General features: G+C 47.8%; 2 protein-coding genes across 6 annotated transcripts; one reads left to right on the plus strand and one right to left on the minus strand.

Moving 5' to 3' along the window:
• The first annotated feature begins 20,313 nt into the window (after positions 1 to 20,313).
• Cav3 (caveolin 3) lies at positions 20,314 to 36,496 on the plus strand. The gene is made up of 2 exons (XM_052172634.1): positions 20,314 to 20,427; positions 35,799 to 36,496. Exons 1-2 carry the CDS (start codon positions 20,314 to 20,316, stop codon positions 36,138 to 36,140), a joined length of 456 nt encoding a protein of 151 aa, XP_052028594.1. The 3' UTR covers positions 36,141 to 36,496.
• Positions 36,497 to 37,336: 840 nt separating this feature from the next.
• On the minus strand, positions 37,337 to 54,965 carry Oxtr (oxytocin receptor). Of its 5 annotated transcripts, none has more exons than XM_052174483.1 (4): positions 54,761 to 54,965; positions 53,584 to 53,732; positions 52,440 to 53,484; positions 37,337 to 40,914 (listed from the first exon to the last, which is right to left on the minus strand). In XM_052174483.1, the coding sequence occupies exons 3-4, from the start codon at positions 53,356 to 53,358 to the stop codon at positions 40,667 to 40,669; spliced, it is 1,167 nt and encodes a 388-aa protein (XP_052030443.1). In that variant the 5' UTR covers positions 53,359 to 53,484; positions 53,584 to 53,732; positions 54,761 to 54,965; the 3' UTR covers positions 37,337 to 40,666. The 5 variants fall into 5 exon arrangements, with proteins under 5 accessions (XP_052030443.1, XP_052030441.1, XP_052030440.1 ...); XM_052174481.1 differs by lacking the exon at positions 54,761 to 54,965 and adding an exon at positions 54,373 to 54,629; XM_052174480.1 differs by lacking the exon at positions 54,761 to 54,965 and adding an exon at positions 54,332 to 54,629.
• Between the last annotated feature and the right edge of the window lie 16,920 nt (positions 54,966 to 71,885).

Here is a 71,885-nt window from a genome sequence, read left to right on the forward strand (position 1 = left end):
TGCTACAATTTGAAGATGAAATGTCCTCATGGGCTCATGTATTGAATTCTTTCTTAGTCCCTAACTGGAGATACTATTTTAAGAGGATCTGAAAACTGTAGGGGGTGCTCCTAGTCAGAATATTAGGTTTGTACTTTGAAGCGTACATGGTTCCCAGTCCTTCTTCCTTCTCTGCTTCCTGTCCACTGTGATGGGAGCCACTCTGCTCCTCTCCACATCCTCCCAGGCATGATGAACTCTGAAACTGTGAACCAAAATAAACTTTTCTTCCTTTAAGTGGTTTCCCCTCCAGTGTCAGACATGGTGACAGAAAGTCTAACATCCCTTGCTAAATGACCAGGCCCAGGGACAAGCTCTTGAGTCGGGACCTCAAACCTCTGCTTTCATTGGCTTAGAAATGACATCAGCACTTCCCAGCCAAACAATGAAATGCACAACTCTACATTTCATCCAGCCCCAAAGCAATAGGACCCCCATTCTAAGATGGGACATGAGACCCCCAAGTCTAGAGCTATTCCCCAAGGGTTGTGGTGTGGTCTGTTTCTGAAAGTGACAGATGACCTTGCTCATTTTTCCCTCCATCTGGCTTTTCAATAGAATACGGGGTATGGAACTATCACAAACAAGACTCTAAATGTCTCAGGCAGCCAAGAATGAATTCCTTGCAGGCCAAGAACCTTCCCGAATTCTCCACTCCTGTAGAATCCTCCCTGAGTCCTCAACTCTCCTGCGCCCCATCTCTCTCCCATGCTCCCTGCCAATGCGCACACCTTTCCACTTTAGACTGGACTCTTGTGACAGGATTCTGGCTTTCCAGTCTCTGAGCCCAAAGGGAACTTGGACAGAACTGTCCAAGACAGAACTGATCTGAGTGACCCGAGTCCCTGCTACCAAGACGAACACAACTTTGCTATCAAGCAACATTAAAATCCCAGTTATCCAGATGTCAGTCCAGCTCTTTGTCTTGATATACAGACTCAGTGATCAGAGCTTTCTATGTAGGGCTACACTCATGACCGCAGTCACTGTAGATCTATTTTAAAAAAACAAAATTGGTAGAGATACCTAGTGTATGGAGCTGGGTCTAAACCAATCCAGCTGCTGCTACTGCTCCATCTCTGCCTCTTGCCAGAGAGAATATTGTTTCCTCTCTATACCTTGTAAGCCTATGAGTTTCACCACCCAGTCTGGACAGTCAGGCACCTGAGATCTTGGGTTCTGACAGTGTCTCTCTCACAGTCCTTCCAGTTACAGACCTCCTTGAAGATGGTAAAATGTCCTCAGCATGAAATGGTCCTCGTTTAGGCTGTCTTGTAGTGTGTCATTGGATGAGTCTCTAGGGCTGTTTCTTCTCTGGGCAGTGTGTTCTTCAGCGTGGGACTCCTGCCCATAAGCCAAGCTGAGGTGACTTGTTTTCTTTATCTGGTCAGAGGTCTTGCCTTCATGCTAATGACCTCATGGCCATATCTTCCTTTGTGGCAGAGGTTCTCTTGTACATCCAGAATGTTCAGCAGTAAGACATCTTGTGCAATCCAGATACCAAGAGCATCCTCAGGACCTAGATACAGCCAAATGTCCCCTGATGCTTCTAGATGACAGCTGCCATTTAGATGCACAGCCAATGCCTCATTACTACACTGTAAGTTCTACTACAGGGAACTGGCATGGCCTTGGAGCAGGGCTGCCCAGGAATGAATGACCCAAGCCTCCAAGACAGACAGGGGAGGTGGCAGTGTGTCTGCTGTCAATATAGAGCATAGAGAGGTGACTCCGTGCTCAGGTTCTAAGATATAGAGGGATTCTGAGTTTGAGTTCTGGGAAGACTCTTTAAGACTATTCCAGAATAAGTTGATTATATGAAAGGTGCAAAGAAAATTAGCATCAGGGATACAGGAAAAGGAGATTGACAACCATGAGTTATCTTCTCATTGGTTGCTGGTGTCTAGAGTGTAATGTCATTGGAGACCTCAAGGTGGCAGCATTAAACACCACATTCTTTCAGGGCACCAATCCCAATCAACCAGTGGTTACAGACTACTTACATGGGGCAATGTCTCCCCCAAAACAGGCTCCAGGGACAAGGGAATGTCTCCAGCATGAGATGAGAGAGTCTTCATGGAGTCAGTCATCAATGCATCCTTGGAATGGCAGGGCAGTATCTGATATTGTCAAATACATCAGTTAACCAGGCCTGTTGGGGTCACCATCTCTACCTGGGAGCATCCAGGTCTCACCTCCCGTGGATGCTCTTTACCACCTTGGTCTCCAATGTTGGAACTTTTTTAAAGGTGTTCTTAAAATAAGCGTGATGCCTTGTGAAGCACAGAGAAGAGCCATTCCGCTTGGAGGATAGGACAGAGAGGCAGACACAAAACCCAGAAGAGCCAGAGCTCCCAAGCTGCCCCTCCCCCTCAGCCCAGCCTCCGCCAACAGGTACCCTTATTAAACTACTAGATCTCAGAAGTAAGTTTGTAAATGCCAAATCCCGTTCACCCGATGACCCTTGACCTCACCGACCCTCACTTCCGGATACATAAGATGAGGTAAACTGGGAGTCAGGTCTCACCTAGCTTTGTCATTCCCTCACTCCTTGCCCGGATTCAGCTTCCCTGCCTTGAAAATAGAGTGCACTCCTCCAGAGACCGGGCTTAGAAGAAGAGTGTCCATTCATCTTTATTCCTCAGAAGAGTGATTGCAGCAAAAATACTTTCCGCTGTGTGGTTGGCAAGTAAGTACCTTCCAATTTAATTCATCAAGTTGTGCTTTTCCAGGTCTACAGCGTGCCTTTCTGACTTGTCTTAGCGCCCTCTCCTTCCACTGGAGCCAGTTTCTCCCCTACCCTATCCCTGGCTGGTGTTCTTCCAAACAAGGTGGCTCACCTACATGGCCTTGGACATGCCTGTCACCCAGACTCCAGCCACTAGCTCATCTTGCCAGAAACCTGAGTCTGGATAAAGTCACAGGGTTTCCTCTTGCTTCCCCTTCCATCTCTTGTACTAACCAACCTCCTGGTGGGGCGCTGGTCTGTGGATTACAGGGGACTGACCTCTGCTTCTTCCTCATTCTCAGTCACTGTGACGGATGTGAATCAGGCTGGCCAGGGCTGTCTTTATACCTTGGTGGAAAACACTAGCCTGGGAGATGTGTTCTCTTCCCTCTGCAATTGGTAAGCATGCAGTAAGCACCTTGGTGTCGTGGAAAGAAATGGATAGAGAGAAAGAGAGAGAAAGAGAGAGAGAGAGAGAGAGAGAGAGAGAGAGAGAGAGAGAGAGAGAGAGAGAGAGAGAGAGCCTGTCAGGAAATGCACTGCTGTCGTTCTTTGATCCAGGTGTGCCTAAAGCCTGGTCACCAAGGACTCTTAAGGTCCCTAAGCACATGCCAAGGCTTCTACCCCACCTGTTTGTTTCTCCAGCCAGTTTGAGTTCCTGTCATATGTAAGTAACAGACAGCTTCCTGGCCTAGAACTTCCTAAAGGTCACAGCACAGAAGCTGCACTACCAGGCAGCTGTGCTAGAAATTGGAACCTAGACAGAAACCACCGGGTCTTGAGGCTCTGCCTTCATTAACAAATCAATGTCCTCATCATAAGAATAGGATTTTCTAAAAATTATTATGATAATTAGTAAGGACATAGGATTTAATTATCGTTAAACAAAGTTTAGACGCAAAGTCGTTTTCGTGCACATATATAATGTATTTGGAACATATTCTCCCACCTCCTTACTCCTGCCTGTCCGTCAGCCACCTCTGCTCCCCAGCCCTCAGTACATATATGCTTTTATGGCTCTATGGAGTCTAGGAACCATGAATGAGATAATAAAATGCAATATTTGTTTCCTGAGACTGACTTAATCCATTTACCTCTAGCAGCCTCCATTTTCCTACAAACAACATTACTTCTCTCCTTATTCTGGCTGAGAAGGGTCCCATTGTGAATATAAAGCTTGTTTTGTCATCCTTTCCTCTGTTGGGCTCCTGCATTTGTCCTGTAGCTAGTTGTTATGGGTAGCGCTGTGACAAACAGTGGCGTCAGGCAGCTCTGTGCAGCTCCCCTCTGTCTCCTTCGCATACTCCCTGACTCTGTCAATTTCCCTCCATGTCACCATTCTGCCCGAGGCTCACCCTCACCAGAAACAGCCCTGACCTGCAGGCCCAGCCTTTGCCAGCAACCACAGGCATGAGCAAAACCAGTTTCTGCAGTGTAAGTTACCGAGGCTGTGTGCCTCTGTCACAGCGACAGAGGGACTGACACTGAGGAGCTACGTGTCCTCCTCTACCCCTTGGGGAGAGAGGGGGAAGATTTGAACTTTCAACCTCCTGAGTCCTAGACCCCAGTTCCCTGGTCTGCTGAAGTTCTCAGGCTCCTTGTCGAAGATCATAGCAACATACGGCACTGTAACCATCCATCTTACAGGGACCTGCTTCCATGTTGCTTGATTCCACAGATTAATCTGAGCTGAGGAGAGATCTGCTAACTCAAGAGAGGTGGGAAGAACACAGGGCTTGACTTCAAGCGAGCAAGCTCTTCCACAGCCTCCTAGAATGACTGCAGGCAGGTTGTACTGGTTACATTTCTGTGGTTGTGATAAAACACTACAACCATGGCAGCTTATAGAAGGAAGAGTTTATCTGGGCTTACGGTTCCAGAGGATTAGGGTCTATGGTGCTGTTATGACACCATTGTGGCAGCAGCAGGAAACCTGCTCCCAGTGACTAACTTCTGCCAACAAGGCCACACCTTCTAAGCCTCCTCAAACACCACCACCAAACAGAGATCAACTATGCCGATTCCCAAGACTGTAAACTACCATGCAGGTCAAGTCTCTTGCTTGTGGATTTGTGCAATGGAACAGTCCTACATACCTACTACACCCCTCTGGCATTACTGGTTTTGTGAGATACCAGCCCTTCTCCCCACTCTGACCTCTGCGCTAAACTTCTGGGAATTCCTGGGGCTAGGGGGAGGGAGAGTCTCACCTGGTTCAAAACTACATTAGCACCAGCTAACCTGGGGGATGCAAGGTTTAATCATTTCTAGCTAGATTAAGATTTCATGTCAGCCAACTGTGGGCCAGCCCTGCTGCTGTCCTGCCCCTCCCCCTTTCCAGGGCGTGCTCTCCAAGGTCCTAGTCTTTCCTAGAGCTTCAGAAGCCCTAAGGCTGAGGGCCTTGAAGCTCAGATATGGCTTTTGGCTACTAGTTAGCACTACCTACTGATACCCCCGCCTCCTGGCACCTGTTCTCATAACTGCAGCCATGAGCCAGTACCACAACCTCAAGAGGAATTAACTGTCCAGTCTGAAACCCTAGACCCAAGCTCATCTCCTCAGACCCACGATTCCCAATCTCAAAGGCGAGTGAAAACCTTCCCAGCATCTGTGAAAATCAACGGTCCGAGGATCCAGAGGTCGCGTCTCTGAAAGTGTGTCCTGTCCCCAGCTCTGGCCAAAAGGTCAGCTGTGAGCCACTCGTTATCTCGACCCCTTTCAGGACCACCTTAGGGCTGCGAGATCAATGGAATCACTGCGAGACATCCCAGCACCACCCCTCAGCCATGGCACTGCGTTTCTCAGAACCTCAATAGCACCCACCTTGTAAACATGGACACAGTGCCTACTATACTGACCATTCCTCTGTTCTCACTTGCTATTATTATTATTATTACTATTATTACTATTACTATTATCGTTGCAGCCACCACCACCACCATCATTATCACCATCATCACCATCATCATCATCATCATCACCATCATCATCATCATCATTGTATCTAGCTGTTGCTATGGATCAGACATTGTATACTTTACACACAATAAGCCATGGGTTTACTCACTCAAACGTATAAGCCAGGAAATGGCCACCCTGTGTACAGAAGAAGAGGCTGAGGTATTGTGAGAGCTGAAGTCACGCTAGGTGTGCAGAAGATCCAGGGTGAGCATTAGCGTATACAACGCTATTTACACTTTATCTCTTAAAACTGCAGGTCTTGGGATGCTGCGGGTTTAACCGAAACTTGGTTTCATCAATGTTCTTCAAGAGCATTCAGAGTCCAGCTGGGAGCAGTCCGATTCTTCTCTGACATGTCTGTGCAGAGAAATAACCATCTAACTTCCCCAGAGTGGCCATGCAAGAGCCCTGAGCACTGAAGCATCATGGGAAACAAGCCCAGAGATGCTGTTGTCCCCAGCTCAGTAGCTCACACGGATGCTGTACTATTCACAGGATTTCTGTTTTTATCCTCAGCCTCCTCACAGGATTTTCAGGCTGCCTCTGTGCACTGTTGCCTGCATGTCCTCTCTCCCTGGGTCCCTAGAGTGCCCAGCTGAGGGCCAGGCAGGCCCGGTTCTCCAGGAAGCTCAACACTGACTGCTCAGAACTTCTCACTGTTGCACATCAGCCAGTTCCTGGCAGGAGTTTCTTTTGGTCTGAAAGGCCAGTACAGATGATACCTGGTACATATTGTCAGAAACCTTGAAGATCTTGTAGGCTCATTTATTCCCCAGTTAGGCTGGCTTTATGAAGGAAGAGACCGTCTTATTCCTGTGCTGTGTTATTTAAACCCACCCACCGGACAGTCTCTGCCCTTTCCAGTTCCCATCTCACTCAGTGTGCAAAACCTTCTTCCTTTCACATCAATGTCTCCCTGCCTCAGCTCTTGTACCGGTTTTCTTTCCATTGCTGTGGTAAACACAATGACCCAAAGCAACTCTGAAGGAAAGGGTTTATTTGGTTTGTATAACCCAACCACAATCCGTTACTGAGGGAATTCAGGGCAGGAGTTCTAGAACCGAGGAGCAAAGCTGCCTGCTGGCTTGCTTTTACATTAACATTTAGCTGCCTGTCTTATACCTTCCAGGACCTATGTCCACAGAAGGATAAGCCACATCAGCCAGCAATCAGGAAGATGTCATAAGACAAGCCTCTGGGACAATCTGATAGAGGTGACTGTCAGACTGGCTTTGACACCAGAAATAAACTGAGGTGGGCCAAAAGCTGGTAGCTCCTAGCAATCCAGGGACTCCAATGACCACAGCAGGCAAGAGGGGAAGGGGGTGGCGAGCAGGGAAGGAGTCAGAGCTGGTGGCTCTGACAGCCCAAGACGAGCACTGCTTGTAACTGGCAAGAAGTTCTGAACTCTCTTTTACTCTGGGGCAGGAGCTGATTGCTTCTAGCAGTTTTCTCCTACTGATAGCAGCAGGTAATTAGAAAAAGAAACCTAATTACTGGGGCCAGTACTCTCTGTGACCAGTGAGAAATTCTGAATTCTGTAAACTCTTAGAGGACCAGTGAGAAAGAAAATCTCACATACACACACACACACACATACTGGATGAAGCAAAAGAGGCTCCAACAAGCAAGTTTCATCAATTTCACATGTGCCTATGCATACATACATACATACATACATATCTACATGCATACATCATATATACATACAAACATACACACACACATACATACATACACACATACATACATACATACATACACACATGCATACACATATTTGGTGGATGGAGAGAAGCTCAAATGAGCTGACTCCAACAATCCGTAAGCTTACACACACACACACACACACACACATATATACACATTTATACATATACACATATACACATATACATGTTGTCTTCATCAGGGTTTACATTCCTACACAAACATCATGATCAAGAAGCAAGTTGGGGACGAAAGGGTTTATTCAGCTTGCAGTTCCACATTGCTGTTCATCACCAAAGGAAGTCAGGACAGGAACTCACACAGGCCAGGAACCTGGAGGCAGGGGCTGATGCAGAGGCCATGGAGGAATGCTGCTTACTGGCTTGCTTCCCCTGGCTTGCTTTCTTATAGGACAACCAGCCCAGGGATGGTACCACCCACAATACCACCTTGATCACTAACTGAGAAAATGCCTTACAGCTGGATCTCATGAAGGCCTTTCCTCGAGGGAGACTCCTTTCTCTGTGATAACTCCAGCTTGTGTCAAGTTGTCACACAAAATCAGTCAGTACACATGTATACACATATGTACACATACACTTATATACATATGTACATGTATGCACTTATATACACATGTATACATATACACATATATGTGCATGCAGTTGGTGGATAGAGCAGAGCCCCAACAACCCATGCATTTGTTCTTTTCTCTTTGCCTTCTTATATCTTCTAGGACAAATCTCTCTATGTAAGAAGAAAGACTCCCTCATTCAAAAACAAATAAAATGTTGCAGAAGAGGGAGTTTCAGCAGGATTATTGATTATAAGTTTAAAGCAAACATTTATCTCTCTTCCATTCCATATGCTCATTTTAACTTCAAAGCAATTATTCTACGTGTTTATGGCCTTACATTATCAAGGTGCACACCTGTGGCCTCATCCCTGGACCTGACCGAGAATGCTTCTCTTTGATCATGAATATGTCTCAAGCCTCTTTCTCCTCCTAGTGAAATTTTCATGCTTTTGACACATGAAGGGTCACAGAACTCTTCTGTAGCTTTCTTATTCTGCAGGTCATGGGGGGGAGCTTAAAATGGCTTGAATCAATTCAGGAGTTTTATAAAATCATTATCAGAAGTCATGAAATCATCAATTCATCTAAACAGCATTTTTGCATGAAAGTACATCTTCATATGATTCTGGAGGAAATCTGCCCAATGGTTTAATACTCAGAAAACAATTGGTGCCCTGTCAGATCTGTGAGAAATACAGCAGGAGCAAGCATGGAACAGCATATCAGCAGCAAGAAGCAATGTGTAGGCCAAGTCCCTGGGCTCATGCCTCTTCAGGGCACAACCATCACAGCGATGCAAAATGGTGGGCTGCCAGAAAGTTGGCTTGCTGGCCACAGTCTTTCCTGAAAGGCTCTGCCAGGTGACTCCAGTTTGTGTCAGGCTGACAAAACCTAAGGAGCACAATTTATTTATCTATTTCCCCTCGTGGTAGTTTGAATAAGAATAGCCCCCATAGAATACTTTTTTGTGTGTGATTGTTGCCTAGCTAGTGGAACTGCTTGGGAAGGATTAGGAGGTATGGTCTTATTAGAGAAGGTGTATCGCTGGGATTGGCCTTTGAGGTTTCAAAAGCCCATTCTCTCTCTCTCTCTCTCTTTCTCTCTCTCTCTCTCTCTCTCTCTCTCTCTCTCTCTCTCTCTCTCTCTCTCTCTCTCTCTCTCTCTCTCTCTCTCTCTCTCTCCCTTGGGCCTGAGGATCATGATGTAAATCTCTCAGCTGCTGCTTCAGGGCCATGCCTGCTCCCCAACATGATGATCATGGGGTAATCCCCTAAAACTGTAAACAAACCCCTAGCTAAACATTTACTTTTATAGCAGTTTTGTTTTGTTTTGCTTTGTTTTGTTTGTTTTGTTTTGGTTTTTTTTTTTTTTTGGTGTCTCTTCACAGCAGTGGAATAGTAACTAAGATAATTCCAATATCTACACAGGAGCAGATAATACTTTATCTCTCTCCCACATCCCTGCAAGTTCCCTCCCTACCCTTCTGGATGTCACTGAAACAACCAATGGGCCACACTGTCGTGTACACTGAACAGATAAAATAGATGCCTTCCAAAGCAACACCCATTTCCCTTACTACAAAAAGAATGCTTGGAAGTTGAGAAGATGGCTCAGTCAGTCGAGTGCTTCTCCTGCAAGCATGAGGGCCTGATTCCCAGCATCCACATAAAAGCACAATATGGCAGTGTGTGCATATAATCCCAGGATAGGGGCTTCTAGGCTCAGTGACTGTGGTGGTGATTTGAACAGGAATGTCCCCCTTAGGCGTGTGTATGTGTGTGTGTGTGTGTGTGAATGAATGCTTTGTCATTAGGTGGTAGGACTATGTGACAAGAATTAGGAAGTGTGGCCTTGTAGGAGGAAATGTGGCACTAAGTTTTTGGGTTTCAAATATTCAAACAAGACCAGGTGTCTCTCTTTTCCTGCTACCTGTGGATCTGGGATATAGAACTCTCAAGCTTCTTCTCCAGAACCGCGTCTGCCTACATACTGCATGCTTCCTGCCATGATGGCAAAGGCCTAAACCTCTAAAATGCAAGCAAGCCCCAGTTACTTCTCTATATGTAAGAGTTGCCATGGTCACAGCATCTCACCGCAGAAATAGGACACTAAGATAGTGACAGAGCCTGCTACCTCAAAAGTTAGGTGAGGAATGACTAAGGAAGATATCCAGTGTCACCCTCTCTGACACACACACACACACACACACACAAAGATGCAAATCCTAGCATGAGGGACTACAGACTACAGAGAGGGTTCACTGGATAAAGTCCCTGTTGTACAAGCATGAGGACCTGACATCCATTGCACCCATAAAAGCAGGGTGCAGTGGCACATATGCCTGTAAACTGGTTGCTAAGAAAGCAGAGACAGGAGAGGCTCAGAGAACACTTGCTAGCTAATCTAGCCAAAATGGCAAACCCTGGCTTCAGTAAGAGACCGTATCTCCAAAAGGACAGAGAGTAACAGAGGAAACACCTGAAGTCAACCTGGGCACACGTGGGCACCTGTAAGCACACATACATGCACACACACACACACACACACCAATGTTTGCTTATTATGACCCATAAATATACAATAGCAAAAGATCTGTATGTGGGCAACAGTTAAGTTTCTCCTCACAAGCTTGTGCCAGCCCTTTAAGTTGAAATGAAATATTACGGTGATATCTCCGTATGTCTGGATAAATCAAAGAGTTCATTTATCAGAACAAAACAACAACCCATCAGTCATGAGCTACAAAAGCCTCACTGCAATAAGAATTTGTAATTACCTGGCATTAGCACCACATTCACAAGACAAACACAACCTGATGAATTGCTCTCCCTCGTGGCCTTTTTAATGATCCCAGTTGGTATTTCAGGGATTTTTTTTTCTGGAGATGATCAAAGTCCCATTTTTTAGCACATTATTAAACTTCTGACAGTCCTTTCCTACACAGCCTAGCATGCTGTTTTCCTTTGAGGCAAGGCTCAGTGTTAGCTAGTGTTTACCAAGCTCACCATGGTTGTTGGGACATTTTACTCCGTTTGGATTCTGAACAGTAGCTGACCCAGCACATCTAATCTTAATGGTGGTCACTCCTCAGAGTTCTCTCCCTCCTGTTGCCAACTACTGGGGGTCTTCTCAAGAGAGACACAAGCATGTATAACATGTTATTTCTATCAATGACAGATCAGAAGGATAGTAAGCAGTACATGTCACTGGTGTGGGATAGACTGCACCTTCAGTGTCTATTTAAATGCTGTGTATGATGCTTGCACATTGTATTGTATAATGACATAATACATTTCTCAGGACATGACCCCAGTGAGGGTCACTTTGATGCTAGACTCAGCAGCTTCTTGTCCCATATCCAATGACAGCAGCCATGTTGAGATATTTGAAGCTTTATGAAGATAATGAGATCTTGAGAGGGCTTGCATTATATGCAGCTAAACTATCACTCTATATGTGGGTCTCTACTACTCCCAACCCACCCAGTTCCCCAGGGAGCACCTGACCTCTAGCTAGCTTCAACCTTCACCACCATACTACCACACAGGCTCTGAGGCTGCAATCAAGAAGATGAGCAGGATTCTAAAAGCTGAATTCTCACCTAGCCATTCTGTCCTAACTGACCGTGATGGCTACTCTTGGTTGCCAACTCAACTCCATTTGAAATTAACTAATACACAAGCAGAAGTAGGAAAAACTACTTTTGTTGCAGATATTTTGAGGTGAGAAGATACACTTTTAATCTAGATATTTTGGAGCAGGAAGTCTCAACTTTAATCTGGGCCACACCTTCTCCAGGCTGCCTACATAAAGGTCATGGAAGAGAAGGCTTGATCTCTTTGCCTGCTTTCTCTCAGTCTTGCAGGCAAGTCCATTCCTTCATTGATATTAGACTCCCCAACCCCTTCTTTGAGATTCTGGCATATGCTTAAGACCTGCTGAGACTTTCAGCCTCACAGAATGAACTACTGAAATTCTTTGACCTTCTGTTTATAGATAGTCATTGTTGAATGAACTGCATTAGCCATGCTTGGATAGCCTGCCTCTAAGCCATTCTAATACTCTATTTATTTATTTATTTATTTATTTAGACAGATTTATCTAGATAGATATCAATTGATATTGGATGATAGATAGGTAGATAAGTAGATAGATAGATAGATAGATAGATAGATAGATAGATAGATAGATAGATAGATAGATTCATTCTATAATTTCTCTTCCTCTAGAGAACCCCGACTAATGCCCTGACCTAATGTGTGACCTGGACTAATGGGACCATACCTACATGGTACCATATAACCTCTCTTCCTCTCAGGTTGAGCCCAATGTGACCTACATTCCTTACCACTCCTTATTGCTCCCCAACTAAGATTGAGCATGACCAGAGACTTTCCTCAACTGAAAAGACAAAAAAGAGGTTCTTGGCTCCAGGTCTATCAGAAAAGTGAGTGCTATCCAGGCAGGGGTTTTTTGTTTGTTTGTTTGTTTGTTTGGTTGGTTGGTTGGTTGGTTGGTTGGTTGGTTAGTTGGTTGGTCAGTTGGTTGGTTAGTTGGTTGGTTGTTTTTGTTGTTGTTGTCGTTGTTTGCACCTGTCCTGCTTCTTTCACTGGCCTTCATAGCTGACTGCAAACCCCAAGGCTCTCACCCCATTCCTGCCATGGTCCATTCTCTTTCACTGGGGCAACACTGAAGCTCAAAGTCAAGATCCTCTCAGAAGCCCAAGCCCTCAAGGTCATGACAGTCTGGGAAAGCAGTCCATTGAGAAGCACAGAAATCCCTCCAGAGCTGGAAGCTATGGGTAAGAAGAAGCAAGATGCTTACAAGCCAGGAGGCAAAAAACTTGGGAAACCTTGGATACCATTAACCATGGACCTAGGCAAGAAGAGCAAGGGCAGAGGGAAGACAGGCTCTGGCTCAGTGTACTTCGATGATGGTAAGGGGTGCTATGAAGCAAGAAATGCAAGATGCTTCCAGAAGCTTCAAGAAGTGAACCAACTCTTCCCTAGATCCCCAAAGTAGTTTCTGTCTCGCTGACCCATTAATTTCAGGCCTTGGGAGCCCCAGAGCATGTATTCAGCACCTCATAGTTAACAGGGTGTGAAGACAGATGGAGTATAGACAGGGCCATTATGGTTTTGAAGATGCCAGGGAGGGGACTCCCCAATACTGGAGACTCCATGACTTGTGGCAACAAAATTCTAACATTCACAGGCAGAGAGAGAGAGAATGAGGTTCTCCAGGCAGGAGCCATGCCTGTCTGAATCCTGGGGCACCCTTCAATGACTGTGCCCCTCTCTCTCTCTCTCTCTCTCTCTCTCTCTCTCTCTCTGTCTCTCTCTCTCCTCCCCCACCACCACCCCCCGCTGCAACGTAGGGGTCCACATCACATTTTATGCTCAATGTCTGCTCTATTCCACATCCAGGACATTTTTGATTTTTTTTTCCGTTTGTTCTTTCTTTTTTGAGACAGGATCTCAAAGAGCTTGACGTTTTGCTCTGGATCCTCCTCCTGTCTCCTCCTGGGTGCTGGAATTGCAGTCAAGTTCCACTATGCCTGGTTTATGTACTACCAGTAATGGAACCAATGGCTTCCTAAGTGGTAGACAAGCATTCTACAGGGTTATCTTCTCGGCCCCATTATTTGTTGAAATGATGCGTTATTCTCACCCACAGAGCTGAGAACAAATGTCAGCATGAAGTCAAAATAAGCTCAAGGAGACTGTGGCCCTGGGGAAGCTTCCTTCCTTCCACACAGGTGTTCCCGCCTAGCTCAGAACATCAGAACAAGGATGCTGTATGAATGGTGGTGCTTGGCTCTGTGGGACTCCCTGCATAGCTCCTGCTCATAGGTCTGGCTGAAGGACATTGATGCAGGTTTTTTGAAGCAGAGCTTAAGATGGGGATCTGAGTAGACAGAAACAGGAGAAGAGATAGGCAGCTTTGCCCTGCTGACCTCACCCCACGTGACGACAGCATGAGGCTTTCGAAAGGCCAGAGTAGGGGGACATCTGACTGCACAATCTTGGGACATTAATGGGTCCTGAGTCAGCCACTATGTTCTCCAAGAAATCTGCAGAACCCTCTCTCAGTTTTCTCTCCTTGGGCATTGCTAATGTGCTGAATGCCACTGCTCTTCTACCTGCTTAGACATGAAGGCTAGTCTCCGTTTGATAGAGAACAGATAAGTTTGCTCACACGGCTCGCCCCTTCCAGCTGCCAACTCCTACATGGTGCCTTCTGATCAAGGTGCTTCACAATTGGTCCCTGATGCTGAAGAAAAGTTTCTGGTTGGAGAGTGGATTCTTCCAGAGCAACGTGTCAGCTCATGGGTGTGAATGGGAAAGAAGAGAAGGGTGAAGGCATCTCATGGATACATTTGATGCAAGAAGAGTATGCTAGTTAACACCGATTGCCAGCCCTACAAGAGCTAGAATCACTGAGGAGATAAATAAGGGTCTGGGTATGCCTGAGAAGGAGTTTCTAGATTGGATTACTTGAGGTGGGAAGGCCCATCCCAAAGGTTGGTGATTCCAACCCATGAGGGAGGATCTCACATTGGGTAAATCGAAGAAACTGAGTTAGCCGAACACCAACATCCATTCCTCTCTATATTCTGACTACGGACACACTGTAGCCAGCTGCCTCCCACTCTGGCTTCCCTGTCTTACCTGCAATGATGGCTGCACTGTCACACAGAGAGCCAAAACAAGCCCGTCCTTCCTTTAGGTGTTCCCTCGGTGAGTGTTTTGTCATAGCAACAATAAAAATGACTAATACAGACAGTGACCCTGCCCTGGGTGGGAGGCAGGGAAGCCTGTGAGCATTTTCTGTCCTTAATGATACAAATAACCAGAGCAAGTTGATACTAAAGAGGCTTATTTTAATACCAGCTGCTGTAATACCATCGGCCAACGGAGCCTCACTAGACCCAGCTTTCTATGTGTGCACCTGCAGACCATGTGCTTAGAAGGTGCCTTGTCAAGGTTGGGATGAAGTGTCCTCTACAGACACATGTCCCTTGCTGGTGATACTGGAGAGGTTATGGAATCTTTGGGATATAAAGTCCTCCTGATTGATGTAAGCCAGTAGAGGCCAGGTCTTGGGGGCTTTAGCCCATTTCATTTCCCATGGAATGGAAAGAGGTCTGCTTCCTTCTACAGCCCAGATGCCACCATCCACAGGCTGCACAGACCTCTGGGTCAGTTTCACTGTCTTCCTGATTCTGATTCTTCTTTCAGAGAAGCTCTTCATTTTTGTTGTGATATAGACTTGGCAAATTATCTAATCAGTACTCCTGAAATATTTGCTAACTGTCCCAATGGCTCACTTACCCCTCTCTTCTCTTCTTGGCCTGGGCCCTCCCTCTGTTCATTGCCTTCATGTCTCTGGACAAGGCAGGCTTCCCCATTGCCAAGCAGCCAGCTACATGTCTGGATGTAGTTCTTCTTGGTACCTTGACAGTGGGCCTCTCAGCTGGCACCATTCAGCAGCCTGTTGGGAGTGAGACACTGGACTTAGGCAGCTCAGAGTACTGCTATTAGTCCCAGAACACACCACATCTTCTAGTTCTGTCCAAACTTTGGACAATGAGACACTATGTTGACCTCTAGAAAGCTCGTACTTAGCTACTGTGCAGTCAAGTTATAAAAGGAAAACAATGTCGAGATGTTTTCATCAAGTCTAGATTCTGTCCACATTTTTAGCTTTCATGGACAACAAATGACCCGTGGGTCATGGTTTGGATGCACTTGTAAAGCTTCAATAACTTGACAAAAGCTCTTTGGTTCCCCCCTTTAGCCATCTCTTTTCTAGCACCAAACTGCCCTGCCTCTCCCAAAACATGTCTCAGGCCCCATTCACTATACTCACTACTGTGATTTCTCTTTGAAATACAGACCAGCCTCATATGCCTTGAAACATCCACCTCCTAGTAGGAGGAATACCCATCCCATTGAAAGAGAACAGATACAACCTTCCTTGGGATAAGTAATCTCTATCCTCTCTGTCATCATCCTGTTATGTCTGTGTCAGTTTTTTACTTCTACAGAAAAATACATGAGGTCTTCAACCTGAAAAGAAAAAGTGCTTGCTAAAGCAAGCTCATAGTTTGGAGGCATCAGTGCACCACTGATAGACCCTGTTGTTTTCACCAGTGATGCAGAGGGTTTAGCCCAAGGCAGGCTCAGACCACCATCACAGTCCACACAAAGCTAAGCTACAGAATTCTTTCTTTGTCCTAATTCATTCCTAGGACTGGAGTACTTAGAACCTATGCAGGAACATGAACAAGACCCCAGTAACTCCTAAGGGGCACAGACAGTTTTTGTAGTTACCTAACATTTGCCTTTAGGGAGGGGACAATGTGGTAAGCTACAAATATGTAATTTCATTCTGTGTGGCCAAAAGGGATCTCCAATGACAGACATAAAGCATAAATGAAAACTGTTGCAGGGAAGGTCTTCTAGTGGGACTAACTCTATTGACAAATGCCTTCCCTTGCCCCTCCTCCTTTCTATTTCTTATCTAGACTCAGATGTGATGGCTGGAAGAACAGCGTCCACCTATGAGCCAGCTTTGAGATGAGCAGAACAGAGTAATGATCCAGATGTCTGGTTCACAAAGCAGTCCTAAACTACTGATTGCAGTAAGCAGGGGTGGGGGTGGGCAAATCCCTATATCGTGAAAGCCACATGTTTTCTGCTTCTGCATCTTTATTTCTAGCTGTAGGCAAAGCCTTGCTGCTTCCAGCTTCACTATTTTCTACACAAACAGAGAGAGAGAGAGAGAGAGAGAGAGAGAGAGAGAGAGAGAGAGAGAGAGACATATACATACACACACATGATATACATATATATTACATAGATAGATAGACAGACAGACAGACAGACAGACAGACAGACAGACAGATAGATAGATAGATAGATAGATAGATAGATAGATAGATAGATAGATAGATAGATAGATAGATAGATAGACTCATGCAACCCAGGCTGGCCTCAATTTATTTTTTCTGTGTAGCAAAGATGACCTTGAACTCCCGATACATCTCTGCCCACCTAAACACTATAATTTCAGGCTAAGACACCATGCTCAGCCGTATGTAGTGATGAGAACGAAGCCCAGGGTTTCTAACAATTGAGCCACAGCCCCAGTCCCCCTTCAGCTTTCTGACCACCCTTCTTACCTCAAACCTTACCTTCTTACCTTAAACATCTCCCAGTTCCCATCTACCCCATATGAGCACCAGAGGTCTTCCTCATACACAAGCCTAATAATACTTCTACTACCACAATGCTGTTAGTGGTTTTCTAATACTTCATGTTAGTTTTCAATGTTGTGACAAAACATCAGTGGGGAACATTCTATAGGAGGGAAAATTTATTTTGACTCATTTAGATTCAATCCATGGTTGCTTGACTATGTTGCCTCTGGGCCTGCGTACAAAGAGACAGAACACCCACTAGAAGAGCTCAGAGGAGCAGCACCCCTCACCTCCTGGCAGCCAGGAAGCAGGAAGAGTGAAAGGTTAGGTCACAGGATGTGATGTAACTTTCAAAAACTCACCCCCTATTACCTACTTCCTCCGACAAACTCCATCTCCTGGTAGCTTATGAATTCATCAAGGAATGAGTCCATTGGCAGAGCTAGAAACCTCATGCCCTAGCGCCTCCCAATAGCATCATCAGCTGGGGACTAGACCTCTACCCATGGAGCAGGAGCTGCTTCACATCGAAGCCACAATCCATCTCTAGATAGCAATGAGTGCTCTTCTGCATGACACCTGGGATGCTTCACACTGATGCTACAGGCCATTCCTATCTCCGTTCACCTACCCACCCTCGGCCCCACCCACCCCATTATCCAGTCACACCCCTCTGGATCCAGGGCTGGTCTATTTAAAAGGTTTTCTGCGATCAGCTCCTACTTGTCCTCCAACGCCTAACTCTGCAGCCACCTCCCAGGAAGACTTCCCTGCAGGCGTCAGGGAAAGCATCACATCCTGTGGGCTTGTCTATAAACCATATCTTGCTGCACTGCAGAAGAGTCCATCACTTTCTGGTCACTGACCTAACCCTGGGCCTTGAGGCAGGGACAAAACTTAAACCCTGAGTGAATGTGTAGATGAATAAAGAAGCAGACCTTGGCCTCCAGGATTCAAAATTGTCATCCATTATACACTGGAGTTTCAAAACCCAGCTAAAGTATAAGATGGCCTTAGAAAATGGAGAAATGGGCACCCCACTGGCGGATGGACTGCCTGTGGACATTCTGAAGGCTGGAACCAGGGCCATGTGAAGGTGCCGACATGACACTGCCTGACACATCAATGAAGGAGCAAGCCCACCCCACCCCCGCTGTGGTTTCCTCCTCCTGCCTCATCCCAAGCCCACTCTATCCTGTAGTCCATCGACCGCATCCCCTTCAAGGGAAACCACAGACTAGGGCAAGGTGTTACACCCTTCTGTGTCGCTGTGACCAAAGACAGCTTCCAGTAGGAAGGGTTAACTTCTGCTCACTGTAGTCTGTTACACTTGAAACAACTGGTCGGGTGGAAGAGCCTGCTACAATAACAAGAACAAGGTAAACGGGAGGTTTGCAGCTGGACCTACAACAAAGCCGACCTCAGGCAGGTCCAGCTGTCTTTCAAAGCCTCCATGAGGAACATGTAAAAGGCACTGATGTCCTTTCTCTAGTGAGCCTTGCAACTCTACAGACACTTACACCTCCATACAGAGTCCTGATGTCCCTGTAACGCATTGGATTGTGGGCAAGGTTGGCTAAGAAAGCCTCTATCTATCCTAGGAAAGGGGCCACCTGTACCAGTCTAGGAGTAAACAAGATGTGGTGAAATTGTAGGACAAGGCTTTCAAATCCAGATCCTAGAGGCAGACCTCCTGCCTCTCTGCAGAATGCACTTAGGGTGCTAAAAATAAGCCTTCACTACTTGGTGGCCCTACCTGTGCCCTGGTGTAAATTCTTCCTTCCAGGGCACAGAAATGCAAGTTTGTTGTGGGTGTCGGAGTTAAAGGAATGCAGGAGAAAGCATCTTCTCCCCATCCATGACAAATCCATCAGAGCAGAGCAACTCACAGCACAGGAGACAGGAAACAGAGATGAGAAAAGCAAGGGCCCAGGACGAGGCTTGCCCTTCAGAGGCATGCGGCTCCCAAGGACCTGCTTCCCCTGACTAGAGCCCGAGTGCCACCCTCCATCTCCCCCAGATCACCCACTTCAGCCATGAGTCCATCAGTGGCTTCATCTGCAGAAACACCCGCACAGGCAGCTCCAGAGGTGTGCCCTTCTAATCTCCTAGGTATCTCCGTCCGGTTAGCCTGACAGTTGAGATGAACTGGGAGTGGGGAGATGGCTCGGTCTATGAAGTACTTGCGGCACAAACATTCCCCAAATGGATCAGCAAGTAAAGGTGCCTGCCACCAAACCCGATGACCTTAGTTCAACCGCCAAGACCCACATGGCAGAAGGATTCCTTTGGATTGTCCTTTGACATGCCCCCTGTGTGTGCTGTCTACGGCTCATTTGTTCGCACACATAAATAAATAAATAAATAAATAAATAAATAAATAAATAAATAAATAAATAAATAAATAAATAGAATGTAATTTAATAATAAAACACACAGTGATTAGCCGCCACAGCAAATCACCAATGTAAAGAGAATCTAACAGACATTTCCAGTTCCAATCGAATCCCTAACAAAGCCAGTCTCCTCTCCTCCAGGGTGGAAGGAGTCTTGATGGTTATTTTCTGGTCCTTGTAGTATCCCTCGTCACAGATAGGGTCATGGTGGTCCAGAAAAGAGACATGTGCCAAGGTCACTCAGCAGCTAGCAAGAGACAGAACTGGGACTGAGCCCACCTCCCTTCTTGGGCAGCTGCTCCTGGGAGGAGCCTGCGTACGGAGTGGCAGATTCCAGGGACTCCAAAGGGTTTGCTCAGCCTGCCTCCACAGAGTACCGGGAAGGCCAGGCCCCGGTGGCTGGCAGGGAATGCCAGGTCTCCTCTCGCGTGAGGCCAATGCCCTGCACAGCCCCCTTTAAGGAGCGCTCTGCCATCCAGTCTTAATTTTAGCTTGGAGGCGTGCCACCAGCAGCTTTAACTAGAGGCCGGCTGAAGTTATGCAGGACAGCTGTCAGCCGGCATGCTGGGTGGGGCCTATTTAGCCGGCAGGGGCACCAGTCTGGAGACCCTAAACTTGGTCTTTCTGCCCCAGGACTATCAACAGTAGCAGCCACAAGGTTCTGATCTCCTCCTGCAGGTGCCCCAGCCTCACAATGATGACGGAAGAGCACACGGATCTGGAGGCACGGATCATCAAGGACATTCACTGCAAGGAGATAGACTTGGTGAACCGAGACCCCAAGAACATCAATGAGGACATCGTGAAGGTAGGCTCGGTGCCCAAGCAGGGACATCATGGTCCTCACACACTTGAGATCAGCCTCCCCAAAGTCCCCTGAATACGGTCTTCTCCAAACCCCAACAAACAGGCCAAGTTGTATAGGCCTTAGCAAGGCAAGAAGAAAACTTTAACCACCTGCATGATGGTGCTAAGGGGAAGACACCAAAAATGCCTTCTAACTAATAGTTCCCTTGGCTCTGGTGCCAGGCCCCAGAGGAATCACTGGGAAGGTTCAGAACCTGGGCCAAGTCGGTTGCTTTGCGGTGCCAGCAGCACTTAGGCTGTCTCCACAGAGGGCTTGAGGTTAATCTGAGGCCAGCTTCACCCATGGCCCCTCCAAGAGACACTAGCTGCCCTGCAACAGTGTCTAGTTTTTGTCTCTCCGGCACAATGGGCTCTATAGGCCATCCTTCCTGTTCCCTGTCTCCCTAGCTCCCTCTCCCAGGCCTAGTGGCCAGGACCAGGCAAAGGCCTCATCAGGCACCCGGAAAGGAGTACTGAAGTTACCTTGGGTCCCCATGACTCAATCTCTGCCTAAACTAAATGCCAGAGGAACCCCCTGTACAGTCAGAGCTGCCTGTAGAACTACAGGTGTGGTGTGGCCCTTGTACAGTCACCCAGCACATTGTAAAACTGTCCACAGCACTGCAGTCACTCCTTCCAGTGCCTGTGCTCTGCATACAATGGTGGGAACTGTGCTCTCAGCATGACAGTCGCTGTGATTTAGTGTTACATGTAGTTTTATAGGATTCGACTAGAGTTGTGCCAGTCTGACAGAAAAGCTAGACAGACAGCACAGCGATGACCTAAGTACCCACCTGCCATGAAATTTGAAGTTTTCTAGCAGTTGCTTTTTTAAAAGAAGAATCCAGTGGTTAAAATTGATTTTTATGAGGCCAACAAGATGGCTCAGTGGGAAATGATACCCACTGACAAATCTAATGATCTGAGTTCTAGCCTAGAACCTATGTGGTTAGAGAGAACAGACTCCCACAAGGCCTCTGACTTCCACACATGCACCATAGTGATACATGTGCACACACACACACACACACACACACTAATATTTAAAAGAAATAATTAGTTATTATGTTTTCACTTAATTCTGTATCCAGAATTGTAGCATTTCAACACCCAAGTCACATAAAAGGATACACATTTGTTTCTAGAACTTTGTATGTCTTACACCAAGGGCACACCTCTCTCTGTGTGGTCTCCAGATTTTCCTCAGAAATAGATGTTCCATATTTGGTTCATAAAATTTAACATTGAAAATTGATACACATGCTTAAATTGTGCTGGACAGTCTAAGGTTTTCCACAGTGGAGCCCCATATCTCTCTTTTTATACTGTGATTATTGTGCCACAGAATTTAGAAACCTGGGGTCATGGGAGCCACAGATTTTAGCAACATACCCAAGAGTTCATTCAAAGGCACAGTCAGAGCTACCATCCTACAATACCACTCTTCCTACCTGACCTAAACACAGCCTTCCACACTTAACACAAGCTGGTGTCACCTGTGTGCTCTGCCTGGTGATTCCCAATGCCAACCCTCTCCCCCAGAGCATGCCTCTGTATCCTGAGCAGTAGTGCCCCTCCCCCAGAGCATGCCCCTGTATCCTGAGCAGTAGTGCCCCTCCCCCAGAGTATGCCCCTGTATCCTGAGCAATATTGCCTCTCCACCAGAGCATGCCCCTGTATCCTGAGCAGTAGTACTTACCTTCACTCTACCCAACTCAGACTCCAAGCACCACACAACGTCACCTCCTCCAAAAAGCCTTCCCTGACTCCTCCAGGTAGCCAACTGCCCCACACCTCTGTACTCCTTCACCGGCTCTGATCTAACAACTCACACCATGGTGTGTTAACATAAGTCACGAATGATGGAGATGGAACTCCATGGGATACATACAAAGCAAAATTTCCCAACTCTAAAATACTAGAGACTGCAGCAGTCGTGGTTTCCATAGAGCGGTCCAGCTGAACTGCTTGGTTTCAACTCCAGACTCCTCCCAGAAGCAAAGACACTGGATATGTCACCCAAGCTTGTGACCCTCATTTCCTCCTGTGACAATATATCAGTACCATTTACCTCCATCAGGTGCATGAGCCCCAGACAGCTCTGGGCAGCAGAAATACCATGTATGAACTGAAGGTTTACAACACAATCTCCACTCCTAGGGAGTGTATGGTTGCCTGGGGCTGAGCAGAGCCCTCAAACGGCCTCAAGTCCAGAAGACTGGGAAACTGAGCCTTCTGGAGTCCTTGGTGGGTACTAGAGCTAGGGATAAGAAGCATAGAACAACACAGTTTCTTGGGGATGCTGTGATGGGTACCAAGTATGGAGGGAATTGATAATTCATGTTCTACTGAGCCGAGAGGGAGACAGACCCTATGACCCAAAGAGAGAGGAAGGGACAGTACTGTAGGTCCCCAGTTCTCTGTCACTTCTCTGAGGCAGAAAAGTGTCCTCTCTGGGAAGCCCTGATCTGCATACCAATATCTCCCAAAGACTAAATAAAAGGTGCACAATTAATTTAGTTCAGAGGAAATTAACTGGCATTGTTTGGGCATTCTCTGCCTCGGGAAGTTGTTGGCATTTCCTTTCCTTCATTTTTAATGAGCCAGAAATGAAACATTTAGAAACACAGAAGAGAGATAGTATCGGGAGATAAATACTACACAGTTTCAGAGAGCTGACTGGCTGGGGGTCAGACAGGCTCTCAGAATAAGACAGCCTTCTACTGCCTGGGCTTCTGTCATCACCTGGGAAAGAAAGGAGACAGAAGGTGGCAGGTGAGGGACAGAGAAAAGACAGAGGTCAAGGCAAAGGCACAGAAGCCACAGCAGCACGCTAGGTAACCTTGCCCGGGTGTTCTCACATGTCAGCAGGGTCCTCGTTGGATGGGTCGAACAACAAAGACAGAATCCAGGAAGCACCAGCTGTGGTCCCCAGCTAGGACACTAAGCTTGCTGAGTGTCTTGAAAAATCCCTTTCCCTCTGTGAGCAGGAGTCTCCGGTATAGAAAGAAACCCGAGTGGGGAAGAGGGTTATAGTCCTCACTGCAGTCAGCTGCAGATTCCATGCAGTGAAACGCAAGAGAGAAAGGAGACGGAGCCACCTGGGGACCCCAGCACAGGGATCTACTTCCTATAGGTGCTGCCCTTGAGCCAGGGCTGTAAAGTAAGAGTTACAGTGAAAATGAAGCCCATATACCCACTAAAGTAGTCCCTGACACTCAGGTCAGGCCCCTGGCTGAGTGGAAGTCTTGAGAGACGACCACTGAGGAACGGTGAAGAGGCCCTCATGTGTTATTGAGAACCTGCTGCATACCAGGCTCCATGCTGACTAGAGCTACAATGAGAGCTGAGTGCGTACCACATACCAGGCTTTGGGATTCTGAGCTCACTTGTACATGAGCCCCATGCAAGTGCACCTCCTGATGACTCTGATTGTAGATCATCTAACACCACCCCCAGGCATGCCTAGAAACCCCAGCCCACCCCAGTCCCAGGAGTCATTTCTGAGAAGGCTCTCGGCTGACTCCAAGTCCCTCCCTCCCTGGCTCACTCATGGGTACTTGCTCCTGAAGCAGCAACTCTCACCTCCTCGGAAAGAGAAGCAGACGAATGTATCTGAACTCCTCTCAGTTCATGGATTCTCCACCACTGCCAATGTACACCTGCCACAAAACACCCTCTGTCTTCCAACAGCACCTTCTACTTGTCAGTAAGGCCAGGGAGCCCTGAGAACAGCCAGCAGTCTACCCTCTAAGTCCTGCTCCCAGCTTTGATGGTGCTGTGGGTTAGGGTTAGGGTTAGGGTTAGGGTTGGGGTTGGGGTTGGGGTTGGGGTTGGGGTTGGGGTTGGGGTTGGGGTTAGGGTTAGGGTTGGGGTTGGGGTTGGGGTTGGGGTTGGAGTTAGGGTTAGGGTTAGGGTTGGGGTTAGGGTTGAGGTTGGGGTTGGGGTTGGGGTTGGGGTTGGGGTTAGGGTTAGGGTTGGGGTTAGGCAATAATATTGCTGGACAATAATAAAGCTGACCCAAGGCTTCTTCCTGGGAAGAGTCTAAGCCTTGCAGATGAGACTAGAATAAGGAGCAGGGACAGGGGAAGGTACTGAACGCTGTAAGCTGGTGGCAGAGGAAGTGCCCCAAAAGGTTAGGGGAGAAAGGGGACTTGTGCCTGGGAAAATCAGGAGCTGTCTTCCTAGCAAAATGATACCCAAGGCGCACTTTTTAAAATGAGAAAAAAAATTGAAATGAGGACCAGGCATTCTAACAACAGGAAGTGGAATGAGCAATTATATGGAATCTTTTCACAGTTCTGGGAAGAATACAGGATGGAGTTGGTAAATGTGAGGGGCAGGTGCCACCATCACTGCTTCCTGTGTACACAGCAGGCATTACTAATGGATCACAGTACTCTTCCAGAAAGTCAAGCCCCATCAGCTAGTCAGAGTTGGTACTACAAATTGAACCTCTTTGCTACTCTGGCTGCTGGGGAATACTGAATTATCCATTGAGGAAAGCACAGGGCACCGAAAAGAAAATGTGTGGGTGAGAGTGCAGAAAGGGCAGGGGGAGAGTGCAGAACACAGATCATAGTTCATCTGATCCTTCCTGGCAGCTCCTTTCTCTAAGTGCCTTGCTCTCCATAAACTTCCCAAAATGGCTACATGGGCCCTGGGGCAATGGCTCAGTCAGAAGAGTACTTGCTGCACACCATTAGGACCTGAGCTCCCCCAGAACCCACATAAAAGCCCAGGCAGGGCTGTCACGTGCTGTAACTCCAGCCCTGGGACCAGAGGAGATAAACTTTCCCTGAGCCTTACCAGCTAACTGGGCTAGCTGAATATATGCATTCCAGGCTTGGTGAGAGGCAGTCTTGGGGAAAAAATGTGGAGAAGTAACTGAGTAAGATTCAGTGTTGACCTCTTGACTCCATGCGTACGTACATGCACATGTGTGTGAGCACATGCATGCACACATATACATGTGCACCCACATATACATACATACCCATGAACACACACACAGCTACATGGAATTAATACAGAGGTACTCTTACCTGGTGATACTTTGTCCAGACCTTTCAAAATGTGGTCAGCTTTGTGGGGTTTAGCTTGCTAACATGTGGTCCCCTGTGTTCTGTCATCATGAGACGTCTTTATGCAACCAAAGTAGAGAATGTCTTGTCCTTCAGGTATGAACATTAGTAAACAAGTCCTTCAGCCTCTAGGAAATGAACCTGGGATCCAGGGTGCCTTCCCCAGTGGCACCCTTTTATCAGTCATCAGTCACAGCCGTGCTGTCCACCCCCAAACCCGAGCAGTTCTGTGGCTTTTTGGAGCTGGCTGGGTGGGATGTCCACTGTCTCTAGGTACATCCCCTGCAACTTCAGTCAGATGGTAGCCTAGGGCTGACCTCACTTGGGAACTTTTCTGAGCTAGACCATTCAAGGAGGTTCTCTGCTATTCTAGGACGCAGGTAGAGACAGAGGACAGGATTCAGTGGGAATGCTGGGATGGCTAATCTTCCACCTCAGAGTTTCAGGACTGTTTCTACAAGGGCAGGTTGTAATACACACTTAGTACCACTCTAGAGCAAGGTATAAGAGTAAATTCCAAAAACCAGTGACTCTGCCATGAGCCCCCAAAGCAGAAGGTGCCAGGACTTCCTGGTGCTTGGTCTGAAGCTGGGCCAGCACTTTCTCTGTCACATTCTGATGGTTAAAATGAGTCACATGGCAACCTCAGACTTGAAATGGGACAAGACCACCCACGGTCATAGATACAAAGAGGTGTGACTCACTGGAGGTTATCTGGGGAGACTTGCTAGCCAGCAGCCAGAAGCTAGTACCAGGTCTCAGACTCTGGCCAAGGCATTTTCATCTCTCCCCACCCACCAGTGCCATCTTCACCAAAGGCACTGGCTGAGAGGGCAAGAGAGATGCCAAGGGAAGCCAGCAAGAGGCTACGTGCCAAAATGCACTGGGAAGGCAGTGGGGCCCTGCTAGCAGGTTCCAGTCTCGCCTCCTGTGGCCCTGTTTTGGCTTCTTCCCTGGTCCTTTATCCAAGTTCTTTTGTGCTCCAGCAAGGGTTCTCTAGGGAGCCCTGTAGGATGCTTCCTGTCCAAACTACTGGTAAAACCTGGTCACCTCCTTCTGAGATTCAGCTCCTGCTGGCATACCTGGCTATAGGAAGTAGACAAAGCCTGGACTGAAGTCCTGACTGCTGACACAAGCTCAAGCCCATGAAGTAATGCAAAGTCCTCTGGGGGGGGGGGGTGCACGGCAAAACCTTCCCTTCTGGTCTGTATGTGGTTGTTAATAAACATATACAGAAAACATCCACATAGCTTTCTCCCCCTGGATGTTTCCAGCCTGAAGGAAGCTCACCCACAGAGACGGCTCCTGTAAAGCTTAGCTGAGTCTGGCTCCTTGAGCTAAGTCTATTCCATAAACCCTGCCTCCTTGTTTAGCTGGATGCAACAAGCCCAGCTCTCTGTTCACTCTGTATAATAAACAAGCTGAGCTTCTGGGGTGCTGTGTTTTCTCCACAGAGAGCCCATATCACCTGATGCCAGCTTTCTGTCTGTGTCTATCTGTGTTTGTCTTTCTCCCTTCCCTTACCACCTCAGTCAGGTTCATCCCGGAAGCAGTGCTGGACAAGGCACCTGGCCCACGTGGTGAGCCTAGGCCAGAAGCACACAGAGGAGACTGCGGCACAAGCTTTGGTTTCTGTCTGGCTTGAATCTCATTCTACTTGGCCCTTTTATACCTTATGAAATGGCTGGTATAAAATGCATAGGCAGAGATGATCTACACGGCCCAAATGCATTATGGGTGCTACCATGGTCACCCCCAGATCATACAGAAATCTGCTAATATTGTTTCTAACAAGAGAAGAAAATCTCATCCATCTCTTTAAACTGTCTTTGCAGCTATCGTCTCATTTTAATTTGTAATTTTATACATCAGTGCTTTTCAGACTGTGTGGGCAACGGTCAGTCTGACCACAATTATCCCAGTCTAATGTACAACAATTCTCTTGTAAGACATGGTAAAAATTATCAGAGAAATGAAAAAGCGAGTGTGTAGTATAAATCCCCGCTAATATTATTATTCAGTAGTCATAAACGACTGCATCTAATCTTTATGACCACTTCGAACACCAACTCAGCTTCTGTCATGGCCTTCTGGGACTGAACAGCCCATTCCTTCCTTACATAGCAAGACAGCAGGCAAGGAAACCAGGGCCCAGCCATGCTAAGCTTCCTGCCTTTAGACTCCAATACTGAAGCTATGCCGAGGGCCACGTCTCCATCCTCTCTTTGTAGGATTCAACACAAGAAATATCTAGAGGAAAGTGTGGCTCCTTTAATCACACAGTTAACTCATCAGCCGAGTGGACACTGGAAGCCAAGCCCCACTGCCCCTACTCCTAGATATCTTATCTGAATTCTCCCAACCCTGGATGACCAAGGACTGGGTAGTGTGGAATTTGGATGCTGGGGTAGGTGTTGTGTGGGTCCTCATTCCCAGACAGCCCAGTGGTCCTGCACCTTGCCAAGCCTCTCAGTGACTGCAGGGACTGTGCAGAGCTGTGCCAATTAAACAACTGGCTTTCTTGTTGCTCCAAAAATAGCTATGTCAGAGAAGACACAGGCTGAAAGAGTACCATCTTCCCTTCCCACCCTCCAGCTACATACGTGGCTCTGAGACTTTCTCAGCCCCAGCCCTCCAAGAAAAAATCCTCCTTCCTCCCACTGCTAGAAAGGAAATGAATGCACAGTGTGCTTGATGCACTACACGGCCACCTGGGTCTGCTGAGTGACTCTAATGGATCGCTTTTATGAATGGCTCTCCAAGCCAGAATTTGTGGTCAGAGTACTCTCAGGTCTCAGATTCAATTTAGGGGAGTAGCTGCTTCCTTCCTCCCAGCACAGAAGAGTCCTCCAACAGCATGGTGCTGCTTCAAAGGAAAAAAAAAAAAAACAGTTGCCACACATTCAGCTCTCAAAGATGATGCCAGGAAATAACTCAAGTGTGGATGCCAATAATTTCTGAGAAGAAATGGTAATTTAAAAAAAATAACAGAGAAATCCTCATGGAAGGGACAAGCGTTATAAGCAGGAAAGGAAGAATCCAATCCATTATCATCTGTCAATGAGAGGTCCACACAGTATGATGAGGTCAGCTAGAGAGTTCTTCTATTCATGATCTGAAATGTTAGCAGAAGTCCCAAGGCGTATTTTATAGGAATTTAAGAGCATTTGAGCAAGTACTTGTCATTAATGAGCACCTAACATGTGGCAGGTATTGAGTACTGAGCACTGGGTGCTCAGGAAGTATTTTTTTCTGTGGATATGAATAATGGATGGCTAAGAAGGGAGGGTAGGTAGGTGAGTATATGGATAGACAAACAGTAGGAAATTGAATGGATAAGAGATAGAAGAGTGGGTAGATGGGGATGTGGGTAGAAGATGGGAGAATGGATAGGAAAATGGGTAGTTAGATAAATATATGATAAAAGATGGATGAATAGATGATAAGAGATGGATGAATAGATGATAGAGAGGTAGATAGACAGACAGACAGATGAAAAGTGAATAAGTTACACCTTGCTCAAGATGAATAGATGAATGGGTAGATAAATAGGTAGAAGATGGAATGGGTGGGCAGGTAAATAGATGGTTAGACACATGGCTGGATAATAGATTATTAGAAGAACACATGACTAGCTAGATGGGTAAATAAATGGATGGAAAGAGAGATGAATAGATGATGTATGGGTAGATAAATAAATAGATGGTGAGACATACATGGGTCATGACTAAATAGGAGAAAATTTATCTCTGCTCTTTATACCAATTAAAAATGCTAACCCCTTTTTTCTAACATTCATTTTTTCTTTTTACTTGAAAATAAATTTTTTCAAACAATTTATTTTAATCACAGTTTTCCCTTTCCTGACTTCTCCCAGATCCGTCCTACCTCACCTCCCACCACCATTACAAAATAAGTAGGCAACCAAAAAATAAAAAGCAGAATAGGGCAACACACACACACACCAAAAGAGCCAAGGAAAAAAATCACAAGAGCTCAAGAAACACATACAGACACAGATACACACACTTGTGCACACAAGAGTCCTATAAAAACACTAAGTAGGAAACTATAATATCTAAGTGTTTCAGTCAGAGTTTCTATTGCTGCAGTGAAACACCATGACCAAAGAGCTAGTTGGGGAGGAAAGGGTTTGTTTGACTTACACTTCCATATCACTGGTCATCATCAAAGGAAATCAGGACGGGAGCTCAAGCAGGGCTAGAACCTGGAGACAGGAGCTAATGCAGAGGCCATTGAGAGTGTTACTCAATGGCTTGCTCCTCAGGGTTTCTCAGCCATCAACCCAGGGATGGCACCACCCAAAACATGTTGGGCCCCTTCCCCATCAACCACTAATTAAGAAAATGCCTTAGGGTCTGCCTACAACCCAATCTTATATAGGCATTTTCTTAATTGAAGTTCCTTCCTCTCAGGTAACTTTAGCTTGTGTCAAGTTGACACAACAATCCACCACTGTAAGTTAAAGACCAGTAATGGAAAAAAAATCATTTTCTGTTGGTTCTCTACTGCTGGGCATGAGACCTGTCCTTATACATGATTTAAATACATACTGAACTGTTTTGTAGAAAACTAATTTTTCCTTTGACAGTGGCTGTCATTTGGGGATAGCTTCTGGATTAAAGATGGGGCTTGTGTCTATTTCTCTCAGAACTGGGACCCAAATGGCTTAGACCCTATAGGTCCTGTGCACCATGCCACCGTCTCTGTGAGTTCCTCTGTGCCTCGGTCCTGGTGTGTCTAGAAGGCCTTGTTTCTTTGGTGTCTTCCATCCCTCATGCAATCTTTTCTCCTCTTCTGCAAAGTTCTATGAACCTTGAGAGGAGGGATTTGACAATGGCATCCCATTTAAGACTGAGTGTTCCAAAGCCTCCCACTCTTTGAACATTTTTGAGTTGTGTGTCTCTGTGTTTCTTCCCAGCTGCTGCAGGAAGAAGCTTCTCTCATGATGGCTGAGTAAAATTGCTGGACAATCAGTATAGCAGAATGTTGTTAGGAATCTATTTATTACTAAATTCCTTTAGCAGAACAGCAGTATTGTTTTCCCTCTGGAGTCAGGTTTTGGCCCCCAAGGGAGTAGGGGAAATGGATTCCACTTCATGGAGTGAGTCTTCAATCCAATCAGATAGTAGTTGGTTACACCCACAACTTTCATTCCACTACTACATCAGCATGGTAGATCACAGAGTTTGTCATTGGATTGGGGTTTACCTTTGTCCTCTGGTAGCATGCAGAGTCATAAACAATACTCAGTAGTGGTGAGGGCTCTAGGTAGGCAGCAGCTAGACTTCATGTTCAGTGAGTTGTGTAGTTGTTGTCTTCAGCAATAGGGCCTTACCATCAGTTTGTGTAGCACAACCAATAGCCTTGCCAGTAGCCTAAGTTGTTTGGGTGTTCCCTTACGCCCCCTTTGACCAACAACTGGATTAGATGTAACCTATTCCTGGCATTGGATGTTTCATTTGGTGACAAGAGATGTCTAGTCTAGGATTTGTTTCCCCTCATTGTTTGCTGGTTCCATTTAGATGTCTTTCACATATGTACAAATTTTAAAAAGTTTCTACTGTAGCAGGTTTCCATATGACCCTTCAAATGGCCCTTTAGTTTTAGCTACCCCTCCCCGTATTTCTTTCCTTACCTCTCTTCCCTCATTATCTCTAATAAGATTAATGATTCCCTCATTAATTTTCCCATTCCAGTCCCCTCCCATCACCAGTCCACAACTATTTTCTAGTTCCTCTTCCTTGGGAGCTCATTCCTGCCCCCTGAGTCCCTTACTCTATACCTAACCTCTATGGTTGACCAATTACATTTTTAAAAGGAGGGAACAAATCTCGATGAGGTTAAAAGACAGACCCAACCCACCCATCCGGTCAACAGCTGCACTGACACTCCAGCACTCCTTTCTAGGTTTTTGTTCTTGTTTGATGGTTGGCTTGTTTGTTCATTTGTTTGTTTGAGACAGGATCTCTCACTACAGACAGACTGACCTGCCTCTCACTCTGTGGTGCAGGCTTTCATCAAACTTAGAGCAATTCTCCTGTCTCGGCCTCCTTGGGATGGGATTACAGACATGGCTAGCTCTCTACTGAGAAGCACACTCTACTACAGCCTCCCCTCCAGCGACAGCTGTTCAGTCAGTTTCTGTATATCAAGTATACAAGACATCCAATTTAGGAAGAGTACAGACTGGTTTGGGCTCACAGTTTTGGAAGTCTTAGTCCATGACAGAAGGCCCTGCTGCTTTGATTCTAGGATGGGACAGTCCATCATGGCTGAAAACACATGTTGGAGCAAGTCATTCACCTCATGAAAGAGAAGGGAAGGGAAAGAAAAAGAGGAAGTTACAAAATTCTATTGAAGGGCACCTATGGTCTAACAAGCTTCCATTAGATGCCTACAAAAAAAAAAAAAAAAAGGTTCTTTGATCTCCCAGTGTGCCTCCCCTGGGGACCAAGGCTTTAACCCTTGTTCCATTAGAGGACATTTCAGCTCCAAACTCTAGCAGCAGCTAGTTATTCCTCACCCCGCCATTAAGGGTTCTGAGTATTTGCATGTCTCAGTTCATTTAGTCCTCTGACAACTACAAAACAGGGCAAGAAAAATGCAACCCAGAAAAACTCAATAACCTGCTTGGGTTAGCCAGCCAATAAGGAGCTACTCAGGGTCCCAAGCACAGCAGTGATTTTAGAGCCAACCACAAACAGGAAACATATGTCAAATAAAGGAAGCTGCTGGAATAAAGGGGCAATCTGGGCTACAGTGATTAATGACCCTCGTATCTGGGTGGGTGCAAAGATAAAGAACTATGACTCTGTCTTGAAATAACTTTTTCAGCCTACCAGGAGGTATAACTCACTGAGAGTTGTCACCCTCCCTGAGGGGTGAAGCATAGCCTTCCAACCCCAGTTAAGGTAACAGGAAGACAGTGGAGTAGTCAGGATGCCTGGATTGAGCCTGGTCCTGGTCCTGGTCCTGGTCCTGGTCCAGGCTAGAGCTCCTACCTCTGAGCCCTCATGTTCCCCAGTACTGTGAGGAGGCATGGGAAGCCTGGCATCAGGGAACCCTCTATTCCTCAGGACTGTTGCATGAAAGGGAGACAGGATCAGGATGGGTCGGGCAAGGAAAGCAGTGGGAAGGGGCCAGATGGGACAAAGGTAGAGAAGCAAGCCTTTATCCAAATGACGCTCTTCGATGGCAGAGTTCCTGAGGTCAGGAGGGCCTCTCTACAAGCTACCCCAGGAGGCCTTCTAAGGACGGTTATTGACTACCATGGCAGTTGTGAAGGCCTCTAAGGTTATAACCTTTCAATAGACAAGGTTCCTCCCTGAGAGATGGGGATGGTGAATGAACCCAGTTTATGTCTGAAGGGTCCTCCAGTCTAGTGCCTAGGATTCTAAATTTTGGGAGATGCCTGAAGAAATCGAAATTCTCCATTTTTGCTCCAATAAACTAGAGGTGAAGATGTCAGTTCTGGGCTGGAGTGTAGGTAGCAACAGGCCCGTGCATTTTTCCAATTCATAGCTACTACCCCCAAAGTGGATGCCACCAAGTTCTCAGTGACCCCTGCATCCGTTCTTACCCCCAAGCACTCCCACTTCCAGGCTGCAGTAACTAAACAAGCTGCTCAAAACCCAGATGCAGCCTAGCACTGTCCACCACCATAGAAAGACCCACAGTGGTGACGTCTCCTAGATTCTTGCTTACATCAGCCCGTGGGAAAGCACCTGCATCTCCTGCAGGCCACATTGTATAGCCCACTGCCTTCTGGAAGTTTCTGTTCCTTCAGGCCAGGTCCTCTTTTCCAGCCTGCAAGTCCTCAGCCTACCTGCTAGCCTTCAGACAACAGCTTCCCCCAGGAATTACCTAGCCCCAAAGTCAGAGTTAAAGCCCCCATTCCCTGCTTTAATTCAGCACTTAGAGATGTAATGAGATTTCTACATTAGCTTCATGAGGGCCAACGGCTGTGACATGTCTACAGGTGATCCATAAATCTCTGCAGGGTAAATATAACCATCCAACTTCTTTTTGGTTTGGGGGAGGGGGGTGTTTTGCCTTGTTTTTTATTTTGTTTTTGTTTAGAGAAAGGGACTTGGGTATCCCAACCTGCTTTTTAGCACTCTATATAGCTGAGGGTGACCTTGAACTCCTGGTCCTCATGCCTCCACCTCTCAAGTTCTGGAATTACAGACACGTGCTGTCATGCCTAGTTTGTAAGGCACTAAAGAGTGAAGCTAGGGCTAATGTATGATAAACCAATGCTCGACCTCACCCTAACTGATCCTCACCCAAGCTCCTGGCTGTCCAACTTCTTCAGGATCAAAAAAAAAAAAATTAGAAAGTGTATGTCTTAGTTGGGATCTATATTGTAATAAAACACCGTGGCCAAAGCAACTTGTGGGGCAACAGGTTTATTTCAGCTTACAAGTGTCAAGCATACTTCAGCACTGATGGAAGTCGGGACAGGAACTCAAGCAGGACAGGAACCTGGAGGCAGGAGCTGAAGCAGAAGCCGTGGAAGAACACTGCTTACTGGCCAGTCTGCTTTCTTAGACACCCCAGGACCACTCGCCCAGGGGCAGCACCACACACAGGGGCCTGGGACCTCCCACATCAATCACTAATTTTAAAAATGCATGACAGATGTGCCCACAGGCCAATCTAGTGGGGAATTTTTTTCAATAGAGGTTCCTTCATCCCAAATGGCTCGAGCTTGTGTCAAGTTAACAACTAGGCAGGACACTGTCAGTGTCATCTCTCCACCTCTATAACAAACCTGAAATAAGCAATGTACAAAGACAAAAGGTTTCTTGTAGCTCGCAGGTGTAGAGTGCGGTCCATGGTCAACAGGTTGCTCTCGGTCCTGTGGTAAGACAAGAACATCATAGCAGGACCTCATGGTGGAGTCAAACTGAGCAAACACGAGCAGTAAAAGGGATGAGGGAGGCCAGGCTTCTCGGTGTCCCCTCCAGAGCACATCTCAAATGCCCCAGTTTCTTCCCTCTAAATCCCACCTCTTAAAGGTCCCACCATCTCCCAGTAGTGCCAGGTCAGGGACCAAGCCTTTAACACGTGGGCCTTTGAGGAATATTGCAGATACAAACTATAGCAGGCACTGGGACTCTAGCACTGCGGTATTGAACATGCTACTCAACTTCTGGGAGTCCTCTTAATGCATGCATGCATAGAATGAAGAGGCTGGACAGCTTAGAGTACCTTGTAGCTATAGTACGTGGCAAGGCAGCAGAGCTGGGAAACTATTATCATCCATATTGCACACTCATTAGGGATACAGTCCCAGACCCCATCAAGACCCACTAAAGCTCAACAGACACCCCCGGAGTTGCTTCTTTTATCCTGTGTTTCTTTCTTCTTTCCTTCCTTTCTTCCTTTCTTTCTTTCTTTCTTTCTTTCTTTCTTTCTTTCTTTCTTTCTTTCTTTCTTTCTTTCTTTCTTTCTCTCTTTCTGTTTGTCTGTGTAACAGATCCCTGACTGTCCTGGAACTTACTTTGTAGACCAGGCTGGCCTCAAACTCACAGAGATCCACATACCTCTGCCTTCCAAGTATTGGGACTAAAGGTGTGTGCCATCTTTTTTATTTTTAATCTTTTGTTTAGTTTTATCTTACTTATGTGTATGAATGCTCCCCCTGCATATTTATATTTATATATGTGTGTGTGTGTGTGTATACGCACACATATGTGGGTGTGTGTGTGTATATATATATACACACACGTGTGGGTGTGTGTGTATATATATATATACACACACATATGTGGGTGTGTGGGTGTGTATATATATACACACATGTGTGTGTGTGTTTGTATATATATACACACACATATGTGGGGTGTGTGTGTGTATATATATATACATACACATATGTGGGGGGGTGTATATATATATACACACACACATATGTGGGTGTGTGGGTGCGTGCGTGTGTGTGTGTGTGTGTGTGTGTGTGTGTGTGTGTGTGTGTGTGTGTATACATCCTGTGAATGCCTAGGGCCCATGAAATTCAAAAGAGTATGTTAGATCCCATGGAACTGGATTTATGGGTGATTGTGGCCACTTTATTGTACTAAAAAAACAAACCCAGGTCTTACTACTAAACCCATCTCCCTGGCCTCACTCCCAGGGTTTCTGAAGCAGATAGGCAAGCAAGCAAACACTAGGAAAGCCCACATGAGCTGTGAGTTGAGCTGTCCTCTTCTGGCTCCTGCAGGTAGATTTTGAAGACGTGATCGCGGAGCCCGAGGGCACCTACAGCTTCGACGGCGTGTGGAAGGTGAGCTTCACCACTTTCACCGTCTCCAAGTACTGGTGCTACCGCCTGCTGTCTACACTGCTGGGCGTGCCACTGGCCCTGCTCTGGGGATTCCTGTTCGCCTGTATCTCCTTCTGCCACATCTGGGCCGTGGTGCCCTGCATTAAGAGCTACCTGATCGAGATCCAGTGCATCAGCCACATCTACTCACTGTGTATCCGCACCTTCTGCAACCCGCTCTTTGCTGCGCTGGGCCAGGTCTGCAGCAACATCAAGGTGGTGCTGCGAAGGGAAGGCTAAAGCCAGGCTGGGCTGTGGGGAAAGCCGGGCAGGGGGAACAAGGCCGGGTGAGCACCCCGGCTCTGCTCCACCTGGGCTGCTGGAGAGCTCATTCTTTTGAGGTTGCTCTCAATTCCACCTCAACATGGGAGTGCATGGTGCAGGGGAGCCAGGATGAAAGACAGCCCAGTGTGGAGACACAGGCACCCCTGCTCCTCTCAGCCTACCATGATCCCCAGCGGCCCTGCCTGAGCAGAGGGTTCCTTAAGAGGCAGCTAGCGCAAGGCGTTGCGTTCACACGTACTGTAATAGCACAAACCAGCACCAAGCAGTCTTCTAGAGGTGTGACTCGGCTCCTAATGCTAGGGAGAGCAAGCAGTGACTGCCTGCACGAAGAGGGTACTGCAATAAAGGGTTTCCGCTGCACCAGGGAACACTTTGCTCTGTTTGTGTCTGTGAGGTGGCTGTGTGTCCTTTTCTAGTTCCGAAACCCAGAAAATTCAGGTGGGCAAGTTGAAAACCAGAACTCAGTTTTGTTTCCTCCGGGAATCTGCTCGTTTGCTGGGCATAAATAGGGTCTCCCATACAAGGAGGTTATTTTCAAATGACTTCCGCTGTCTCTGAGGCAGCTGAGGAGTACCGAGGACAGGTGAGCATCCCCCTGCACTACTGAAAATGGCCCCCAACCTCAGACCTCTTGGAATCTCCTCTCTGGCTCAGAAGACATACACTGGGTCTTGCCATGCGGTTCGTGTGCACCATCAGCCCTAACAAACACCACGAATGCCGGAGGCCCAGGGTGTGTGTTTCTGGGTTAGCTGAGAAAACAATCATAGCAGTGCAAACTTGTCACACCTCCCTCTACCCCAGAAACACACACCAAACCTCAGCAACCCAGTGCTGAGGGTTCCCCAGTTTCTCACTGGGGAACCTGGTCCCTTCAAAGTAACACCAAACATTTCCAAATTCCCCAGCTAGATTCCACGCATGCAGTGTAGTCCACAAATCCCATAAGGTGTTCTGGTTCAAGATCCTTGCGTCTCTTTCCACAAACAAATGAGCTCACCTAGGACTCCAGAGAATAATACCAGGTGCCCCTCTGGTCCCTGCCACAGCCCGTGCAGCTGTCATCAGCAGGAGGTGAGCCCGGAGCCCACCAGGAAACTCATAGAAGATTCCGCTGTTCTTGGTAAGGGAAGGAAAACGGCAATGGAATATACAGAAAAAAAGTTTATTAAGTGCACCATTTATGAAGCGGCTGGTAAAGCAGGCATTTCAGGATTGGCTGGGTCACTCACCAGATGCAGGGGACATTGGGCACCACACAAATGCCCATGAAATGACACTATCGAGGAATCCACCCCGGGTACCGAGGGGCATCTCATTGCAATTGCATACAGAAGCTACGGGCTGAAAGCCAGCACAGTCATCCGGCAGCCCGCACTGACATCCCCTTGTGCTCCCTGAAGTGGTGGCTCAGATTTGTCCCAAAAGGAGACCATGGATTTCCTAATGCAGACTCTTTTCTTGCAGGGCCCAAGTAACTCTCACAGTTTGCACACTGACCTCTCGTGGTCAGAACAATGAAATATTCCAGAGCATTCAGCATGCTCCAATTTAATACAACCTTCAGCCCTGCACATGGACTATAAACAGGATGGGAAACAGGAAGGGACATTGGGGTATGTCAAGTGTGGGATACGAGGATGGAGAATACAGGCCACAGACTAGGAGAGAGTGTTTGGAACCCCTAGAGATTCTCAGCTCTTGTTGGGGAAATAACAATTGGAGAAATGGTAAAATTATTTTCCTGTGAGTTCAGGACAGTACAGTGGCAATCCAATGTTGCGGGTGAAGTCAATTGTCACTTATGTCATAGAGACAGGTGTCAGGACAAGACCCAAGGACCAGCTAGAGCTTTTCACGTAGACTGACAGCAGCACCCCAGTAGGTTTCTACGCCCTCTGGGACTCTCAGGAACACTGTGCCCATGGTCAGAATATCTGAGTCACTCCTTCCCTTGACCCCTAGTGACACCTGTCTGCTCTAAGGATAGCAACTTTTTTGTGAACAGCAGGGACTCAGAACATCTGCAAGACATGCATGCTAACAGGCTACTCCATGTCTGCACCCGGGAGAGCAGCATGGTCTAGAACATAGGCACAGACACACTAAAGAAACCTTGCTAGCTTCTCAAAGAGCAGGGACTAGCTGGTGTGACACTGCATGCACGGAGGTTCATGTCCCTGGGTCCAAAAATGACATTGCCTCCTGTCTCCAGCTGCTGTCAGCCAGCTTGCCCTAAATTGATGTTGAACTTGGCCACTGTGGCACATGGCTCCCTCCTCCCTGAACAATGGACTGGACTGATTCATATTCATGTGTGTATATGAGCATACAGGTACATGTATGGGGTTGGGCAAATACTGCAGTGTAGCAGAAGAAAATATGTTCAGAAGTGGGTGGGGGTGGGTAACAAAGTGTATCTACAGATTCTAGACATTTTGGAAGCGCCTTTGATATATTCCAGTAAGTGCAGAATTAAGTCTGGATATTTCAAAGGACTGTGCACAGTGCACAGTGCCCAGCCACAGACAGAAAGCCACTATTCAGTTGTGTCCTATACTTAATGGCCAAAGGTATTTCTGAGACAGAGTCATATCCTGCGCTCAAGGCTGAGAGGACATTTGAGAGCATGTGAATCCAATAAACAAACCTTTAAGACGCCTGGGAAAATGCTGTCCTAAGGAAGACAGGACACGGAGCTGCAGAGCTTCCCTCAGGCCTTCGTTAAAGGCAAATGGGGACCGTCACTGCTTTCACAGGCCAGAATAGAGCCTGCCTCTCCTGCAGACACTCGGAGGCGGTGAGTCACAGGAGAAACTGCACTCGAAGATAGGCCAAGAAATTCATCCATCGTTTTGGTTTTCCCAGAACTCAGCTCTTGAATGCTTTTTTTTTCACATTTTCAAGTGTATATAGTTTAGTGGTTTTGAGCGTGTGTGCATATGTGTGTGAATATGCTTGCATGTAAGCGTGTGTATGTTGTATATCCACAGGTACATGTGGAGACCAAAGGTCGACTTCCGGTGTTCTCTACCATCACTCTCCACCTTATTTTGATTTACTTAGTTGTTTATCTTGAGTTGGAGCCTTTGCTGAAATCCGAGTTGATCAATCGGGCTAGGCCAGCTGCCCTGCAAGTCTCTGGGATCCACCCGTCACCCCCCACACCCCAGGGCTGACGTTAAGACACACCGAGCCCACCTTCTACGTGGAGGCGGGGCTGATGAAGTGGGGTCCTCTCACTTGCTCAGCCACACTTCCCCGAGTGAGCCATCTCCTCGGCCTCTGGAGTTTGTTTTATTAATTTTAATACATTCTCAGACTTGCACACCCACCATAAATTCCAAAGCATCTTAACCACCCCAATTCCCATCTCCTTGGGAACTTTAGGATCACTTTATCAATTTCTGCAGAAGCCAGCTAGGATTTTGATGAGGATTACATCAAATCTGTCCAATAATATTACATCTCTGATTCATAAGCACCAGGTGGCCCCGTTTATTTGTTCTCCTTCATTTCCCTCCAGTGCTTGTTTGGAGCTTTCAGGGCACGGGCTTACATTTCTCTGTTAACCTGAGCCCCCTTATTCATCCGTTCTGGGACTTTACGGGTGAACGCTCCTTACTTCACTTTCCCATTGGTCACCAGCACTATCAGGGAATAGGAACAATCTTGGTACACTGATCTGGCACTAACCTTGCTATTCATCTGTCAGCTCTGGGGAGAGGTGGGGGAAGGAAAAGGAGAGGTGGGGGTGAGTAGGGATACTTGCATGTGTGTGCATGTACACATATGTACGTGAGTGCTCCTAGGATCACGTATGCATGGGTCACCGTTGTGTATAAACAGCTCTTCTCCCTTGTCTGTCCTGGTGCCTCTCATCCCCCTTTCCTTCCCAAATGTTTGCCAAGCAACAGCGTCTTCAACATTTCAGCCCTCACTGAAATGCCTTCCAGAGCCAGGTGGCTTCGAGGCTCAGGCGTTTCCAGCTCCCAGTGCTTTCTGGGATGCCCTAAGGATGGTAAGATCTCTCCACACAACTCAGCTCAGAAGGAAAGTCGCACCACTCGGTCTGGAGCCGCATTTCCCACTCCTTGTCTCAGCACACTGGGCTTCCTCAAGTAGCTGGCCACCAATCCTAGGTGTGCTGTCTTTCACAAGATACCAGGATAAACAAGGGGAGCGGGGAACAAAAGCCAGGTGCAGGAGAGTCCGCCCACCACCCAGGAGCACTTGGGTCAGGGTAGTAGAAACAGGTGGGAGTCCGGGTGACCTTCTGATGGCTGAGTGACCCTGTCATCTCCCATGGAGACATTTCCCTATCGTAAGTCAGACTATGGCACACACGCTCTAGCCAACCCAAGGAGAGGAGGGATGCCAACCAAGAGGCACCTCACACAGCTCCGTGCACAGCCACCAGGGGGGAGAGCAGAGGCCACACAACCCAGCGACCGGCCGGCCTGGTGGGCCAGGCCCCTGGCTCATGCCGAGGATGGCTGAGAGCAGCTCCTCTGGCTCGAGCTGCGCCGACTCAGGACAAAGGTGGACGAGTTGCTTTTCTTGCTGATGCTTGTCTCTCCGGGCCGGCTGCCCTTCAGGTAGCGAGCGGAGCAGCAGAGGAAGCGCTGCACGAGTTCGTGGAAGAGGTGGCCTGTGAAGAGCATGTAGATCCAGGGGTTGCAGCAGCTGTTGAGGCTGGCCAAGAGCATGGCGATGATGAAGGCGGAAGCTGCGGGGTGGGTCGAGAGGAAAGGAGAATAGGGCGTCACTCTGGGGCCTCCCCAGATTCTCCTGACTCAGCCACGGTTGCCCCAGTAACAGCCATCCCAACTACCACTGGCTGGATCACAAGACAAAATGCCAGTCACACAGGGTATGTCTTTGTCCCACATCCTGGCTCGGGGTTCACTCCCCGATCTTACCAGGGCATTGCAAGGCCTAAAAGCAACCTCCCCGCTGCTCTTTCCTCCAGCGTCCCCAGGCTCCGAAGGCCTCTGTCCTTCAGCAGGTACTGTATGCACCACAGCCACTTGCTCCCTCATCCTTTACCCAGCAAATGCTCGAGTGCCTGCTACTCGGGCAGCAAAGAACACAGGGCAGGCAGGGGGGCAGGAGATGTCAGCCTTCATTGGCAATGCCCAGCCAGTACCGGTCACTACATCTAATGGCCATACCTCGCACGGACAGGTCAGTCCCTTCAGTTACACGGAACAATAAGAATGTCCAACCCGCCTGAGGGTCAAAGAGTGCCAGGTACCCAGGAGCACCCAGAAAGAGGCAATGGGCGTCAACACATGCCAGGCACTAGCCAGGCTCTGAGGGACCAGGATGAAGAGACACTCCCACTCCTCGGTACATTCAAGCAGGAGGAATAAAAGCAAAATCTAGGCTTCTTTCACTGGCCTGAAGTCCGAAGACTGGAGACTGCTTCTGACAAGAGGCAATTCTTGGTGGCTTCTCTAGAAACCCAGGAGGAGGATGACAGTGAGCCTGAGAGTCTCTGCCTGGCCAACACTCAGGAAGGGAGATTCCCCTCCGATCTGGGCAAACCCACAGGTTTTCTCTTTCAGAGAAAAAAAAAAAAACTTTCAAAACTCACTTCGGAAGTCAAATCTCAACCCAGGGAAGCGATCTTCACTTGTAGGCTGGGGTGGCAGCGTCTGGGTGCAGAGAACAGAAGCTTGCCAGCTAGGTCCCCAGCAGCCACAGAAGAGTAGCAGCTGGGCGGCCTGGGGGTTCTCAGAGTGGCAACCCCAGGCAGGGCAGCTCCTGAGAACCTGGGTGATATTCAAGTTGTAGAACCCCGAGGAGAGGGCTCAGCAGTGGCAGGATGGGCCGTCAGGGTTCTGAAGAGCAGCCATGTTTAAGAGCTATTGATACAGTGCATTGGTGTGCCGACTCAATAGAAGCAAGCTACAATCGACAAGGAATAAATAACTGAACCTCGTCAAACAAGTTTTTAGAACTGCAAATAGGGACATCTAATCCCCAAAATGAACAGGGTAAGAAATAGAGAACAACCAAGGAAGAAACGCCACTATGATCGGATTCCTTATTTTTACTAAAGAGAATTTTCTATTGGTTTGTTCTTTGGCTGGGTAAAGAGAAGATGAACGCTGATGGATGCCTTAAGGTTAAAGTTGCCCACAAGACTAAAAATAGAATATGTTCAAAGCCATAAAAGAGGCAAAAATCAATAAAGGCCAAGCACAGTGAAACAAACTGTCAGCCCCAGAGAAGATAGAAATGATATAAGAGAGGAAATCTCAGAGCCAGACCCAAAGGCACCAGGCTATACCAGGCTGTCCCGCTGTGTACAATTACAAAGTACAGGCTGAGCACGTCTGATGAGAAAACTTGGCATTCTGAGTGCTCCCGAGTTGGAAAGATTTTGTATGCTGACATGATTATCCAACTGGAAAGTGTCACACCAGACCTCATGTGATATGTCAGTCAAAAGCCCAACTGTACTAAAACCCCCAAGTAAAATTCCCTTTGGACCGCATGCACATGCAAGGTATACATGAAGCATGTGTGAATTTCATGGTTAGACTCAGGTCCACCCCGAAGATAGATTATTATTCCAAAAATTCCAAAATCGAGAGAGAAGCATCTTTGGCTCTGGGTATTTTGGGTATGCATCCTCTCCATGTGTAACTTGATGGGTCACCTTGGTGACTGACATCAGGAGTTTGCATTTAGAATGAGCAAAGCACGGAACATTGTCAGCTCATGCCATGTGCTGTTCCCAGAGGGCCATGGGACCATGCAGGCAGGCTGATGTCAGTGCCCCTGTCCAAGGCTTCCCAGATGGTGCAGTTCCCAGAGCAGCCTGCACCCCACTTTACAGAGTAGGAAGGTGACCTTCATGAGGACACACACTGCGCCTTCCCATCCAAAAGTCACAAAGCTGGTTCCTTTTGAAAATAGGTTCTCATTCTCACAGTCTGAGTGGGTTCCCATTAGCAAAGCTCGGCCCCAAAGCCAAGGCACAGGCTGAGCTAGCGCAGTGCGGGCCACAGAGAGAATATCCCTGTTCTTAGGATAGAGTCCCTACAGGTGAGTGCTTGAGAAAGGACTTCAGGATTTCCAGTAAATCATTATCCCTCTCAAGGACAGATGAGTCCCCAAGCACAGACCCAGAGTCAGCAGACCATGGCTCATGGGCTGAAATCTGCCTGCACTCTGTTTGTATCAATAAAGTTTTATTAGAATGCATCCATGGCCACCCATTCACAGGCTGTCGATGGCTGCTTCTGCACTTCAGGGGCAGAGTCAAACAGTTGTGAACAAGACCTTGAACCCCACAAGCCTAAGTATTTGTCATCCTTACAGAAAGTAAGGCTGTCTTTGAGGGCGTGCCTGTAGGAGGGGCAGGAGTTAAAGGGTAGATGCTGAGGGCACTGAAGTGGAGAGCAAGTACACTTAGGGCAGCCTGGGCCGCAGGAAGAAGCCACTCCTACACTGCAGTCAGCACAATCAACTTCTGCCTTTGCTTCTAAGACACACAGATCAAGTCAAGGATCTGGCTCTATATTTTGGAGCTGTGTTATTCAACCTTTCTGCACCCATGATTCGTCATCTGCAAGATGGGAAGCAAAAGCACTCCTCACGGGAGTGTTATGAGACTGATATGGATGACAGGCAAGGGTGGTTCAGAATTCAAATTCCTTGACAGTGAGCATGGCCTCCTCATCGCCACCAACACTGCTTCAACGACAGGGATGCACTTGATACACAAGTTACTTTTGTAACCCCCAATAGAGATACCCGCTCCACAGGAACGTGGCTTGCTGTATTCCCTGGGTTGGGGTGAGTCTGGGAATGCAGAACACTCCGGGTGAGGTGAAGATGCAAGACCCTGAGGCTGAGCTTCTGGAAGCTTCACAGCCATGTGGCTAGGTCTCTGACTGCTTCCAGAGTGTGGCCAAGAAGGCTGGCAGACATGTAGACACTTGTGCAGTCTTAAAAGGTCCACACCCTGAGGCCTGCCCAGTGAAACTGCCCATCTCCACCAGCTTGTCAATGTCTGGAAGGTTTAAGCACTTTGGACGGAGGCTTAGCTCCACCACAGAACAAATAGCTCAGAAAGGATACAGGGACCCTTGACTTGTGATGTCTTTCTCTACAATATCTACCCTTGTACTGGAGACTTGGGGGACATACTTAGCACTGGGAAGTGCTAAGACTTGCTTCAGTGAGGGCATAAGCCAGGACTCACCAGCTCTGAGCACATACAGTCACTCCTCTGCCTTCTGCTTAACCAGCCTTGCAGACTGGAGGTCCAAGGCTACATCATCCCTTGGTGCTTTCCCACACTGAGATTCTACCTGTTTATCTCCTTTCTTAACTTGCTGACTGGTTGGCTAATGCTTGCAGGAGCATCCAGCATCCAGCCCACAGGTCTCATGCAGCCCAAGAAAGCCATAAATGCGAAACAATTTAAAGTTGTAAACTTACTTAAAACATCACACTAATTTTTTTTTGAAGCTTGACTGTGCAGTTCTCAAGTAAGAACTCTGTAAACGACGACGCCATGTCTCAGTGTCACATAGAATAAACATGTATGTTCTCAAAACCTGCGGACTGTGGACTGGACATCCTTGAAATCTAAACATGCAGCCTAAGATAATCTTTTGTCTTTGTCCAGTGTTTCCCAGGGAAGCTAAAAGGCTGGACATATCTGCTTTCTAAGGATATTAAGTGATCTACTCTATGCCTTTAGGCAAGTGCAACAGGCTATAAGCTGCTGTAGTGCCACCCCTTCAAGAAAAGGATGCTGTAGTCCCAGCCATTTAAGACGCTGATGATGGGGTCCCCTCTCTTCAAGGAGGGGAGTTTGCAGTCTCACCCCTTCAGGACTCAGAGCTCAGTCTTCAACTGCCAGCACAGGCTGTTCCGTGCTCACAGTGGGGGCCTCTTGTTGCCTCTGGGCAGAAGAGTAGCCGCCTCTCATGACTGCTCAGTGGAGATGTTCAAGGGCCAGGAACCCAGCCTTCATCTGTCTTCCTTGCAGAGACATTCCAGATTGCAAGATCCTTGTAGGCCTCACCATGTGTCACATTTCCCAAAAGAAAATGCCATCATGACGTCAGGACAGAAATAGAGAGATACAGAAGCCAGAATGGAGACATGCACAAAAGTTGCCTGGGAAGGGAGCCAAGACACAGGAGACCTGAGCCCAGGAGAAACTTCTTCAAGGAGGGACACCTGGAATACAGGATTCCTCCCAAACAACCAGGTCTTAATTACCTCCATCCCATGTCTAACCTATGACTGTGGCTCTCCTCATCTGGACATTGAAGGCCACACAGGAAAGTGGGAAACTGGAAAGGGTCTTAAAGCCAGAGGGTAAGGACTTCCTGTCGCTGTGGCTAAAAGATGGGATCGACTGTTGTCATTCATTTAAGTCCAAGAACAGGGTTTTGATTAGGGGTTAAATAAACTGCCCTTAATTTCTTTTCCTCTAGCACTTATCAAAACAGAAAGATAGAAAGACAGACAGATGGGGAGGGGGAGAAGGGAGGGAGAGAAAAGAAGGGAAGAGGAGAAGGAGAGGAGAGGAGAGGAGAGACGAGGTGAGAAGAGAGAGAAGAAGAAAAAAATAAGAGAAAAGAAAAGAAAAACGTAGCCCTGAGATTGATTATACACTAGAGAAATTCAAAAGAATCCACTTGGGAACTTACACAGCCAGCACTGTAATTAGCCCAGCAGGGAGGGTTTCTGCAGCAGAGTGAGACCTTCATCCTTCAGGGATCTCACCAGAAGAATCAGCTGTCGCCTACTCTCCTGAAATACAAATCCCACCCTCCCCAGGAGCAGAGGTCTTGGGCAGGTGCCCAGGCTGTCCACCTGGTATGGCTGGTCCCTGCAAAGGGACAATGAGTGGGCATGCTGGACCATCCACTTGCCCAAAAGCTGCCTCGGGGCGGGGGAGCTCAAACGTCTATCCACCCTCTGAATCCAGTGAATTTATTCTTGGCAGGTCTAAGCTGGCATGGGGACCCATGTAGACTCATCAAGTTCCTGGGCACAGGGATTCACACATTGAATGACATGGTCAGCTCTGAACTAACTGAGAGCAGCAGCATCTGGCTGAGGACAGGCCAGCAGGGATGTGTGGACTAGCCAGAGCCTGGTGCTTGGGTGCCATGCCCTCCTTCCATTTGCCTCATAGCTGTGATGCATGGGCGGAAAGATGCAGAAGGCTGGGGAAGTGGGGAATAGCACCCAGCATGCCATCCCCACCAGGCCAGCTTTACTCAAGCCCCTAGAGCTCCCCCTTTTGTACTTCCAGGCAGTCATTGTACCCTGCATTGAGGGCCCAAATTAGCCCAGAACAGCCGGTGGACAGCTGGCCACAGCCCCTGCAGGCTGTGTTGTTCGTGAGGCAACCCTGGCATTCACACACAGTGCAAACAAAGACTTATGGCTGCCCCCTCTCCTCTGAGTCACAGCCACTAGCCACTTCTGAAAATTCTTAGCCAAGAAGCCAGCCTCCTGGACAAACCCCCCCCCAAAATATGTAAAACTGAAGGCGAGCTCCTGTTACTAGAGGGACATGTGCTGGGGTAGCAGGAGGGCTCTGGCAAGCCTTTCAAAATATTCCTTCTAAATGTATGTTTACATAAACATGGGGTTCTGAGATATGCCACAGAGATGCATTTTTGCAAAGACTGAACTTCTGCAGCTAGGATTGTTCTAGAACTCTCTGAAATGTGCTGGCCACATGAATTTCAGGGCTAGGATGAAAAGCATCTTGGTTACAGCCTTTCTTTGGGCTCTAGTCACATCTGGCCAACATGTGAGGCCACTAGGTTGGAGAAAAGACAGATCTCCCTGCATATTCCATGTCGCCCCATATGGAAGCATGGAGAGGCAAGGGATGGGCTTAGGTCACAAACTACATCTTGAAGCTCTGCTATTCAAAGTGTTGTTGAAGGCCAGCTTCACAGGTACCACTTAGCATCGCCTGTACAAGTGCCAAAGATGTAGGCTCTCAGGCTCCACCCCCCACCCGTGTGCCCAGTCAGATCACCCTTCTAACCAGGACCTCAGTGATTTGTGTGCAACTAAAATTCTTTCCAACTATCCCAACTCATATGGATAGAGAATGGAGAAAAATAATAAAGTAACTGTCCGATGCTTCCAACTATCAATGTGTAACTGCTTCTCTGTACAGTGAGCTCCTACTCAGCCATCAGAAACCTTTCCAAACATCCATTCCTCTGTGAAACCCTCCTGATCTCACCATCCCCCCCCCCCACAGGGACACAGAATCAGTCACTCCCTGCCTCCAACGAACATTCACATTACATGGGAAATGAATACTTCTAGTGTGGAGTCATCCCATCAGGTTCTCATTATTTTTTAATACTCCCGGGTTGGAGAGTATGTCCCATTTGATGCTGTGTCCCAGGCTGCAAGCAGAGACTGGAAAATAAGAAGAGGTCGATAAGGGACTGACCTGAATTGAAGCATGAAATTAGCAGACAGGAAGTCCTGATAAATTGGCCACCTCCTCCAGCACATCAGAAAGGCAGAAAGACAATCTCCCTGGTAGATGACAGGATGTGGCCTGCTAACAGGGTGTCTGGACTCAAATGCAGTTCCCTCTGGGCAAATTAGGTTCACGCTCAGAGAGCAAGGTGGGGAGAGAGAGAACAAACCAGAGTGATAGTTCAGGTGTGAGGTGCAGCCAAGGGGACAGAGGCCCGGCACAGAAGCGCCATCTCCTGGCCAACAACTGCTTGAGCGGCAGAGCAGAAGCTGTTCCCAGCGACTAGGACCCAGGAGGGAGCAGCCCAGGAAAAGGACAGTGAGGACACTGGTCTCTTCTTCTCTCCCTCACCAATGGTCTAGAACACTTCCAAATCCAGAGCTAGGCTCTCCTCCGCCTGTCACCCTGCTTCTCAGCAACCCCAGGCCAGCTAGCTGCTACCACTGCCCCAGCCTACCATACTACTGCTCTCAAAACCACCACACACACACACACACAAAATCTGGCTCCCTAAGGCCTTGGCATTTATTAAAATTTGTTTCTTACTTTTCAAAAGCAGACGTCATATTAGGCTGAACAGCCCACTCAGCTGGGAAAGTGCTTGCCTTGCAAGCAGGAGAACCTGGTTAGATCGACAACGCCCATGTTGATACACCAGCACAGTGGTCCAGGCTCGCCCTCCCACTGCTGAGGAGATGGAGATGGAAACTGAGGCTCTCATGGGCCACACAGCCTGAGTCAGTGGGTTCCAGGCCAGAGAGACAATATCTCAAAAGCAAAGTGGAAGGCCCCTGAGCCGCTGATAATGTTGACCTTGGGTCTCCACATGCTCGTGTGTACAAGTGCATGAGAACTTAAACACACATGCATAACCATCCATATACATGCATCCACTCTCACATGAACAGAGCACACACACATACACACATACACACAAAATACATGTAGACACACTAATGTTCCCTGCATCCCATATGTACCAACGTACACACAAACACACATGACACACATGACATACACATGAATGCCTACATGCAAATGAACCAACATACGCATAAGTAAATATACAGTGCATACACATATGCATGAACATACACATATGCATACATGTGTATATGCCCAAATGCAAATGAACCAACACCCACACAAGCAAACACACAATACATACACACTCATGCACCTAACCAACATGAAAGCAGATGCATGCACAATTATACAAGACCCATATGAACACACATGAACATAGAATGCATGCACACAAACAGACACCAAAATAAATACACATATACAGAGGTTCACCTACAAGCCTACACCCACATAAATACACACACACACACACACACACACACACACAAAGATACCTTTAGTCATGTACCCATACCCACATGAACATATGTACATACACAGAGACATATACCAACACACACACATACACGTAGACACTTACATATATAAAATGAATCACACACACATACACATCACATACACACAAGGTGATGTGTCCCAGACCACCAAGAGTGACGAGATGAAAGTCATGCTTCTCGCCAAGGCAGCAATGGGAAGAGAGAGGAGAGAACAGATGAGGGGGCGTGGCTAAAGCAGCAGACACCTGCAAGGCTTTAGGGTTTGGAACCTGGAGTGCTGAGAGCACCACATTGCTGGCAGGGTCATGATGGGGTGGGACACACACAAGTAGGTTCAGAAGAACCCGGGATGTCAGGATGATCGGGCCAGGGAGGAAGTGTCTCCTCTGTGCCTGCGGGTCTTCAATGGGACACACAAACCAGCATTTTGACAAGAGTCCAGGTAATCCTAATGCTGAAGTTTCCCTGGGAGGGGCACAGTGAGGGGCAGTTCAGCCTGTCCATCTCCTGTGGGAGGTTACATGGGGTCTAAGGACTATGGCCGAGATAAAAGGTATGGATTCTGTCTCCTGGCTTCCGTCCTCCCGTTCAGGGCGAGTTTATCTACTTACTGAGTTTGCTGAGACTTGGAGACAGTCCAGGCACACACAGGTGAGCACTTGTCTGCCTTCTCAAGCTGACAGCCAGAAATGGAGTCTCACTCCATCATGGCCATTTCCCCTTTCTCAGATGGGGATAACCCTGACACTATTGAGAGGCCCCAAGTTTACAGATGGCATCAAGTGTCTGGTGAGGCCTTGCTCCTTCCTGTGCTTGAGGACATCTCTCAGCAGGGCCTAATGGAGTCTAGCAGCCTTACAGCTCAGCCACTAGGAGGTGCCTTTGGGTGCTCTTGCCTTCTAACTTGCCAGAACAAGATGGTGGGGTGAAAGGGAACAGGTTCCAGCCCCAGCCCCACCCCTGGCTCTGCAGAGAATGCTGTGGTCCAGGCTGTAGGCTTAGCTCCCCAAATCTGCGACCTCCCCAGCTAGAGGCTACGCTTCAGTTCTCCCGGTGCACCGGGACACCTATCAGACGGGGAGAACTGTGCTGTGAAGCAAGCCTCACTCACTAGTCCACAACATTCATCAAACCTCTGCGGGCTGGAGCGCTAAAGCCACTTGCAGCAGAACCCAGGAAGACAGCTCCATATAAGCGCTCGCATCCTTCTCCTCCAGGAGCCAAAGCCGCTGAAAACTGCCCATCTGATCGCAATGTTTAACCTGTATGCTCAAGCTGGAGGGTGTTCCGGGCCCAAGAAGGAAAAACCCGCCCAGGGTCCCTGTGCCCACCCCCTCCATGGCTTTCCACTGGGCTAGGTCACAGAAGAGAAAGGCCTTTCAAGGTGCCCACCACAGGCACTACAGGGAACTTTCCTCATCCTAAGAGCTAGACAGAGAGTCAGGGAGGGACAAAGGGGCCCGAGCTAGCATCTCAGAGCCAGTTAGAATAGGAGACAGGACTGGAGGTCAGATGTAATGATTGACAGGATTTACAGTCACTTGGGAGATACATCTCTGGATATGTCTGTGGTGGTGACATTTCCAGAGTGGTTTACACAGGGAAGAAGGACCCACCCTGAATGTGGGTGCCACCATCTGTAGGCTGGGACCTACACTGAATAATGACCCCAGCTGGCGACAGCACTCATCTCTGCCTGCCTTCTGCAGTGGCCTCAATGTGACCAGCCACCTCACACCTGTTCTTACCTCTTCCCGCCGTGACGGACTGCACCCTCAAACTGTGAGCCAAAAGAAACCCTTCTCCCTTAAGTTACTTTTGTCACAGACACAAGAGAAGTTACTAATTCAGGAGGTATCCCCCAGACTCGCCTTAAGAGGTGTTTGTTCATCTAGGATCTGCCGCCATTGGTAGTAGAGTCCCTCTGCACCCCATGGGCTAGGATCCTTAAACCCTGCTGAGGAAGCAGCTAGGCCTGGAGCCTTATTTAAAGTCCCATTTTAGCCTTGTAACCCATGCAGTTGTCTGGCTGGGGCTCTTCATTTTCAGGTTCAAGAAACCCCAGGTTTGGTCGCTCCAGCCAAACTTGCTGTGTGATTCAGTAGAAATGATTTTTTTAAGGCCTTTGTAATGAGTGACCAGAGAGCACACAATGGACAGAATCCTCATAGCAATCTTTGCCCTGCATACTGCAGGCTAGCAGTAAATCCTGACTGACAGGTGTCCTGGCCACTGTGGAGCAAGGCAGGACGGCTCAGTGAATCCAGGGGCTCAAATCACTGTGGTTTCCAGAAAGGAGCAGAGTAGAGCAGCGAAACCCAGGTCCCCTGTACTGAGAAGCTAAATGCCCAAGCGGAGGGATTTGGTGTTGGGAGCATTAGTGGTTATATCCATAATATGATTTTGCACCATCTAGGGTGACAACAGACAAGTCCTTTCCGACTGGTCTGTGCGGGGAGTCCAGGTCCTCCTGCATGTCTCCTCACCTCTCTGCTTCGCCATGCCTCTCCTCCTTCCTCAACCCCCACCTGGCTTCTAATGTATGCAGGCCACCATCCTATCCTATAACCTCAGTGGTCCTCTAGGGAGGACGGCTCTTCCCTCCTGCATCACGGTCACACAGCCTCTGGGTCAAAGCAGACCACTGTCCTCTTGGCTTCCTCCCTTAGCACCCCAGCCCTGTCCCTGCCCTCTAACCTATTCACCTCTCCATTACCTCTGCCTCACAAGACACTCTGGAATTGTCTTGACCTCCCAGAGGTCCCTTGGAAGACCTATTCAGCTTCCACTGGACCAACTGTTCCTTCTGAAGGTTGGCCCTGTCCAACCCCAACCTTCTGGGCTCAGTCTGGCTTAAAGTACAAAGTGAACTCCAAGCAGAGGAAGCCTGGGCCTGCGCTCAGCCTGAAACCCCACCTCCATCCTATCTCTGTAGGAAAGATGGTCGCCTGCCTCAGTTTCCCCCTTCACATTAAGAAATTTCACACTGAAAGTTGCCCAAGGCCTGTGCTGGAGGTGTTGCCTGCCTTCTGGCAAGAGTTTGTACTTTCATGGGTATTTCTTTCTTTTCTTTTTTCTTTTTTTTTTTTTTTTTTTTTTTTTTTTTTTTTTTTTTGAGACAGGGTTTCTCTGTATAGCCCTGACTATACTGGAACTCACTCTGTAGACCAGGCTGGCCTCGAACTCAGAAATCCGCCTGCCTCTGCCCCCCAGAGTGCTGGGATTACAGGGTGCGCCACCACCGCCCGGCTCATGGGTATTTCTAAGCTGTAGTCCTGGAGACTCAGAGAGGTGACCTCCTCTGGTCTATGGACGAGAGAATGATGGTGGTGTGGAACAAGGAAGACTCCTGTGCCTGCCACCCTCTCTCTCTCCACCTGCATGCTTTACCTTCTTTGGGCGCATTGACGTCCCAGACGCTCCACATCTGCACGAAGAAGAACGGCGTCCAGCACACGATGAAGGCCAGTACGATGATGAAGGTCATCTTCACTGTGCGGATTTTGGCCTTGGAGATAAGCTTGACACTACTGACCCGCGCCAACGCCGCCCGCCCAGCTCCACCGGCCGCGTCATTCCCCTCTGCGGCCGCCGCCGCCGCTGCCGTCTTGAGTCGCAGATTCTGCCAGATCTTGAAGCTGATGAGACCATAGCAGGCGGCCAGCACGATGACCGGAACGATGTAGACGGCGAGCGTGATCCATGTGACGTAGGCCTTGGGTCCCCAGGGCTGGATGAAGACCGCCCAGCAATCGAAGACGCCGTCCGCCACTTCGCGCAGCGAGAAAATGTGCACCTGCGGCGCGCTGGCCACCAGGCAGCCAAGCCACGTCGCCAGCACCGCCAGGCGGTCGGTTCGGCGGCGCAGCGAGCGCAGCGGCTGGCAGATGGCCAGGCAGCGGTCGAGCGACATCAGCAGCAGCAGGTAGGTGGAGGCGAACATGCCCACCACCTGCAAGTATTTGACCAGACGACACAGCAGGTCGGGCCCGTAGAAGCGGAAGGTGATGTCCCACAGCAGCTGCGGGAGCACCTGGAACACAGCCACCACCAGGTCGGCAATGCTCAGGTGCTTCATGAAGAAGAAGAGGCGCGAGTGCTTGTGGCGCGTCGTGCGCAGCGCCAGCAGCACGCACGCGTTGCCACTCAGAGCCAGGAACAGAATGAGGCACAGGACCGCCACCTCCACGCGCGCCAGGGCCTCGTTGCGTCGTGGCGGGCCGGCCGTGCGGTTACCCTCCGGCCCCGGCGGCACTCCACTCCCGAGGTCCAACTCGATACTCCAGTTGGCTGCGGGCGTGCCCTCCATGACCGCGACCACGACCGACCGCGACACCGAGGGAGCACCCCTTTAAAGCGTGACACGTGGGGCGGAGCCGATGCTCGGTCCAGGTGTCTACCGGGAGCACCCGGCACTGACCTGCGTGTGCTCTCCCTGAAACAAACCAGGAGAACCGTGACAAGACCTTTGCAATTCACTTAGGATGCGTGGAGGGGACGGGTGTGTGTCCCCTTCCTGGGAATCTGAAGTTACCTGAGTCTCAGGGCACAAGGCCAGCCATGGGGCTCCTCAGTGGTGGTGACTTGACGGTGGTGACTGTAGAAATCCCAGTTTGAGGTACCTTCTTTGAGCCTCTGCAGATGCCCTTGAGCTCGGGTCCCAGGAAAGAGTCAGCCCTCTGCCTGCAAAGAAGAGCCTTGCGATTAACCACTTTCCCCATGAACAAGGACACACACACACACCCCCAGTAGCCTCTCCTCACAGAGAGCCCCCAAACCTACACCTCTCCTGTCAGGACACAGCACAGCCACCTCCTAAGGGATCCCCGAAGCCAGCCCCCATCTTGGTAAGCTTTACTCCAGGTACATCTTCCTGAGGTCCCCCCAAAAGCTCCAGCTCAAAGCCCATCCTTCTTCACCTCCTGCTTCCAAGACTCAAGCCCGGCTCCCAGAACTTCCCAGCGCCGCCGGTTGCTTCCAGAGGGAGGGATTCCTGCCTGCAAGCATAGTGCTCCTCCCCTTACCTCCCACCCCCGCGCGACGCAAGGCTGCTAAGCCAGAGACCCCAGGGGACGCCTTTCGCAAGAATCCCCCAGCCCAGGAGCCCCGACAGTCAGGGGCTTTGCATCTTTCGTCCAAGCTATCACTTTCCAGCCTCTCAGAATATCCTGAGTACCTCCGGGAACCAGAGGCGGGAGACACGCCAGAGCCTTCCCTCCAAACCTGATGGTCCTACAGGTAGGTAGCCACCCTATCCCCCACGGTGCGCAAGAGCCGGCCACCTGAAGTGAGACTGAAGGTTAACCCAAAGTTGCCTTGCTACCGGGGAAGTTGCTCATCGCAGTTGGATGGCCTCAGAGATGCATGGACTCTCCGCCCAGATTGGGAGAGCTGCTGGCGCCACCCTCCGTGCCACCACCGGTAGATCCCGGCGTCTTTGCAATCCCCTAGCCTGCGGCTTTGCTGGTGTCTGGATGCCGTGGGAAGGCAAGAGGAGAGCGCCAGCTAGGCTGTGAGCAGACCGCGTCAGCACGCGGCGCTGTCTGAAGGTGGCCGGCTTTTCTACTGCTGGAGCCCGGAGCTGCGGCACCACATATGTCCGCTAGGGGGCAGAGCAAGCCGGCCGCGGCGATCCCAGAGAGCCAGGTCAGCTAAGCCAGTAGTAGCTCAAGATTTATTTCATAGTAGCTTAAACTTCGCAAACGACCTACCTAACTCCTTCCTTTCTTGCTTTATCTCTTGACGTTCTCAGAGATAGGAACCTTGGAAAGTGACGTTTGTTTTTCCCTGAGTAGCTTTTAATACAGTCGCATTTCTTCGCCTTTTCGGGTTTTTTTTCTTTACATCTTTTTAAAGAGAGCTAGGAATGGCTTTGCTCATATTCCCATTAAGAAGGAATGGGAGATGTCTGCTCCTTCCACCAGTCTTGAGAGAAATCTTTATATTAGGTAGTTTGTGATGGAAATCACACACACACACACACACACACACACACACACACTGTATCCCCTCCCCACCCGCCAGTCTGTCTGCGTCTAAGGTTATTCTGCTTCTCAATGGGCCAAAGGCCACCTCTGCCTTCTTACCACACTTCAAAATTAAAATCCTAACTGGCGCCAGAGCAAGATTAAATGTGAAAGGCTGTCCCTCCCTCCCCCACTGCCCGGGCTGCCCCCCCCCAAATTCCTGGCCTGCCCCTCCACTGCCCGGGCTGTCCCCCACTGCCCGGGTTGCCCCCCCAACCCACCACTGCCCGGGCTGTCCCCCACTGCCCGGACTGCCCCTCCCCAATTGCCCGGGTTGCCCCCCCCAACCCGCCACTGCCCGGGCCGCCCCCCACTGCCCGGGCTGCCCCCCCCCCCGCCACTGCCCGGGCTGCCCCCCCACCATTGCCCCGGCTGCACCCCCCCCCACTACCCGGGCTGCACCCCTCACTCCCCGAGCTGCTCCCACACACACACACTGTCTGGGCTGCCCCTCTGCTGCCTGGTCCTTTTCTATTTTGAAATCGCTTTTTGAACTGATTTACTGTGACCAAGGACCAAAGCAGGAACAGAAAGGGTCAAGACAGAGAAATAAACAGGGCTCTTTAACACGAATTAAATGCATATTTCCTATTTCCTTCTGACATTTTATTTCTCCCTCTTCTAATTATGTGGAGAGACTTAAGTGAGCCAGGAGCAGTGTTTCCTGAATTCACAATTATAGTGCTGTGCCAAGATTTCCTAGGGGCAGAGACTTCCAGGGCCCTGCTCTGAGGTTCTCCATGAGCGCCAAGGTATCTTGGGATTCCCTGAGCATTAGTTAATGGCTGGAGGCAGAAGCTATTGTCTTCTGTATCACAGTTTTACCAATAGTATCTGTCCCACATAAGACAGCCTAAGGTTACAGACACTCAGGTCAGAAGCAGCCCCAGCCTTCCCATATATAAAACAAAGGGCTGGTCTCCTACCACTCCAGCTTTCTTTCTGTGTATGTGGTGGAGGGAGGCATATGCTGTGGCCCACGTGGGGAGGTCACACCACAGCCTCAAGGGTTCGTCTTAATTTTCCTCCTTGTTTGAGACAAGCTGCCATTTGCTGCGGCACACGCCAGGCTAGCTGACGCGAAAGTTTCCAGAGAGTCTCCTGTCTCCGTCTCCCGTCTTGTCACAGGAGCACTTGGGATGACAGGAAGATGCTAACAGCTTGGCTTTGACATAATTTCTGGGGATTTGGACTTGGGTCCTCATTTTACCCACTTGCTTTGCCCACTGAGCCATCTTCTCCGCCCTCCTTTCTTTCTAAAGAGCAACGCGTGTGTCTTATTCCTACGAGTGGGTCTAATTAATATCCCTGTTCCATCGGTGGCTGGATGAGGACGTATCAGCCAGTGCTGGTGAGCTCCTGAGCAGGACATCTGGGAAGGGAAGTGTTGGGCTTGCAGAAGGCAGCCTGCTTTTCCCCTGGAGGAAAATGGCTCTCAAGGGGCAAGTTAGTCAGCCACTTCGCCAGCACTGGCTCTCCTCCCAACAGGCCCTGACCTGTGCAGTCTTGTGCAGCAGGTGATTGTGTCTCCTGTGGATTTCCTAAGGACCACTCAGCCCAGGCAAAACCCAAGTTCTCTAACTTGGCCTGCATCTGAACAGGAGTTAGTGAGATACTCACAGCCTCCTTTAATCTCTCAGTATGTGTGAGAACCGGCAAAGAAAAGAGGCTCTGCTCGCTCTGAAGGGCCCTGAGGAAGGGGAAGGCACACGCTGGCATCCTTGAAACCTACCCAGAGAGAAAGGCACTTGTCTGTTTTCAGTGTAGTGACAATGAATTCCAACCAAAGGTGGGCAAAGCACTCGGTCCAAGAGAGCTCTCAGGAGGTAGTCTCACCCAGGAAGCCATTGTCCTGGGATCAAAGACGACAGGCGCCCTTCCCTGAAATGCCAGTGGAGTGGGCTGGGCATTGGCGATCCCCTGCAGATGGGATGAAGCTTGGCCAACTTCTAGCACACAACACACAGGATGCTGAGGGGTCTCAAAGGTGTGTCTCCAAGCACTGGAAGAAATGCTTTCCATGGTGGTCCTCAATTTGTAAATTTAGCCTGAGTGACACTGAAAATGTCAGAAAGTGTAGTTCTGTCTTTTTTCCTGCCACGTGCTCTTTGGCTCACCGAGAACAAAGTCTGGAGCCAGGAACTCCAGGAGCTGCACACCGGTTAGTGTGCAGCAATCACAAGACAAAAGCCCATCTGATAGTGCGAGAGAAGCTGAGGCTGGGCAATAGGTGGGGGCATGGGAGGAGGACAGCCAAGGGTACCTACACACACACACACACACACACACTGTCATGGTTTGAATATGCTTGGCCCAGGGAGTGGCAGTATTTGGAGGTATAGCCTTGTTGGAGTAGGTGTGTCACTGTGGGCGTGAGCTTTAAGACCCTCATCCTAGCTCCCTGGAAGCCAGTCTTCTCCTAGCAGCCTTCAGATGAAGATGAAAAACTCTCCGCTCCCCCTACACCATGCCTGCCTAGATGCTGCCGTGTTCCTGCCTTGATGCTACTGAACTGAACCCCTGAACCTGTAAGCCAGCCCCAATTAAATGGTGTCCTTTTAAGAGTTGCCTTGGTCATGGTGTGTACTCATAGCAGTAAAACCCTAACACACACACACACACACACACAGGGATGGGATCTCTGTGCACTTATTAACTATGGAGTGGTGGAAGAGGAAATGAAAGAGAAAGAAGCATTTCCCATGGCTGTTACACTCTATTGAGAGCAGGATCACCCCCTGGGGCAGACACTGTCTGAAGAATGACCCCTGTGGCATGCCCCTGGGAATGGGTCCTGGGCTTTAGTAATGTGGTAGTTTTCCAGTTCTGGAACATTTTGTCTCTCTGCAGTCAGTGAGGAAATGAGTGGTCACTGCCTCCAGTCCCTTCTCTCCCTGAAATCATCTCTGCTTGGGCTCTTGCCTCCAGGAGGGGTCAGTAATTCACTCAGGCCTGATGGTGGAGAGTGCTTTGCCACAATCTTCCTGCTGTTGGCAGCCGTGCCCTGGGCCTTCTTCATTTGCTACTGCCGGCAAGAGGCCAGGGCCAGCAGGACATGTGGCCTGGCTTGGCCTGGGATGTTCAGGGGGTGGTTGCGTTCCAGGGCCAGCATGCAGCTGTAACTTGAATTATTCTCCCAGTCGGCATCATTTTGGACTCTTCACCCTGTGTTTTTGTCCCCGTGTTCCTTGGAGGGTGAAAGAAAAGAAGGAAAAATGTGCTTTTTGTATTAGAGCAAACCGTGAACTCACAGTGATAAATAAGCATTACTGGTGGAGTTTAACCACCTTCCACTTGAATGGCCTATTCAAAGAACTTCTCTAAGACTCAGTTTCCCTAAATATTGACCTCCTGAGGCTGCACAAGCAAGTATGAGTTAGTGTCTACGAGGAGTGTTTTACAAGAAGGACTCCTTCAACTCTGTTCCTGGAATCGGGTTTCCAGGAAGCAAGGGCCTCCTGGTCCCAGTGGTTGATTTGTTGAAGGATGTCCTTGGGAACCAATCATTTTCTGGTCACATTCCTGTATGATTTAAGTCTTTTTTTTTCCCATGCTGACGATCCCCACTCCAGGAGTGCCCTGTGGAAATACTCATGAAATTAGCCTCCATCTTTATTGCCAATGGAGCCCAGGTGTCTTTTCAGTTCAATAAGACAAATTATATGGGCTGGAGATATCCTGTACCAGTAGCTCCTTCTAACCTAATAGGTGTGCTGGGTACACCAAGCCCTTACTTCAGGGGGGCCCTTCCCTACCACCCGGGCCCTCAGAGAAGATGCCAATTTCTGAGGCTCAGCAGGTGGTCACAGAGTCTCCTTATAACATGAATGTTCCATTCTGCTGATGAGTGCCTCCATTTGGTCCCAGCTCCCTGTCCTTTGTATAGACACCCATTACTTTCCCCATCATCTGTGCCTATCAATAAAAATGTGGCCAGAAAATGACTGATGGGTTCCTGAGAACATCCGTCAATAAGTCAACCACTGGAGCCAGGTCCTTGCTTCCTGGAAACTTTATTTCCAGGAACAGAGCTGAAGGCGGCCTCCTAGTAAGAAAGTATGCCATTCATACATGTGTGCTGTTCTTCCCAAGGGGAACCAATGGCTCAGATAAGCCAGGAGGCGTCCCATTGGACATGACAACACAAATCCTGCTAACGAGTGGCTTCAGAAGTGCATCCTCTTGAGGAGGACGATGGCCACTTAGTCTAAGACAGCAGAAAAGAAGCAGAGGGAGAAGAAAGTCTTCCTTGGGGAAATCACAGAGCTTAAAGTAAAATCAGGCTGTATTTTCACAGAAGAAAAGATTTATTGTGGATCAAGATCTTTGGAATCTGTCCATCTTTGGAGGAGGAGATGCTGAGAGAGTTGAGAGCAACGTGGACCTGGCTGAGGGCCTCATCGGCTGCAGGATGCTGGCTATGATGTCTGCTCTCCAGATGAAGAAACAGGGGTTCAAAGATGGGAAGACGCTCTCAAGGGCACACATCTGACTCAGAAAGGGGAACACGGCTGGTGTAGAAAACAGAGAAGCAGGGGCCAGGCCATGAGACCTGGCGGATGGGGACTTCGATCTCTTCTCTGAAAATCCTGGGAAGCTTTGTGGGGTGGGAGTGAAGAGAAGAAATGATGGGGTTTAGTGTCCATGTCTTCCACCGGCATGGGGCACAGATTGGAAGGGAACAAATGGCACAGAAGAAGCTAAAGCTGCCGCAGGGCTGGGGACAGAGGTCAGTGGCCAAAGTGCTCTCTCCACAAACCAAGGGCCTGAAAGTGGCTCCTGACACCCACGTAAAGCTACACATGGTGGTGCGCGTTTATAGTCCTGGAGCTAAGCAAGTAGACACAGGAAGATTCCTGAGGCTTACTCGCCATCCAGCCTAGCCAAGCTGTTGAGCTCCGAGTCAGTGAAGAGTCCCCGTCAAAGGGGAGACACTGCCTGAGAAGAAATAACACGTGTTGTCCTAGACACACACACACACACACACACACGCATGCCCACATGCACAGCACGCACGCGCACACGCATGCGCACACACACTCATTCACACACATATAGAAGCTACTCCTAGCATCCAGGCAACAGTGATGCCGGCATGGACGAGCAGTGCAGTGATTGGCAGGCAGGGTAGACCCCTATCCTCGCTCCACCAGGATCAGAAATGAAGCCAGGCTGCAGACGCGTGCTTCCATTCACCGAGCCACCTACGGACTCAGGAAAGGCCCGAAGCACTGACACTATTCTAGAGATGAAACTGGAAATGGTCTTTGGGACCAAATGGACCAGTGCACATAGAGTGATGGGCACTGAAGGAGTCACAGCAATGCCTGACAGGCTCCCTAGAAGCTCCCAGAGACCCAGGCGGGCTTGGTTCATCCAGGAACGCAAAAGAGACAGAGCTCTCCTCCTCTGCAGCCAGCTTATCTGCTGGTGGAGGCACCGCCCACGGGGAATTCCTACAGGCTGACAGTTCCAAACACGCCTGTCTCCAGCAGCAGACAACCTTAGCTCCCCTCTCCCATCGGCTCCAACAACCCATTAGCTTTTCTGTTTTAATTTTAAAAAAATTAAAAACAAAGAAAGCTATTTTTTCTCAAATAGACACCAGACAGAAGTCTGCCTTTCTGGGATCCAGAGCAGGTTTTTACAGAATATTTTGTTTTCTTTTCCTGATCTGTCATGCATAAACGTTTGTTTCACAAATATGTCCAAAACACTTATTCTGCACTCAACAGAATTCCCCCTGAATTACAGCACAGAAGGGCCACCTACTCATGGACGTTGACTTTGGCCAATCAGTGCCCTAAATCTAGGTAAGAAGCATAGCAATGTAGCCTGGTGGTGTATGCTTGCCTGGCGTGCCCAAGGCCCTGGGTTCAATCCCCAGTACCTTGAATATAAAAACAATCAGAAAGCCCAGAATCACTGCCGTGGTTTTGCATTCCTCCCCACCATTGGGGTGTGGGAACAGCAGCTTGGGCAGGCGGAACACAGAGACATTAGATTGCATTTACCCTGAGCCACCGCTCTTGGGGGATGGACACACACCGCCCAAGGGGTGGGAAAGCACAGCCTACAATGTGTGAAACCAAAGCTGTGGCTCTTAAGCTCCCCGGCATCCAGTTACCACTGGTTGGAAAAAAGGGTCGGGTGGGGGTCTATGGGTCTGTGATAAGGACCCAGGCCAGGAGTTCTCAGAATCCTGGACGTCCAGACACTGCTGGAAGAGCTCTTGAAAGAGCAGAGAACAGAGGAGGCCCACAGGCTGAGGATAAGCCCGGGGTGGGGAGTAGGGTGGGGGACTCTGGCTTAGCTCATAGGTGAAATTCCTTAGTTTAGTGTGGTTGTCTGAGAGCACAAAGGGCCCTTCTATGCGAGACTTAGGTAGAACAGCTATGTAGCCAAGGCCTTCTCCATGCTCCGCATGGAGGTTCTTGATGAAAGAGACGGTCCTTGAGTTAGGGTTAGGGTTAGGGTTAAGGTTAGGATTAGGGTTAGGGGTTAGGGTTAGGGTTAGGGTTAGAGTTAGGGTTAGGGTTAGGGTTAGAGTTAGGCTTAGGGTTAGACTTAGGGGTTAGGGGTTGGGGTTAGGGTTAGGATTAACTGTTTATTAGTCATTCATTGTGAAAAATGGGTGCATACCATCTCCTCCGGGTGGATCAGAGATTACATACCTTTGGCAGGAAGGAAAGTTTACTGACTAAACCCTTGGGGCCTCTAGATACCTCATTGGTATGGAGACCTCTGTTCTGGGCTACATGACCACTTCCATTTCCTCTGAGGGAAGTGCCGTACATGTTCCAGGCCAGGAATCTAGTAGGGAGCAGGGAGTCACCACCATCTTGGGAGGGTGCCTGGGTGCTGGGGACTCTGAACCAGCTCAACATCACCAAATTTCCTGGAACAGTCCACTATCCCACACCCTGCCTGCAGAGTTGTAATTCACCTTGAATGTGCTTTCCTGTACGACCTTGGGAAACTGTCCTCACATCTCCCTGTACCTCAATTTCCCCTCCGTTAAATCAGGAATATATGATATATATCAAAGTCCTTCAGTGTTAATGTTGTATACTTTCCTTGGATCAGGCAGCAAACACTGCCCCCTACACACACACACACACACACACACACACACACACATGCACACTATGGAAGCAGCAAGCAAAAAATAAAACATCCCCAGTGCCAAGCACAGCCCAGGTCATACTGAAACAGAGTGAATCTGGACAACGGGCAAAGGTGGACGCCCTCTGCTGAGAGTTTTCAACAACTGAAATAGCATTTTCACCTACCCGCTGGTGAGAATGAGAGAGGAGGGGAGCTGGGGAACATGTCACTCGAAGACGAGAGGACACGCAAGGACTGACAGACTGCCAGTGATCTGCCCCATAATGGCTGTGTCCCCTGTGATATTAACCTTCTAATGATGGAACTAAAAATAATCAGGCAAAAGAAAAATGGAAACGTGGGAAAGGAATGAGACTTGTCAGTAATAGTGGCAAAGAACAAAAAATGAGTGCAGACAGTGTAGAAAGAAATTCCATGGGAGCTGGCATGGGTTGAACTGGTATGCATGTACATGTGTGTGCATGCGTGTGTATGCACATGCCTGTCTGCCTATGTGCTGGGCAAGGAGGATGGCAGCTATAGAATGGGACATATAAATACAGGCAGCTTTATGTCTATTCATAGAGAATGATCTAAAAAGGATTTTACAAACAAATTAAGCCAGTTATCTCTAGATTAAATATTTATGTCATCTGCATTTTCAATTGTTCCATGGGAATATAGATAACTTTTATAATGGGAAAGGATGATTTTCTTTGCATTATTCATTTGGTTAACATACCCAAAATAAATTTTACTGTGATGTTTTTATATGTGCACACACACATATATATATACATATATATAATATATACACATATATTATATATATATATATATATAATGTGTTATTTTCTTGTTGTGACTTGGCAAAACATAAGGGAAGAGGCATTCATTATGGTTCCTACTCATATAGGGCACACAGGGCAGTGTGGCGGGACGCCAACTAGCAAGACCACAAGGTAACCATGCTCTCCACAGTCAGGAAGCAGAGGGGAACTTTGGCACCTCCATCACTGTCTCCTCTTTTCCTTCTTATTCAATTCAGAGCCCTAGCCCACATTCAGGTGCCCCTTTCCACGCTTCCTGGTTTTCTTTGTTCCTTCTCCCCTCTTCTTGCTGCCCCCCACCAGATAGTTCCCCCTCTGTTTTCCTGACATAAGTATTCCATTATTTTCTTTTGGCCCTTCCTCCCTTCCATTAAATCTCTACTTCCTCTCTCATATTCCCCTATTTCCATATGATACACATGTACACACACACACACACACACACATACACACACAAATCTAGACTCTACATATGTGAGGATTTATGTGATGTTATCTTAATGGTGGTCATTATATTAAATGAAATAAGAGTCTATTCCCGAAATGTTCTAGTAATGGCCAGGTGTCTCCAGGTACCAGTTCTTTCTCTGCCATAGTGGTGGGAAGCACTGTCCCCTCAGAGTGGTAGAGGAATTGGGTTCTCAGCCTGCCTGGACATGGGTATTTACAAATAGCAACTCCATTCACAGGGACCAGAGAGGCAGACAGGCACCCAGCAGGTGGCTTCCAGCCAAGGGATGACACAGCTCTGAGAGCAAGGGAACAGCTGTTTTCCTGCTCCCCAACCCCCAGATCCAACACATCATTTACAGTTTCTTAAATGTGTCCAGCTCTACGGACATGTCCTTGTGAGAAAGCTGCACCAAATTAGGGCAGAATAGCCCTCTGTGACAAAGTTCAGAAATTCTTCCCTGACAAGCACCAAGAAGGAGGACTGGCCTAAGACACCGGAGCACCAGGCACATGTACCATGTCATGTGACCTGAAGATAGGGACACCAGGGGGCCAGAATGTTAGGACCTCCAAGAATACCTGATGTCATTGCATATTTATTACAGACTCTGACACCAGTTCAGTCTTGACCAGGCTGATTAAGGCCCCATGCGCAAGTTACATCCCGCGCAGCACCATCCAATTCCCTGTTAGAAAACTCTGAATTCTACTGCATAGTCTCCCAAAATGCTAGTCCACACCTGTCATTTCCATTCTCATCCTGTACAGGGCTTGGTTTCACACACAGGCATGTCCAAGCCCATAAATTCTGTCTCTTCTAGGGTCAACCCACTCCCCCAGCTGGATATACCCTCCTGTTAGTTCCCTTAATTACCAGTTCTCACCCACTTTACAGGTAGAGAAACTGGAGTTCATAACTTGCCTAAGACTGCCAGGCTAATTGGTATCAGACCAAATCTCTGAGCCTTCCAAGTGTGGAGGCCCTTTTCTGAGAACCAGGATTTCTGGAAGTGGAGTGGGGGCTGGACTTTCCTGGAATCACAGTCTTTCTTTCTTTTCTTTTCTTTCTTTCTTTCTTTCTTTCTTTCTTTCTTTCTTTCTTTCTTTCTCTCTCTCTCTCTCTCTCTCTCTCTCTCTCTCTCTCTTTCTTTCTTTCTTAGATATATTCTTTTTTTTACATTTCAAAGGTTGTCCCCTTTCATGATTCTCCCCTAACAAAAATCCCATAAGCCCTATCCCCTCCCCCCGTTCCCCAGGCAACCCTCTCCTGATTCCCTGCAGTTTTGTGGAAGGATCTAAGTCCCAATGCTGCCAGGTACTAACGGATAACCTTGAGTGACATGTCAGCATCGCCGAACCTCGGCTCACTAATGATTGAAAGGAGAAGGCTAGCTGTGTTTCAGTCACTGAAGCTGTGTAACAAGTCACCCCGAGATGCAGAGCTTATGAAGTGTAGACGGCTCAACTGATAATGTCTCTTTGAGACAAAGCATGAGGACCTCACGCTAGGTGTGATGGCACACATCTGTGACCTCAATGCTGAAAGACAGTGATAGGAAGTCCTTGAAACTCATTGGCCACCAGCCTAGTCTAAACAATGAGCTTCGTGCTCAGCAAGAGATCTTATCTCAAAAACCAAAGGTAGAAAGAGATCAAAGAAAGATACTGTACCCACAGGTCCACACGCACACGTTCACATACCACACCACACACAAACAGCAATTTTGTAAACGTGGGATTTGCACACAATTGCATTTATTTTTGTTCCTAAAACTATCCCTTGAAGCAGATTCTGGGAAGAAAGGATCAGATAGCTTCTAGGAGGGCAAGGACAGTCCCTGGCAGTCCCTGATGTTTCTAGTCAGAGGGCTGGGTTGCCAGACTTTGGATAGACTGTGGCTGGGGTATGTATGTCTATTTTCACTTCATAAACTTCATAACAGAGAAGATAAACAAAAGCTTTGTCCGAGCTGCTCCAATTGAGCATCTCCACAACCCAGCAGTCCTCAGGGCCCAGCCCAGACCATCTGGCCCAGCTCAACACATGGGCGCCATGGGAACTGGAATAAAGACAGCAAGAGAATCATAAAGATGTTAAGTGCTAGGGCCAGAGAGGAGCACGAAAATCATGTATTATAATCCCTCTGTTTCTCAGGTAATAAAAGTGGGATCCAGAAGGTGAATGAAATTGGCCCTGGTATCTTTTGGTTGCTAGGGCTGTTTCTATGGTTGAATTTCTTCCAAACCTGTGCTCAGTTTGTAATCCCTAAGCAGTGAGTCCTCCTGTTTCTGGGCCTGGAGCCACTTTCTCTACACAAATTGGTTAGAAATAGCCTGCACCTCAGGTAGGGACTAAGGATGTTGGCTTTTGCCTCATGCTTAACTTGACTATGTATTTTGTAAAAGCCAAAGTAGGGTGAAATACAGAGCCCTTCATCCAAACATTACACCAGTCTGTTTCATTACCATTAGAAAATACACATAATATTTAACATAAGGTTTATTTGACTTGAAGTTTTGGAGGGGCCAGACAGGATCTGCATCCACAGAAGATTGTGATAAGCCCAAGTACTGTCTATGAGCCAGCTCTAAGCAGACTCAGTCACAAGAGCCACAATCCCAGAGGCAGTGTCCAGGCAGGCAGAGTGCAAGAGGAGCTGAGAGTGACACAGCTTCTTCTCAAGACCACTAGAACAAGACTGGCTTCCAGGCAGCTAGGATGAGGGTCTTAAAACCCATGCCCACAGTGACATACCTACTCCTGCAAGGCCACACCTACTCCAGCAAGGCCACACCTACTCCAGCAAGGCCACACCTCCAAAGGAAGATTTCTACCTTCTGAAACCAGATTGAAAGACTGGAGAGGTCTTAGATACCCAAACACCAGCACAAGGCTACACAGATCATGAAAAAGACAGCAAAGACAGAGCCATAGAAACAAACGGAGAAAGCTCCAGTAACCAACCCCACAGAAGTAGAAGTGTTTGAGCTAACTCATAAAGAATTCAAAATAGCTGGGCGGTGGTGGCACACTTGGGAGGCAGAGGCAGGCAGATTTCTGAGTTCAAGGCCAGCGTGGTCAGAGTGAGTTCCAGGATAGCCAGGGCTACACAGAGAAACCCTGTCTTGAAAAAAACAAGACCAAAACCAAAAAAAAAAAAAAAAAAAAAAAATTTCAAAATAACCATCATAATGACAACCAGAAAATACAGCTGGATAGACAATGCATGAACAAAATAAGACTCTTTGACAACAACAAAAGAGAAGGAGGGAAGAGGCTAGCATTATCTTCATGCCACACCCAGATAAATACAAAGAAGGGAGAGAGGGTGAGGGAGAGAGAAGGAGAGAGAGAGACAGAGAGACAGAGACAGAGAAAGACAGAGACAGAGAGACAGAGGAGGAGGGAGGGGAGAAGAAGGGAGGGATGGAGGGGGAGTGGAAAGAGGGGACAACACCACAGCTCAATATGTCAACAAACATATAGAAAAATGTTCAGTAAAAAATACTAGTGTGCTGGGCCAGAGAGATGGCTCAATGGATAAAAGAGTTGCTGTTCAAGTGGAAGGACCAGAGTTCAGATCCCCAGAACCCACATAAAAGCCAGGCAGTTATGAGGCTGCCTATAATTCCAGCACACAAAGATCCCCAGAACTAGACAGACTAGCCAGAGTGCTTGAGCTCCGGGTTCAGACAGAGAAGCCTTGTTTCAATCAAATGAAATGGAGGGCAATCAAGGAAGGCATCTGATGTTAACTTTAGGCCTACACACAGACACACACACACACACACACACACACCATACATGGCTACATATGTAAAACAAAATACTAATGGACCTAATTCGGCATCACAGTAGATGAAACCAATACCCTAATTGGTTAGTTCAGTTTTCCATTGCTGTGACAATACGCCTAAGAAAATCAACATAAAAGAAAGAGTGCTTCATTTTGGTTCACAGTTTCAAAGGCTTTGGTCCATGATCTCTTGGCTCATTGCTTCTAGGCCTCTAGAGCGTCAAAATGTCATGAGCAGGAACATGTGATAGACAGAGCAAAGGGGTCAGGGGCAAAAGCATGCCCTGAGGACCACCATCTTCAGTTGGAGCCCACTTCCCATTTGTATCAGCTACCAGTAGTCCATAGAGTCAGAGGGTTGATCTATAAGATGAGGTCAAGCCTTTGTAGTTGGATTACCCCTCCATGCTAATGTACTGGAGATGTAATGACCAGACTTCACCCCAAGAGACTTTGGGTCTTTGAATCTACAATAAGGAAATGGGATTTTTGCAAGGGATATAAGAATTGTTCAATATATGTAAACCAAGACATACAGAATATCTTACAGCACAGTAAAGGACAAAGATCTTATGATCATTTTTGTATAACAAAAAATATTGAACAAAAAAATTCATATTCAGGATTATTCCTCAAGGAAAAAGATAGTTTGGCTGTTAAGAGTGCTGGCTGCTCTTGCAGAAGACTGGGGTATGTTCCCATCACCTACATCAGGTGGCTCAAACCACTGGGTAACTCCAGCACCAGGGTATTTTGATGCCTTCTCCTGGCTTTCAAAGGCATTTAACTCACATGGTGTGCATGTATGTATGCATGCAAGTGCATAAGCATATACTTAGTGCATGCAATCCCCCCTCCTGCGTGTGTGCGTGCACACACACACACACACACACGCACATGCACACACACATGCACATGCACGCACACATGCAATAAAATATATCTTTATAAATAATAAAAATTAGAGTTATTTTGAAGCTACTTGTCTCTAAACCCAGAAGTGGAGAAGAAAACCAGGAGTTTGAGGGCATCTTGAGCTATATGTCAAGACATTGCCTCAACACAAGAAGTGTAGGAGGAATGTAGCTCAACATAAAGGCTCTCCACAGCTAAGTCTGTACTCACTGGTGAAGCACTACAGGCATCTCTCAGGTCAAGAAGAACTTGTCAACATTCCTCATTCCCACTCAGCACAGGAGTGGGAGTTCTAACCAGAACAACTGGCTAGTGAGACAAGACATCCAGGTCAGCAAAGAAGGAGTGGAGATGTCTCTCTCTGTAGATGGCAAGGTCTTCCACAGGAAACCCCCCCACTCAAACTGCTAACACAAATAAATTAACTCAAAGTCTCAGCTGCATTTCTGTGCACCAAGAACCAACAATCTAAAAAGAAGTTAAGAGAATAGTCCAATCACTTCCAAAGGAATAAAATACTTATGAGTAAAATTTAATCAAGAAGGAAAAAGATCTGAATTCATGTTGTTAAAATGTCCATATTACTAAAGGCAACATACAAATTCCAAGCAACCCATATCACAGAAACAAAAATATTCCTAAATTTCATATGGAGCCAGAAAAGACTCTGAATAGCCAAAGCAGTCTAGAGTAGAAAAGCTATGACATCACGCATTCTGACTTCAAACAGTATCACAAAGCAGGGTAAAGTGGTGCATGCTTGTAATCCCAACACTCAAGGGCAGAGGTAAGAGAGTACAGTCATCTGAGTGTGTTTTAAAACAAACAAACAAACAAACAAACAAAAAACCTGCAAAGATAGAAATTAGGAAATAGAAAAGGCATAAAAGCCTAGAACTGGCATAAACAGATAAATGGTACAATCACACAGCACTGGTAGTTAAAATTTACAACCATTAATTACAAAGAATTAAGCTTGGTTGTATCCTTGACTGCATTTAAAATCAACTAAATCACAAGCTTTCTTTGGGCATTCCTGTAAGGGATTGGATTGGATTACTTGACACAAACACCCAACCTGAATGTGGGTGGGACCTCCTGGTGGAGACAGGAATATAAAGACAAGGAAGAAAGCTGGGTGGTGCCTGCTTGCTTTCACTATAGCTGGTAAGTCTATCTATCCTGCCATTGCAACATTCCTTCACCAACATTAGAAACAACTTCTTCTGGCTTCTAACTTAGGCTGAAAACGAGTAGGTCTCCGGGAATCCTCCTTCAGGTCCAGGTTGAGATTGCTCAGACATCCAGCCTCATGAACTGATATTCATCTATTCATCCTATCGGTTCTGTTTCTTTAGAAAACCCTGACCTAATACAGGTACCAGGAATACACAGTGAGAACAGCCCTCAGAAAACTGTCAGTGAGAAACTAGATATCAATATATCCCATAGCATTGTCTGACACCAAGCCCAATAAAGCCCAGACTGAAGGTTGAAAACGCTTAGAGGATGAAGGAAGTACCTGACTTAGCCTTGACAACAACCAAAAGCAAATGTGTAGATAAGAAAATAAAAACCAAACAAAATTGACTACAATAAACCAAAAAGCAGCGGAAATAATTAACAAAACAAAAAGGTGGGGTAAAATACGCACAAATTATATCTGATAAAGAGTTGGTGTCGGCCAATAGCTTAGGCTCTAAGATCAAGAATCGACAAATGGGGGGCTGGAGAGATGGCTCAGCGATTAAGAGCACTGACTGCTCTTCCAGAGGTCCTGAGTTCAAATCCCAGCAACCACATGGTGGCTCACAACCATCCGTAACGAGATCCGACGCCCTTTTCTGGAGTGTCTGAAGACAGCTACAGTGTACTTACCTATAATAAATAAATAAATAAATAAATAAATAAATAAATAAATAAATAAAAGAGTTGACAAATGGGACCTTATAAAATTACAACCTTTCTATAAGGCAAAGGACACTGTCAAGCGGACAAAACAGCAACCATCAAATTGGGAAAGGATCTTCACCCACCCTACATCTGATAGAGGGCTAATATCCAATATATACAAAGAAGTTAGACGCCAGAGAGCCAAATAACCCTATTAAAAAATGGGGTACAGAGCTAAACAAAGAATTTTCACTTGAAGAAGTTCGAATGGCTGAGAAGCACCTTAAGAAATGTTCAACATCATTAGTCATTAGGGAAATGCAAATCAAAACAACCCTGAGATTTCACCTTACACCAGTTAGAATGGCTAAGATTAAAAACTCAGGAGACAGTAGGTGTTGGCGTGGATGTGAAGAAAGAGGAACACTCCTCCACTGCAGGTGGGAATGCAAGTTGGTACAACCACTCTGGAAATCAGTCTGGTTGTTTCTCAGAAAACTGGGCATAACACTTCCAGAGGACCCTGCAATACCACTCCCGGGCATATACCCAGAGGATTCCCTGGCATGTAATAAGGACACATGCTCCACTATGTTCATAGCAACCCTATTTATAAATAGCCAGAAGCTGGAAAGAACCCAGATGTCCCTCAATGGAGGAATGGATGCAGAAAATGTGGTATATTTACACAATGGAATAGTACTCAGCAATTTAAAACAATGAATTCATGAAATTCTTAGGCAAATGGTTGGATCTGGAAAATATCATCCTAAGTGAGGTAACCCAATCACAAAAGAACACACATGGAAAACAGTCACTGATAAGTGGATATTAGCTCAGAAACTCTGAATACCCAAGACATAATACACATATCAAATGACTCCCAAGAAGAAGGAAGGAGAGGTCCAAGATCCTGAAAAGGCTTGTTCCAGCATTGTAGGGGAATACCAGGACAGAGAAGTAGGAGGGGGTTGATAGAAGAATGGGCGGAGGGAAGAGGGCTTAGGGAACTTATGGAGAGGGGGAAACCGGGAAAGGGAAAATCATTTGGAATGTAAACATAGAATATAGAAAATTTTAAAAAATGTTTAAATCTTAAAAAATAAAATAATAAAATAAAATAAAAAAGTTGATGTCAGAATAAGGACTTCTACAACTACAGACAAATAAACATCAAATAAGCCTATTTTTTAAAGAGCCTAGATAAACAAGTTCCTTCAAAGAAAACATAGAAATAATGGCCATAGGTATATGTGAAGGTGCTAATCATAATGACTCACCAGGGAAGGGCAAATGGAAACCTCATCTGTTAGAATGACTATTGTTTTAAAAGTGCTGGGGAGATAGATACTCAGGGTTAAGAAGAGCTCTTACTTCTCTTCCACAGACCAGTGCCAAGTCAGGGAGCTCACAACTGCCTGTGACTCCAGCTCCAGGGGATCCAATGCCCTCTTCTGGCCTCTGTGAACATCCATACACACACACACACACACACACACACACACACACACACACACACGCGCGCACACACACACACACACACACACACACACGGATAAATACAAATTTAAAATAAATTTAAAAAAAAAAAAGAAAACAAGTGTGGCCTTGTATAGGGCTGGTGGGATGTCAGGTAGAGCCCTAGTTAGGGTGACCATCACTATGATGACACACCATGGCCAAAAGCAAATTGGGGGAGAAAGGTTTATTTGGCTTAACACTTCTGCATTGTAATCCATCATTGAAGGAAGTCAGGGCAAGAACTCAAACAGGGCAGAAACCTGGAGGCAGGAGCTGATGCAAAGGCCATGGAGG

This window comes from Apodemus sylvaticus, chromosome 2 (genome assembly GCF_947179515.1).
Source record: "Apodemus sylvaticus chromosome 2, mApoSyl1.1, whole genome shotgun sequence".
NCBI lineage: Eukaryota > Metazoa > Chordata > Mammalia > Rodentia > Muridae > Apodemus > Apodemus sylvaticus.

Coding starts and splice junctions, on each gene's coding strand:
- Cav3 (XM_052172634.1), top strand. CDS start 20,314: ATGATGACGGAAGAGCACACGGATCTGGAGGCACGGATCATCAAGGAC. Junction 20,428..35,798: donor TCAATGAGGACATCGTGAAG/GTAGGCTCGGTG, acceptor TGGCTCCTGCAG/GTAGATTTTGAAGACGTGAT.
- Oxtr (XM_052174483.1), bottom strand. CDS start 53,358: ATGGAGGGCACGCCCGCAGCCAACTGGAGTATCGAGTTGGACCTCGGG. Junction 40,915..52,439: donor CGTCAATGCGCCCAAAGAAG/GTAAAGCATGCA, acceptor CCCACCCCGCAG/CTTCCGCCTTCATCATCGCC.